This window comes from Prosopis cineraria, unplaced genomic scaffold (genome assembly GCF_029017545.1).
Source record: "Prosopis cineraria cultivar Desert tree isolate PC_DT_omini unplaced genomic scaffold, ASM2901754v1 PC70, whole genome shotgun sequence".
Taxonomy (NCBI): domain Eukaryota; kingdom Viridiplantae; phylum Streptophyta; class Magnoliopsida; order Fabales; family Fabaceae; genus Prosopis; species Prosopis cineraria.
Genome location: NW_026555399.1, coordinates 22,488 through 86,121, shown reverse-complemented (window position 1 = coordinate 86,121; position 63,634 = coordinate 22,488). Strand labels below are relative to the sequence as shown.

Below are 63,634 nucleotides of genomic sequence, written 5' to 3'. Positions count from 1 at the left end.
TTAACTTTTGGGTGGATCTTACGTGCCCACACAATTCCAAAAGCTTTTAGGCAGCAAAAAAGATGACCTTGTGTTTCTTGGGATTATAGAATGAGACCTGCAGTATTCCAATCCATATCCAAGTTTAGGAATATATTATCCATTTTTTGCACCTGTCCAAAAAAAAGAGTCAAGAGCACCGTTAGAGGGGATGTAGATCTTACTTATATTTGAATGGTTTCAGAGGTCATACGGTGGACCATTGAAGGTAGATTCCACCTCCCATTATGTATTAAATCGGCAACAAGCAAATTTTTCATTAACCATTACGCCATCTTGTTTAACAGCTTTGCCACTATATAGACCTGGGATCGATCCATGAGTCTTTCCAAGCATTGATGCACATACCATTACCAATGTCCACTATATATAAATCTTAGTAACTATTAACGGCCATATATATATATATATATATATATTCTTTAATGCAATGACCCTCAGATCAGATGCCTCAACATTGTTATATATTACTTATTTTTATAGAGGATAACTATTTGATTGGATTAAATTCGAGGTTATCAAATTCAATTAAAGAGTACTTCTAGAAATGTTTTTTAGCTTCATACAAGCTTGAATCCAATACCTCATTAATTATTACTACCAGCACTTTCTCTAATAACACACATTTTCACCACGGAAGTTGAGTCTAGTAAAAGGCATTAATGTCTTATATAACATGACAAATTAATGTTTGAATCCTTGCTTAGAGAGATGCCCACATTTAATATCTGATCTTACCTCAAATAGATTACTTCCAATACAAGAGGATATTTGTGAGCAATAAACAAAAGAAAAAATTAATCTTTTAGTCCTTCAACTTTTAAGTTACTTGTAATTCAATCCCTCAACTATAACTCGCTGTGACTCAGTTCTTCAACTATAAATCGCTATGACTCAGTCCCTTAACTTTTGAATCACTTATAAATCAATTCCTTAACCTTTATAATTTTTTGTCATATTAGCTTATATCTCACATTAATGAATAAGAAGAGGGTATTTTAAAATAATATATGAGCATTTTTTTTATCCTTCTTATTTAAAATTTTTTAAAAAAATTTAAAAATAAGGACCGAGTTAGTTATAGGTAAATCAAAAATTGAGAGATTGAGTTGCAGCAAATTATAGTTGAGAGACTGAGTTATATGTGACTTAAAAGTTGAAGGACTAAAAGATTAATTTTTCCTAAAAAAAACACACATTTCAATTTCCATTAGTGAATAATTTTTCTAGAACTTCCCCATGATATATACTCATGAGTTAATAATTAGTAGTAGTACATAATAATGGCAAATTAAATAACGGGATATATCTAGTGCAACTTTTTGTCCCTTAAGTTTATCTTAGTTATTAATTTTGGCTGTTCAAGTTTAATTTTTGACGATTTATCTTTTAAGTTTATTTTGATTATTGATTTAATCCTTAAATTGATTGAAAAGAAAGTGAATTGTTTAAAATTTGATGACATGTATAACAAATAATGATAATTAATGAAAGGAATATATTTATTGTACAGGTAAAAAACAAACTCTGAAATTTCAAAACACAAGAGAACAAAAATAGTGTCAGGGATTCTGATGATAAAATTAAACTAATTTAAGAATTAATTTATTTTCATTTAACTCTTTGTGTGTGTGTGTCAAGTCATCCATATATCATATATACACTAAATTATTTTAAAAATTTAATTTGTATTTTAAAGCTTAAAAAACTCATAATAATTTAAGAAAAATATAAAAGATTAAATCAAAAAATTAAACTTAAAGATTAAATCAATAATTAAGACAAATTTAAGAGATTAAAAATTTCATCATCCCTTAAATAACAAACTTAATTAATTTTCTTAATCTCCATAAATTAATTAATCAGATTTTATAATTAGGACATGAGAGAGTAAGGATATATTTAGAAAATTTGGAGAAATTTTTTAACAAATTAATTATGGATAAAAACAATAAAAATCAGAATGATAAATTTGAAAATGGAGTGATAGTGGTGCAGATTCCAAGGAGATTGACCAACAGGAAGACAAAAGTACAGCAAGAGCCAAGGTGAGGGTCTGAGAGAACAATTATTATGATCAGCTTAGAGGGAGAGACTGGGGGACACAGAATAATTGTCCATGCGTTTTGGCTTTCTTGGAATGTCCCGTGTTTGCCATTTCGGCCTGTATGCTCTATTCTGTTCAAACATAGAGTGCAGAAATACATGACCGCAAGCACTGTACATGAGGAAGAAATGAATATATGCTTTCCTCTTTTGCTAAGCCACCGCTTCCATTTTCAGACTCTTCTTCTAGCCACATAATCAGTAAGCCTCTCTCTCATGTACTTCTTTCGTTTTCGCTCTCTTCTTTGTTGCACAGCCCTTTTTTTCATGTGACACGATATAGCAACATCGTCACCTATGGCGCTTGAACTTGGGCTCAAGATCACTCGAACCAGGGCCCCTGATAATGCCACCTCTATCTCTGAGCTTCGCATTTCCAAAAGCAGAGAAGGTCCAGTGTTCGTGTCCACTGAAACTCACGCCACCTTCATCCTCACTTGCTATCTCAAAGGTCATTCTATTTTTCTCTCAATCTTCTATTTATATATAGTTTCTTCCGCCCGGATTATGATTGGTATTCTTTTCTTTTATTTATCACTCAACTCAAAATATTTTATTCTTGGAAGATGAAACGCTCTGAATACTTGATGATTTAGGAACCTTCGTATCCAGTATACCACAGTAAGCATTCATTAAATTTGCAGGTTACCACAGAAATAGCTTTGAGATCAAGATTAGTGAGGATGGTAAGGAGATTTCCATTAATGGAGAGAAGCCAGTTCAGGAAATTTTGATGATGGGGAGGGTAATGTTGAAGAAAATGTGGAACTGTAGGGTTTAGAAAGGTTTTTAAAATCCCCTGTGGAGTGGTTTTGGATCGAATCAGCGCCAAGTTTGATGAAGATGAATCATTATTGAAAATTGTAATGCCCAAGTTGGTGAAAGGGATTTGCGGGGTTCAGATTGAAGAGGTGAGAAAGGAAGAAGGATTTGGGGAATCAAGCCAGAAAGCTTCTGAAATTGGGGAAAATGAGAGTGTTTTCAAACTGGAAGAAGGATTATCTGACAAGAAACTTGTAGAATCCACCAATGGGAATGTAACTGCTGACACAATCCAAAAGAAATTGAAAGCCCAAGATTTGAAGCAATGAAGAAATCAGACCTAGGCGAAAATGTATGTCATACACCAAAGAACATTGAAGATGCAAGTCCCGAAGTGTTGAAGGTGCCTGTGCTTCAGCCATTGGAGGAAACTGAAAATATTATGCTCGGTGGGCCACCTGGGATCACTGGAGAAGACAAATTTAAAGGAAACCAAAGGGAGAAGTCGAAGAGGTTAAGTTTGAAAATGGAAGCAAAGATGAAGAAAGGGTGCAAACAGAAATTAGTAAGGAAGGACTTGAAGCTAGAGACACTACAATGCAAGGAAGGAAATCTGAAAAAGTTCTTGCTGGAGCTTTCGGACTAGTGAGGAGGACATATTTGAAAGAACACAAATCAAAGAAACTAAGTTGGAATGTGAAAGCAAAGATGAAGAAAGGGTGGGAACAAAAATTAGTGAGAAAGGACATGCCAAAAGGGAGGGAACAGAAGTTAGTAAAGGAGGACTTGAATCAATAGATGCTACGATGGAAGAAAGGGAACCTGAAAAGGTGTTCGCTAGGGCTTTTGGGATTAATGGTGAAGCTATAGATGAAGGGAAACAAAAAAAGAAGAAAGAAATTGAAGACACTAATTCTGACAGTGAAGGAAATTTGAGGAAAAGGTGGAAATTAGGAAGGGAGGACTTGAAGCAAAAGAAAACTATAATGGAAGGAGATGAATCTAGAATGATGCTTGTTGGGGCAACTGGGTTTGATGAGAAAGGGGGAATTGATGAGACTAAACAGAGAGAGTTTGAAGAGGCTAAGTTTGAAACTGAATGCAAGAATGAAGAGAGGGAGGGAAGAGAAACTGGAAAGGAAGAACCTGAAGCAATAGAAACTAGAATGGAAGGAGTGGGACCCGAGAAAGTGATTGGTGGGAAAATTGAGGTTAGCAAAGAAGGCGTAGTCAAAGGCATAACACAGAAAGAAATTGAAGATCAAGATAAGGAAAGATGAAGACATATTTGGAGGAACACAAAAGAGAGAGATTCAAAAAGTTGAGTCTGAAACTGGGGGAGCAAATGAAGAAAGGGTCGGAACAGAAACTAGCAAGGTAGGACTTGAGGCAATGGATACAACAATGGAAGGAGGGGAATCTGAAATGGCGCTTGTCGGGTCAATTAGAGGAAGTGAAGCAGCTAAGTTTGAAATCGAAGAGAAAGATGAAGAATTTGTGGAATAGAAAATAATGAGAAAGGACTTGAAGCGACAGAAAGTAAAATGGAAGGAGGGGAATCCAAAAAGTTGCTTGATGATGGGAAAATTGGAGTCAATGAGGAAGACATAGTTGAAGCGATAGAGCAGAGAGAAATTGATGAAACTAAGTTTGAAATTGAAGATAGAGATAAAGAAAAGGTGGAAGTATTCAAAGGGACACTAGAGAAAGAAATTGAAAAGAATGAGTTTGCAATTGAAGGCAAAGACGAAGAGAGGGTGGCAACAGAAATTACGGAAGAATTTGAAGCAAAAGGTACTGAAATTGAAGAAGGGGTATTAGAAAATTTCTTTCTAGTGCAACCAGGGTTACTGGGAAAGACATAATTGAAGGGACAAAAAAGGGAGAAGATTATGTGCCTAAATTTGAAAATGAAATAGAGATAGATGAAGAAATTAGTAATGATGAATTTGAAGCAAGGAAAACTAAAATAGAAGAGTCTCCGAAGCAGGAACCAAAATTACCAGTTCAATTGGAGGAAAGTGAAGGTACTTTTGAGGGGATAGAAAGCGGTGAAGACAAAAGTGAAGGGGCAAAACAGAAAGAAATTGAGGGACCTAAGTTTCTAGATGTCGAAGAAAATAGCAAGATACCAAAATGTGCAACTTCACAGGGATCAAATCTGGAAGGAATTGAAGAGGCCAAACAAGCCATGGCCAAAGAGGGAGCGAAGAAGCTGAGGGATTTTTGGAGAAAGTTGAAGGAGAAGAACCATTGAAGATTTCTGAGATTGCCAGCAAGGTTATTGGGAATGACAATGCAAGGAACTCTGGAAAAAAGGAAATTGAAGAGTCTGCCAATAGATCCTCTGGAGATGGACCACAAGTGCGAGAGAATATTGTCAGAGACATGTTCGAAGAGTTGGGGACTGATACGGCAAAGTTTCCTGGACAGATTACAGAAACGAAGGCCCGAAGAGAGAAAGAAGTGAAAGTGAAAGAAGATATCATTGTAAAAAGAGAAAGATATGTGAGAGTGAAAGAAGAAATGATTGTAAGCAAATATGATGAAGCAAAAGAGGGTTTTGAGAAAGCCACAACTAGGGACAAAATTCAATTGGAAAATGGACTGCCTGGTGATGACAGAGGATTTGATGAGGAGACTTTAGGGGCTGCAAGGTGGGACAAAACTAAAGCCCTTAAAGAAGGCTGTGTAGAAACTGAACCTTCAGCGGAGAAAGTGAAAGGAGAGAGTAATGACAATGTACAAGGTGAAGTCTTTAGTCCTTCCATGAAAGATAATACAAGGGAGAGAATTGAGAAGGAAACTGAAGATCCCATGGTTGGAACTAAACAAAAGGCTCAACATCATGTACAAGAGCTGCCTATGAAAATAGCAGAATCACTGGATGAGGGTGAAGGACCAAAAGAGACAAAGACAGAAGAAATGAAAGAAGCCAAAAGAAAGAGTGAGGAAACTCAAGTTGTGCAGATAAGGAGTCTGCAGTAGAAGAAAAGATTCGAGAAGCAGAGATTGAAAGGATTGGTAAGATCAAACAATTTGAAACAGCTTTGCAAGAAGTACCTGGGGCAGAAGATCCAAAAGAATTGGGGAAAGGGATGCGTGAAATAGAAAGTATGCTGTCAACATCGGAAGTTAAAGAAATAGACAAAATATGTGAAGAGTGCAAGAGGTCAGAGGCAAGTCTTGAAAGAGAGAAACACAGAAAAACTCAAAATGTTAAGACGACAAGGCTACAAGAGAGAATGCTGTTGAACAGGTTTTAGAATCAATGCAAAAGGTACCTGAGAAAGAGCATCCCAGAAAATCAGAAGTTCAGAAAGTAAAACCTCTTGAAACAAAAGTTGCATATCCAGAACTAAGAAAAAGGGTTGAGACGAAGATGAAGTTGAAGAGCCAAGGTTGAAGGAGTTACCACCCCTAAAAGTAAAAATGCAAGCTTAGAGCCTCTTGAAACAGAAAACAGAAAAAACGATTATGAAGTGGAAATCTCCAAAGACCAAGAAGATTGTGCCAAAAGCAAGAGAAGAAAGAAGAATATGAATTAGGCAAACCACCTGAAGTGAAAAATTCATCAACAACTCGGGAATCTATGGTTGACAAGCAAAAACCTGAAATAGATATTCCAAAGTCTATTACGAGCAGGACACCTTCAGAAGAAAAGGAAATAGAAGCTTCGCAACCAAATGTTCTTCCAGACCACAACTTGGGAGAAAAAGAATACTTCAAAACTCTAACTGAGGATAGAGGTCATTATTTGCTCCAAAAAGAGAAAAGATTAGAAACCAATAAGGTTGCAGAAGAGGAGAAGCTGAGTCAAAAAGATGAAGACGAAACATCGTCTTGCAAAAGGGAAAGAAAAAAGATTGCAGAATTCAAAGATAAGAAGCCTAAAATAAAGAGAAAAGGAAGTGAAAAGATTAATCAAATGAAAGGGGTTGCTGAAGAAATGAAGGAAGCTGTAGCAGACAAAGAGACAGACAAATCACAAGAGATATTGTTACCTCAAACTGCAGAAATTCAAGGCAAAGAGAAAATTTCGGAGGTAAGAGGAGTAGAGCAGGAAAAGAAGAAAAATTCCCTTTCATGCTGATGAAGAATTAGAAGCAGTCATATCTAACAGAGAAGTAGAATCTCCAAAACCTACTGCTGCACAGCCAAAACAATCAAGCATAGAGTTCAGCAGCGATCAAACAAATGATGAGGTTGATGAGTTACAAAGAAAAGAATTGCCATCTCCATCTATAAAAAAATTGAGCAAAGGGCCATCTAAAACATCAAGATCAGGTGTTAAAGAAGATGCTCCAACAATTGAGAATTTTCCACAACTCCAAGAGGGTAAAGAGTCTACTTCTTCCGTAGAAGGCACCAGAGCATCAGAAGATGTAGCGAATGAACTGGACAATCCACTAGCTGAAAAAACTATAGTTGCAAAAGAAGGCAGAATAGATGAATGTCATGATGGCGGACATCTAGAATTTCAAGAACCAGAGAAGCAAGAATCTGAATGGAATTTCAAGAATCAACTAGAAGGAGACCAGACCAAGAAGTTGAGAAAACGCATTCTTCACAGCAAGAAGAAGACCATGACGGACATGCAATTGAAGAAGAAAAAGCTGGCGAAGGAGAGAATGTGGTGCAGCTGGAAATCTCTCGAGAGTCAGAGGATCTAGAAGATATTGAAGTGGAAGCAAGTGGAAAGAGAGTGGAACTGCGTGCTCCTCTGGTTGTTGCAGGATCAGTCTTCATTGTATCTCTCATAATTTTCTTCTTCGGCCATAAAAGAAGTGGAAAAAGGTAGTGTATATTACTTAGAGATATTTTGTTTATCCAATACTAATAATCAACAACTGAAGTTTATATCAAATTTTGCACTCGTGCATGTTGCTTTTAAAGAGTGCAATGTGGGTCACTTCTCTTATATGCTTGGAGATGTTTTTAGAGTACTAGTTCCACTGTTATGGTTGTGAGTGCTGTGACACTTTCCGTAAGTTCAAACTTGGTTATTTCACAATTCATGTGCTTGAATTGTTAATTTTTATCTATTGTTAATTTGTGCTTGAATTTTGATATTAAAATTAGCGTAGCTTATCTTTTATCTTTTTGTAGGTAACTGATTCATGTAGAGAGGTGGAAAGAACGTAAGTAAGCGAAAGTTATCAAAGTTCGGAATGTAATAAATCAGTGAAGGAGAAGGTAATCAATCAAATGAGCCAAGGCTCCTACTGAGTCTTTTTTTTTTTTTTTTTTGGCGAGTTCTGATCTTTGAAAGTGCAATAGCTTTCCCATACATTGTCAATGAGGAGGTCCTGTTCTGTTGACAAACGTACAGGCTCAGATTAACTAGTCTCAGCAGATAAAGATGAAAACAATGGAAATGAATAGAACAGACGATTAGAACTAATGAAGATAAATTCTTTTATTTTTTCCACTTATAAAGTGTGCTGATTTAGTAAGTCTGCATATTGCAATAAGTTCATTTTTGTATTGAAAAGCACGGAACAGGGCATTGTTAGTCTCTGCATATTGCGTATATGGATAGACCTCAATAGAGAACACAACCTAGATTTGGCATTATATTGCGCGTGCTTTAATTCCGGCTTTGTTGGAATGCTCTGATGCATCTTCCATATTTGTGAATTGTGTTAGCTTCATCTCTTTAACCAAAATAATAGAGTAACCGGTTAAAGGACGTTCTTTAATATCTGTGAAGTTTGGAAATGGTGTGAAAACAACTGAGATGCAAGTAAATAGTTGATATTAAATTGGTGAAAACAGTTGTAGTTATTTGTGTAAGTGTGTTAAAAAAAAAAAGTCTCATATTACCCATCTGAGGAGAGCTCTTAGTTTGTATATGCTTAGAAATAAAAAAAGACTAATACATGAGCTTAGAGGAGACATGTGTGTTGTGAGTGAGTCAAAAAGACACTTGAGTTTTTTTTTTAAAACGGATTTATTTTGCAAAATTGTTAAATTAATTGGATAAATTAGTTCATTGGTCGAAAAAAATCTTTACTCAGAAATATGGATCAATTTTTAAAAATTTGAGAGTATGGTAATAAGACACATTATTTACACACTTTCTAGCTTCCATTTGGCACGTTTAGGGTCTTAGAAGTAAGAAAATCGTGTAAAGGTTAAAATTGTACACTATGGGGATATTTTGGTTTAAAAATTAAATTTTTGAAAAAATGTACAAAAAAAATTAGTCCAAATATGTTTGATATTCAGGAGAATGAATATAAATTAAATTTTTAAAATTCAATTTAATTTGGGAGATATCAATTACAAATTAAAAATTAGGATTGTTGACTTAATTAAGATATTTTGCATGTGTTGCACATGTGTGTTTTCATGTGGGGCAACCCTTGAAATACATTTTATTATTTCTCTCCCATCTAAACAATTAATCTTATATGTCAAAATATGAATTATTATGTTACTTGTATTTATTTGATTAAATTTGTTCATTATGTGATATAGGTAATTTATGTGTATTTGAACTTGTATCAATTAGTCAAAGAAGTGCAAGAGAGCATTATGAACAGAAAGTGGCATGCAAATGGTTGAAAGGATGCAGTAGTAGATCAAATTTTGAAGTGCAAAGCATGGGATTATTCATGTTAATATAAGAATTATTACTCAACTAATGAGAATGCGCCACCTAAGGGCATGTGCACAAAGTATGAAATTCTCTAACTTTTTTGATTTTATTTTAGAATTAATTTTGAGAGGCAATCTGATCAAACTAATTATGCACGTCTCATACACTAAAAAATCAAATTCAACACTCAATTCATTTATCATTTTCATTTCATCTTTTATTCTTTTTCTCTCTCGTCCTTAGGGTTCTTCATTTCTCCTCCTTCTCTCTAAAATCTCCCACTCCATCTCCACATCTGACCATTAGATTTTTACAAAACCACCACCATTCTTCTCCTCTTATCATCCTCTACACACTCCTATCATTTGATCTTCCATCTAAAGCCTCAACATCTATTTGAAGTCATGAAGTATTTTGGTCAACTCAAGAACTTAAAGGTGATTTCCATGGTTCTTGAAGGTTAAGTAATTCTTGGTTGCTACAGAGAGAATGAAGGAGGAGGAGCCATGGTTCTATACTTATGTCTTTAGCTAAGGATTAATTTGACCTAACTTATCCATTTTATTTCACTTTGTAATTCTAAATTTAGGTTATATTGTGGTTAGCTTGAACTCTAATTTGAGTATATTATGTTGTAATGGAGAGATGATTTGTTTGAACTTTTCCTAGAATTTGACTCTCTTCTCAATGCTGCCATGTTGATTAATTGCATAATTTTATGGTTTATTAATGTGAATTTGCTTAGAATTAGTCTTACATAATCTTGTGGATTAAACTTTAGCCTTGCTCTTTGTTACATAATCTCATAGTGTTTGAGTGCCTTGAGAGAGAGAGAGAGAGAGAGAGAGAGAGAGAGAGAGAGAGAGAGTCGTGCCTTGGTGAGACACAAAAACACACTAGGAGTCTTCATTTAGGTGATGGTCATCACTTTGATTACTTAATTAGGACTAAGCTTGGGTCATTAGCTAAAGCCAATTAGGTTTAATTGAATTTAGTTGCACTTTGGACTAGTAAGGGCATAATTCTTGGTTAATAACTTAAGTAATAAGGAATTCTCCCTAATTCAAGCTTTAAGAACCAATCCATTCACACTTGATTGTCAAACAATTTATTCTACCCCTAACTTGTTTTCCTTATTTCATTAGTTTAGTGGTCATTTGAACTTTAAACATTTGAACCCATTTTACTCAAACAACTTCCATAATTGAACTAGTGGACACTTCATTAGAAGATGATCTAGGTTGGCCTTTTGCTACATTAGGTTAACTTAGAATTATTTTGAGAGGTGAGCGACCATCCTCATTATATGGCCAGTTCACAATGATATACAAGGATTTTATTATTAATATATAAAGGGTTTATTATTGAAAATTTGAAAAGTTATAGGGATTTATCATTGATATATAATAGTATATGATTAACAAATATAATAAACTGACATAATATACAATATAATAAATATTTTGCTGTTTATTTAGTTTGGTCCTATAATATGGGTTATATCTCCAAAAGTCTCAATTAATTTTGTAAATGTCCTTTTCCCAACCTTCAGTTTTGAGTGTAAATTCATTATCCTCAGATTTATTAATTTGCTTTAACTAGACATTATTGTCAATTAAAGCTTGAAACCAAATTTGCAATTGTCTTCAAATGGCAAACGTTCAAAACGCCAGAATTAATTGTCTTCATTACAATAATGTGTTATTATTTTTGTGAAACTCACAATTAACTTGTACTTTAAGGCTTCATTTAATCTTTGCCTATATATAGCTCACAGTGTATTTGAGGCTCAGCTCTTGGGTTTTTGAGCCCTCTTTTGTATTGTGTTATTTTGTTAGTCTCTGTTGTTTTACGCACCTATTAATTTTGTAAGATGAGTACATTTCTATAAGAGCTGCCATGTGATCGATACAATGTAGCAAAATAGCTTTTAATAATAGTGTCATTGGTATAACCCAGACTTAAAATTTACCTACTAGTTGCCAATAGTTTTCTAAGGATTTTAATATTGATTGGGATTAATGTTTTCTGTTATTGTTAATTGGTTGATCTGAAAATATAACCAGAATAGACACTTATATCTGAACTTGTAATTTCGAAATATAAAAGACTACAGTCCTGTAAAGTTGGTGTGTATATATATATACTCCATCCCCTCCTCTCCTTTTATAAGGCAATGAGCATCATCATCAGAACCAATGAAAAGTTAAACTCATCAACTCTTTTGAAAATTAAAGAAGTTTCTAATTTACCCTCATTTAAACCCATATGATGCGATTTACAAAAAATAATCCAATACTAAATAAGAGTTCTATGAAAAAAGATGTAATAAATATCTCATATGTATTTTATGAAAAAAGAAAAAAGAAAAAGATTTATACGGATACTTGTATTTAGGGGTGAATCAAATCTTAAGACTAGGACTTGCTAACAATTAGAGATATAGGAACGCACATAAATATAAATCTTTTAATTGGAAAGTTTGGCAACATGCTTGGTCTGCATTAATGGTTTCACGACTTTGTCAGCGAGTTTTAGGTCAGGAGGACCCTCCCTATCATTTAAACCCAACTCTTATATATATATATATATAATATATATATAATGCATGATTTTGAATGTGCTGAGAAATAAACTTTGAAGGAGAATAAAATCCATCATTCAGAGATCATATAATAATAATGTGAATACGTGTGTTATATGTTGTTTTCTAGAGTAAAAAACAAATGTTAAAATCAAAACCTTCATAGATAGAAATATACTTAAATCTTAATTATACCTTGAATAGTTTGATAATTATTTTGAAATTATTTTCTCCTGAAATTTGAAACAGGTGCTGGATGCGAGGATAGTTTTCAAACTATCATATCCATTTTAAAGCATTGAACTTTAGAAATAATTGTCGAAGAGAAGAAGCTGTTTTGAAAAACCCATGGTGATTGAATTGTTAGTAAGCAAATGACATGGCATTGAATGATGCATTCAGATGATAAGGGGAAGACATTTATTTCCAGGTAAATGTGTGGCTTAAAATCACGTTTAATTTTGATTCTTCTTGCATTCCTAAATAATAATAATAATAATAATAAGTATTTCAAGTTCTCGTCTCATTGAAACTCAATGATTATTCATTAACATGACAGCTTAGTGGTAGGACAACTGAGTTTGGAAATTAAGGTTTTGTAATTAGTATACCACCTCCTCTTCCGTTCTTCCAAAGTCTGATGATACATTAATAAAAATTAATACTCCCTCTAATTTTTTATTGTTAGAGAAACTATCATTTTTTACTTATATTTTTTTATGAGTAAAAATCACTTATTTTAATAAGCATTTATTATACATTTTTTAAATCACCTCTCATAATTTACATTAATAAAAAATAATTAATGTATACTTATGTTAATTAATACAGGGTATTTTAGTCCAATTATTTATTTTCAATAATTATTATAATTAACCAATTTTTAAAATTGTGATATAGTTTTTCTTTTTATCTATAGATAGAATGGAGGGACAATTGAGGATAGAATTTAGATTTGACCAAATCCATATATTTTTAATTATTCAAACAATGAATTTGGCTCAAATTCAAATCCAAATTCAAATTCATATATATCTAAACATTGTATAAGTTGAACTTTACATAGTAATAATTTTTAAATTTTACTTCTAACAATATCATAATTAATATTATGGTGATAGGATAAATCATATGGTGCAATTCACAAAGAATTTCTTAGTGATTTCAATCTCATTAATAAAAGAAATATACAGGAATTCTTTGAAATAAAATGTTGTTCACTTAATTGAAAGGATTTGCAGAAATATTTGCAACGAATGTACAATTTTTAAGGTAAAGGTAAAAAATTATTTAATTACTTAAAATTATCATACCACATTTTATATTTAGAAACAAAATAAAATTTTTAAAAATATTTTATATATTGAGAGAGGGGGGGGGAGTATTTCTGATTTCTCAGGTCAGGCCATAAGTTCAAAGTTGCTTAATGCCACAAATTTCAGAAATTCGAAGACAGTGACATTTCAGTACGAGTGCTATAATTTCAGAAATTCATTGTATCATGGAAATACTCGAGTATGAGAGTTTTTTTTTTGGCCAAAAGTATGAGAGATTTGAGTTGACCCGGCCATATCTTTTAAAATTAGATTATTTCTTTCAATCAAAATGTAACTCACTTTAAAAAAAAAATCAGTTTATATTTATCAGATTAAACTAATAGGTAAAGAATTTGACCCAAAAAATAAAAACTAATAGGTAAAGAAAAATTTGGAGAAGTAATTTTGAAGAACTCAACGATGATGATGATAACAGAGCCTGCAAGTGCAAGCCATTACGTGAGTATTAAAATGGGAAAAGCAGTCAAAAGCCATAAATGTTAAAGTTAAACCAAAAGGGGAGATTCCGATAATGTTATTTAAAAAAAAGATAAAGAAAAGGATTATACAGAAGACATTGACATGTGATCAGGAAAATTATCCTTGACCAGTATCCAACTGCATTATCACGAGTTGAAAAATGTTCAACTATGGATGGCAATGTATAATGTATCGTACCGAGTCAAAGTCAGACCACTCTCATGACTTGACCACAAACTCCAAAAGATTCGCTAACTAATAATCTTGAGCTTTAATCAACCAAATCTTTTCTCCTTTGCTTATACGGCCCAAAATCAGAAACCTTGTTATGCATATTTTACAGTTTAGGATTATAAATTAAGATTATCAATATAAAATATAAAACATTTTATTATTTACCCAAGTGATCAAGTTTGTTAGTCGTTCCTCATCTTTTAGATAATACACCAGAAACCAAAGTCTTTTAATTCTACAATTACTTTTAAGAGTTGAAAAGATAAAAATAAATTAACTGAATCATCATTATATAGTAACTAGTGTGAGTCAACTGAGTTACACAAATTCTGATAACTGAGTCATATCATTCATAACCTCCTGCTCTTCTTGATAAAGTTTGCATATGATAGAGATTAGTAAGAAAGGAGGAGAAAATTATGCCAAAAGTAAAAGTTAAAAAGATAAAGAACAAGTTTAACTAAATCAATTTACAACAAATATAAGATTATATGGCAGCAAACACAGAATCTCAGTGGAAGTGGAAGATACGTGATTTTAAAACAAAAATCAGCTCTTCCAACACAATGATGAGTGCGTGTTTGTGCGCCTGCGCACCAAAAATTCACCAACAAAATCAGCTGCAATGAGCGATGCATTATCAATTTGCCCAGAAATTATGTTATACAATGGCAACATCAGAGAGAAAAAAGCATATAGATCACAGAGGACTATCTTCTTCACATGCCCTAAACTTCTCTACATCACCTGCTTCTTCATTCGCAGATTATTCAGCAAAATTTGGTCTGCCGAGAGAGTCAAGTCCCTCAGTCCTGCTTCGCACAATTCTATGAAACACTTCTCTCACTTGTCGCTCCAATGGGTCTAATCCATTTTTAAGAGCTTCACAGACCTCTGAAACCTCCTTCACTCTCTGCCTAATCTCTTCTTCTTTCTTCTGCGTTAATGGAAATTGGACAGAATCAGACAGTTCATTCATGACTCTCGCACATTTCTCAATCTGATGAATCTCCTTCAGTAACCCACAAGCATTTTTCCTCTCCCTCTTCTTCGACCCCTCCAGGATCCTCTCATGAAGGAACAACATAGGTGCTGCCCATGAGAAATGCCGTGGAACGCTGAAATGAACTTGAAGCCCACGATCCTGACACGGAATTGCAGCCACGAGAGCCCACATCACAAAGAGCAGAACGGCATTCATGGTGTATACAGGCTGTGCCAGGCCATAGGAGGCAACGAGATCATTCGCTTTGGGAGGGCTAAGGTTGTTCCCAATTGCTTGAAGCTGCCTCGCGGCCGACCAAGTACGAGAAACGCTCCATGAAAGTGATCGAAAATGATGATTATGAGAATGAAAATGATGATTGTCTCTGCTTCGACCAAAGGATCGGTTTCGATGTGCAAGAGACGAGCCGGTATTGGAATTAGAATCCTTATCGTCAAGCATTCCGATTGCTAAATCAATGAGCGCTTTCTTGGCACGGCGAAATTGAGCTTCTCCGACGGTTCTTTCACGGTCCAGTGCACAAACCACGATCTCAAGAAGCCTCTGCCACTGACGAATCTGCTCAATCCCATCGCGAATTGCATTACACACATCCAAAGCCTTCACGCTCCGTTCGAAGTAATCGGACACCATCCGATCCACCGGCGATTTGAACACCTGACCTCCGTGGCTTTGCAGAACCATTCTGAAGTTTTCGTGGCAACAAAGGAAGGAATCAAGAAGCTTCAAGACCCACGATAGGGAAAGCAAATCGTCCTGGCTTGCAGAAGCGAGGCCGTTAAATAGCTCGGTAACCAGTCTCTGAAACAACTCGAGATCGTGGTCCAAGCCGCCGTTTTGGTCGGTCGGCGTCGTAGACACTTCCATGGAGTGAACCTGATGATCACGCCGGAGACTCAGTAGCGAACGTCCAATATGAGTGAACGACAACGTAGAAGACGAGTTTTGACAGTCCGTTGCGGGCATTCTCACATATATCCTCAGTTGCTTCAAGACCAATCACACCTTTAGGAGCTGAATTTCAAAACCGAATCCCCAGAAAGCCGAAATTTTCCCCAGATTTGAAAACCCAGAAAATGAAATTCAAGAATCAACCGCAGAATTGTCCCGGCTAAACCCAGAGAGTGAAGATGAAGTTGAATGAAATCGGAGACAAGGAAAAATTGAGGAGTAGAGTGAGGATTGAAGTCGGGTTGGGATACAACTGAAGGAATGGGTGTGGAGTGAGAGATGGGAACCCTAGGAGGAAGGAGAGGGCTTATAAGGGGCGCAAATGGACCGCGTAATAGAGGAAGCTGGGAAGGCGGGAGGGCTAAAAGAGTAAAACCACAATGAACGTGAAATGGGAAAGGCGCATTTCCGTAATTAGAATTAATTAACAATTTAACCTTTGCAATTACTACTAAACAATCGAGGCTCTTGTCCTCCTAAACTTAACCGCGCACCTTACGCGATTCCAACACGCCGGCAAGGACATAGGTTCCGCATTAACATGTACGGCCACATTCAAGTTTTGTAACTACTGTGAAAGTACTTTTCGTTTTACATATCAAAAGTCACAGTAATTCTTTTACTTCTAATCAGGATTGATATTCTTTTACTTCTAAGTTCTAACCACGGAATATCATTACATGAGTAAATAATCATTGCATAGATCATTCTACTACTATAATCGAACGTATTATATCATTTGTTACGTAGATGACGTGGTGCATCCCATGCATGTCAGAGTTTTTGATTGGGCAAAAATCATCCAGGAGAAAGTGTAATTTTAAAACAATGCCCGAGACTCAAAAGAGTAGAGTGAAATGAAAACATTTATTCCACCTTGAGCCCTTACAGCACGTGATGTGCCATGCCGGGACGTTTGACTGGGCAGGACTAAGTATTTCTATTGTTTGTGGGGTCAGAAAAGCTGACATGGAAGGATGTACCGAGTCTTCGTTGGCGCGTAAGAGACAGACAGAACCACGGAGGGACTCGGTCTGTTTCATACAATTCCAGGGCCTCTAGAACGAGTGGCGAGTGACGTCAGATGCCCATCAGTCCGATTGACGAAAATACCCTTGCGGAAAGAGGATAAAAGCCCAGGTTGACGAGGTATTACAACTTCAATTTTTTTTTTTTCTGGTTTTTTAAATATTATCTCACAGAACCTCTTATTGAAGTCGTGGACCGCTTCATAGAAGGTTTTTTTATTTTTATTTTTGATGTGACACTTGACGCTTGTAATGTGTGAAAAACCTAAACAAAATATTCAATGAATCACCGAATCTATACCACTTTATGCTGAATTAATAAAATAGTTTTTATGTCATTATCTTACTTTTTTTTTTTGTTGGGGACCATATTCTCCTGTTCTGGAGGTGCCAAAAATAATATTATTTGGTAAGATTAAGAAAAATCTAATGAACAAGCACACGAACTTGCGGTGCAAGATATAGATTTCACCCCAATCCAAGCTTTGGGACCTCTTTTCCTTCTCAGGCATGATTGCATTCTTTAGCAACAAGTATGAACCTGTGTGCCTGTGCTGCAGTATGAACCTCACACTTCTCAATCATAATTTTCGTTTTTACATGTAATATACATACATATATATATATATATATATCATTTTTTTCAGTTTGGGCTTACTTGCGTTCAGCTTGTAGAATGCCAAAAAGGAGTTCCGGTTCTTGGTTTTTATTGATGATTGTTTAATAAATAAAATTGATTTTCCTATTCGTTTCAAATATATATCATCTAATTTTCTCATATAAATTTAGATAAACCTTATAAAAGTGGATTGGACTAAGTCAAACCGATTAAGAGGTTCGCAAGTGCCAATTTTTGTTCTTTCTGTTCGCCACATATGACAACATGTTGGCTGTATTTCTTGTCATAATTGTATTATGCATATGTATGCTTTTATGATTGAAGGTATTCTTATTTAAAATAGGATTGGTTACTAAATAATACCTTTCCAACATAAGTTCAAATTTTAATTTGTCATATTATAGAAAATTAATCTCTTTTACTAAACTTAATTTCTGTTATTGACTTGTCAACTCTCAACTAATAAAAACAAGTGCAATAAAAAAGGAACAATTGCTTAAAAATCCCTCACCACAAATTTAATTGTGGGGAGGTACCTAAAATTTGTTTAAAGACTTGGGTCATTTAAGAGAATAAAAATTGACATTCAGAATGTGCCCATCAAAATCAATGACTTCTCCCTCAGAACTTGGACCTCGTAGCTCCTGTCCTTTCACCGTTGCTCGTGACCTCGCACATGACTCCTCCTCTTTTGAGCATGGCCGTTGCGTTTTGAGTGCACCGTATTCTTCCTTGCTTCCCTCTTTCTCCAAATTCTGCTCTCAACCCTACCCCTAAATCCCTCCCAATCTCCCCTTTTCTTATCAATTCAAGGTATTCTTTATCGATGATAGGTACCCTAATGAGAAAGAGAAACAGGCAAAACACGCTCAAGGGATTTTGTGACTCTAATCTAAAATTCCTCCCCTTGCTCTTCTTGTTGACCCCAGGGACCCACCTGTTCAAGGGACCTTCCCATGGAGCATTTCGCATGATTCCCATAGGTTAGTTCACTATCATGTTGCTATTCTCTCCATTTTCCCTCTTCCTTTTATTTTTAGGTTCTTTGTTCACTTCTCATATTCGTGAGTTCATCCCTTGCTATGGTTTTTTCTCTGAGTTGTCACCTTCTATGTGTTTGTTCCCAGTAAGTATACATATTATGTGAGGTTATGCACATGGATGTTAAATATCTCGTCCTCCAAAAGTGTTGTATTGTATATATATTTCCCAGAAAATTTTGACAGTGGAATTGCCAAGGTTAAGATAAGTGGGATAATGACTGTAGTTTCTATGGTTATGTTAGCAATAAAAAAATTCTTGCAGAAAATGGAAGAAAATTCTTGCAACTGAAGAGATGGAACGATGCATGCAAGGTAAGCAAGGGACATTCTTTTGTCACTGGAATTTAAGGAAGCAATTAGGTTTCATTTAAGAATCTGATGACCTCTTTTATTTGCAATTTGGCACTATTATGGTCTTTGTATTGTCTGATTGCAGAAGCTATATGGTTTTGTGGCAGAGCACAAGTAGCAATGTATATAATTTGGTTCTGATTGTTGAAATTAATGAAAGGATACTCTGACTTTATTACCTTTTTTGATCGATATTTACATGGAACTCTGATTTGCTTTAGATCTTGGAGAATTTGCCCAAAAGAGGATAACTCTTAAGAATTTAATTCCGAGCCATAATCTAGAAAAGTAGAAAATTTATAAGGTAAGGTAGAATTAAATAAAAAAAATTTAGAAGTGTTTCAAGTTACCAAGTAGTTATAATTATTTTATTATTAGGAAATTCTATTTAAACAAAATAAATAGTAAAGCCTTAAAAAATTATACTATGCATATAAATAAATATTTTATAGAAGTTGAAAAAAAGGTCAAAAAGATAAACTAAATAATATAAAATATATAATCAAAACAAATGGTGGGAAGGGCACGTGACCATTTATCTTGAACTGAAAGTATATCTTTTAAACTACTTAGCATGCTTAGGTATAGTTTGAACATTTCTATTATTTTGTTTTTTTTTTTCAAGCATGCTAATGCATACTAGTTAATAAAAAAAAAATTATGTATAGGTCTCATAGAGCAGATTTATTTATAAATAAGTCTCACAAAATTCAAAAACTAAAATTAAGCTGCAAAAATAATAATACTTCTATTAAACATATATTACATCAATTAAATAATTAACTTATAATTATTTTATCAGCAATTTACAATTATAATTTCACTTTTTACAATTATAATTTCATATATCCAATAGTTAAGCAACCATGTGTTACTAATAAAATTTAATATTAATTATTTACAACTACTTTATCAGTAATTTGCAATTATAACTTTAATTTTTTACAACTGTAACTTTATATTTTCAATAGTTGAAAGATTAATTATTAAATTTATGATGTTATAGTTATAAAAATTGAAATTATGGTTATAAATTATTAATAAATAAAGTAGTTGTAAATTATTTAATTGATGTAATGTATATATATTTAATAAGAATATTATTGTCTTTTTATCTCAATTTAAAATTACATTTAAATTTTAAGGGATCTAGTTATGATTTTTGAATTTTGTGATGCTTTATTAGGCTTATATGTAATTTTTTCTTAATAAATTGTATTGCGAAGATGATTATTTATAATTACCCGACTTCTTTCACCCTTTTAGTTTACACAAACCCTGAGGTTCTCGGGTTGATCAATCAGTCACACAGAGGAGCGGCCTTTTTCTTACCAAATGAATGGTGTTGAAGTAACAGTACCGAGCACATGCTTGAAACAGCTTGACCCCATCAATCATCATATATCAAGTAAAGGGAATATATATGTATATTGTAATGTAGATCAGGAATTGTCAAGGGAGGTCAGAATTAGCTTTCTAGATTGCGTTTCCATCAATAATCGATAATACAGAAAAAACTGCTCAGAGCCCAGTGCATGCATGACGCATCATCTTCTGCTCCAATTCTGACATCCAAAAGAATCAGAAAACAAGCCTCAAAACAATGAATAAACATGCAAATATCAAATAGAACTCAAAAATCCACACACGAGCGTAGATCTCAAAAAATGGCCTCAGATCTCATAGCTTTTAATCGATCATTCACAGTTTGAAGGCCAACGACGTTCTTCAAAAGCCTTCGCAGACCATCACAAAACATGTATGTGTGTGCATGTAGTGAGAGAGAGAAGCAGTGGTAAGTGAAGGCAAATAGAGAACTGAAACCGCTGAAAACTGCTCAACAGAGTTTAATTTGTGCACCATTGGGCATCATCAAGATAGAGATGTAACTGGAATAATAGGAAAGACTAAACAAAAGAGATGGAAGCGACTAGGAAATAAAAATTATAGAGGTGAAAAGAAAAGCGATGGATGCAAAAAAGAGATCATGTGTCCGTTTCAAAATTTCACCGCCGCGAAGTTTCAGCGGTGCAAAAGGCAAGGGTTTGAGGGTGGGGGGAGAGCAGAGCAGCCATGTATAGGAGTAACAGTTACAAAACAGCTCCTCTTCATCTTCATTTTATTGGTTTTGGGGGCTTTGTTTTCAAGCCCATGAAAAAGCCCATATTCATTGTCTAACACAAGGAAAACTATAGAGAAATCTCAGTACATTGTGGATCGTGAAAAATCCAAGCTAGCAACATAGAAGGCTAATTGCTCATCTACTATGGCAATTGTCATGAGTTGGCACAAAGCTTCTCTAACGGCTTGTGATATTCATTTATCTACTCCTTTATATCTTTTTTCTCGATCATCTCTCATCTATAGTAGTTTCCTACAACTATCTTTTGCTTTCCAGCATCTTTAGCAGTGTACTTTGTCACTAAAGACTCTCATATCCTACAAGCTTTCTTGTAGACGCAGCAGATATCAAACAAATCATTAGATAAAGCGCTAATAATAATATGTCGGCATAACTTGTTTGCATGAGTCCATATAATTCTATAGGCTTGGTCAGCGTTAGCAACAGATGGCTACACCATGCAGATCAAGGATGGTGAAGACTCGTTCTCACCAGTGTTTGAAATTCTTGCTGTCAGAGACTTCTATCTTTGAGATATCTGGGAATAGCCTCGATAGGGAATAACAGCAGCCACAGGGATGAATTGATCTCCACCAAGCACATCCTCGGGGATGACATTCTCAACATTGGATGCCATATTAGTTCTTAAGATTGTTGGTAGCAAGTAGGAAAATGAAACTTGAGTCGTGCCAAAGGACATTATCCTTAAAAATTACTCCAACACACTGGTATGGTAGACTAGCAATTCCCTAAGGTTAAACGAGCTCGTCCTGTAAACAAGCAAAGCAATAGAATAGCAAACACTGACAAGATAACTCAAGCAAACTGACACAAAATAGAAGGCAATGGAGGAGGAAAGAATAGGCTCGAAAACTTAAGAGCCAGGTAAAAGGTTCAGTCCATATGCATGCCTATATATAGGTCGAGATCTTGGACATGAACGTTGGGATTTAATATAAACCTTGGTTACACATACATAAATCACCATTAAACAATTGTCCAAAGCCGTTAAGGGACAAATGCACAATAGAAATAATAAAATCCATTTAAGAATTTGTTTAAAGCCCATAAAACAATTAAAGTTCAAATTCAAACTTCAATGAATCAAAAAACAAGGTTTTCTAGTAAGCTAATTTAAATAAATAATTATTCATTTTTCACAAAAATCATCCAGTAAAAGGAACCTAATGCCTATTAAACTTGTACGCAGGGGGTGAATTAGTTATTTTCAATTACAATTACCCTGAGTTAGCATGTTTCATGCACGTGAGCCCACTTTTCCTCTATGCCTATTTTACTAGCCAATTTCACTCCTTAGTATTTATACATTAGGAGCTCTCTTCATGTAAGCAATGTGAAACTTCTTCTTTTGACACACATAAAAAATAACTACAACACAATCTCTTATGTGTAGATGGTACAACACTATCACTGGTGATGTTTTACATATTTTAAGAGACTGCAGTCATGCTAAGCAATTGTGGAATGGATTTTTGAGTTCCAAGCATTACAACCAATTTTACTCTATTTCCTTAAAATATTTGTTTGCAATTAATCTTAAAGGAAAATTTTAGTTTGAATTTGCATGAGAATTGGCATCTGGTATGGGGGTAGTAATATGTAAGCTTTGGATTTGGAGGAATAATTTCATCTTCAATTCTAACTTCATTAAGCCCAGTGAACTTGTTATGGTAATTAATAGTATTTGAAAATCCTTTTCTATACATGCTGAATTGATTGTCGATAGGGAATTCTCATGCTATAATGATGTAGGCATTTGGAAACATCCTTTTATTGACTGCATTAAGGTTAATGTTGATGGTGCTATGTCAAGTACTAACAATAGAGTTGGATGTGGTGGGGTTATATAAGAGATCATGTGGGTAATTGGGTTCCAAGATTTATGCATTTTCTTGGAAGTTGTAGTGCCTATGAAGCTGAAACATGGGCAATTTGAAAAAGGTCTGCAATTAGCTTGGGTTATGGGTTTTAAGAAGGTTGTTCTCGAATCTAATGCTAAGGCTGTTATTGATTATTTAAGCACTAATACATGGGATAACAATGGCAATCTCCTACTCTTGTAGATCCGGTCTATGCTGAACTTTGATTGGGAGGTATAGATCTTACATATACCTGTTTGCCGTCAAGCATTACTGCAAGCGTATGGGTCGTCACAAGTGTAAAATATTTTAGAGATATCGTTCCCACAATGATATAGACAAAAGATGGTTAAAATTCACTATTAAGTTTTGAGTTAGATTAAGCAAAATCAAGAATAGGTTTGTGTGAAAGTAATGAAAATTGAATTAGAAGTGTTTAAGCAATTAAAATTTGTTGAAGTCTTGACTTCAAGAGGTGAGAATTTAGGATTATCTCTCCCTTTTGTATTTTATAAAACTTAAATTAGTTTCTTTCAAATATATTTTTAATAAAAATAAGTGCTAGTATAAGATTCTAATTTACTTAAACAAGCTTTCTCAAGTTAAAATCAAATATATTTGCAAACACTAAAATTTCACAATTTCTTGAAAATAATTAGTAAAAACAAATTTTAAGCTCTAATCTTAATGTGACTATAAAGGGTTAATAAAATATCTATATTTTACCAATAAAGTTATCCATGTATCTTTGTAAATTTCAAGTCCAACACTATTTTATCTAAGTTTTACACTTAAATTAGCTTTCTCAAGCACAATTCAAGTAAACAAAACAATCTAAAAAAGTGATCAAGTACTTAGAAGCATTAAGCATAAAATAAAAAAAACATATATATATATATATATATATCATTAGTTACCAAAAGAGAGGAACATTCAAGTCTTAATCCATACAAAGGTTTTAAAAAATCCTAGAGCAAGAAAACTAGCTATTAATGTTCAAAAACGAGCAATAAATACCAAAATGTACAACGTTCATATCAGAAACAAAGAGAAAAAAATGAAAAAGAAGCGGAAAAAACCAAAAGAAATCTACTTTAATATCTTCAAATTTTCAATCCTTGGTCAAATCTCCCTCAAGAACCCAAAACCCTAGTAGAGTAAGTCTCCAAGAACTTCCAAAAGTTATAGCATCCCCTCTTAAGTGCAAGAATTTTGCATATGTAACCTTTGCTTTAAGTCTGATTCCAAAACGCATAGCTTCAATAAACATCTTTTAGTTGCGGCCAAAACCTATCCCCACAACTTTAGTTGCAGCCAATTATTTCTTGGCTACGGCCAAAATGCATTAGTGATGTTCTGTTTTTGGCTTTCAATTAAGGCTAAAAGTGCTTCAGTTAAGGTTTAATTTTTCACTCTTTGTCTTATCTTTTTCTTGATATAATGACTTCCTAACTCCTTCTTTGCTTCTTAAATAGTGCTCTAACAACCTAAGAAGGTAAGTAATTTTGTGAGGTCCAAGCTAATCTTTTTCAAGATAAAAAAATTATGCACGATTTACAGCAAGATTTTGTCATTTAAATCCAAGTATGAGATATGCACATTTTCCTATTATATGTACTAAAAGTATACACAACTTTATCAAAAAGGATATGAAATTGTTGAAAAATATGCTGAGATATGTAAAATCTCTCTTACTATTCCCCAATTAACTCCTAATCTCAATTAATTTAGAGATTATCTCAAGGCAAGTGACAAGTTTACCAAATTTCACAAACGGGTTATATAAATGAGATCATAAGTTTTTAAAATTTAAAACATCCCAAAAGGACTTTGCAATGAAAAATTAGAGTTCATTTTATATACAAAAGTATGAAATCATGAAAAGAATCAATGTACTTGTTTAAAATTAGAAAATAGTGAAGTAGTGTAAAATAGGAGGCATGCACTGCGGCTCAGGCACAATGCACTGTAGCGCATTGCACGCTATTTGACAACAGCATTCTACTATCATTAGACAACACCTAGTACAACTTTTGACACACTCTATTTCTCCATCCAACGTCCGACTGATGTGATCTAGGTGTTTATAAAAAGCTTTTTCCTAACTCTTGCTAATGGTTTTGGTTTCACAATCAAATTATTTCTCATATAAAAGTTGGACACTCATTTTAAAATTCTCCCTTTTCACCATTTACATTAAACTTGAGAGCTTAAAACTTATACCAAAAGTCAAAAGTCATAAACACCACTCAAACCACAATCAATAAATTAAAATGGACATGTGCAATGTATTACATCATTAATAATACTCGTAAATCATGTTTTCGTTGCTCAACCCCTAAATCTCAAAAATAGAAGGGGGAATTCTATTATCATATTTCATCAATTAATCAACATAATTCACATGTCAAACATATCTCTTACTTATATTAGTATTTTAGCCTTATTATAGATCTCACAATCTATATAGATATAACATAGGGCCCAAAATACACTATATAAATTAACAAAATAAGTAGTGCAAGTAAATCATAATTGAATTATCACTAGTTGGTAATATCATGCAACATATACACATTAATACTTAAAAAGTAAAGAAGGCCTACTAATAGGATGGGAATCTTATGCCTTCGACTATTTTCCTCTATCTCATCCCCTTGAGCTAGTTCCTGTAATATCGAAGATAGTAAGGTAGGAACAACCACTCAATAATAAAAGTCTATCAAACTCATACTAATGTATGTCAACTAATTTAAATGCAAGTGGTAAAAATTATCAAATTCGAATCATTTACATGTTCAAGAGCATAATTCAAATTCTCATTCACAGTACACATACTCATGATTAATGGTTGAAATAACACTTTTACATATAGAAACAAGACTCATCACATGATTTGTTTCACTAGGGTCACAATAAAGACAACAACATGCCTTTTTATTACTATATGCATAATTACACATCCCTTATATCCTACTTATTTCTCTAATACAAAATCATGGGCTATAACTTATTGGGATCATCTATACATTGAGACTACCTAGCCAAAATGCGCATGAAATGTTATTCAGCCAAGTTTTCCTAACTCACCTGTGGGTCACGATTTTCCTTATTTTTCACATTATAGGGTGTCATTTGTAAGGTCTCTCTCACTAATCTACTATTTAACTCCAATTCATAGCAATCAAAAGATTAACCCTTAAATGATTACTAAATTGTAAAATTTCATAAAAAGAAAATTTCTTCAACCTTTTAAAAAGAATCCCAAATTCAACATGTTGAATCTCAAACATTATTTAATAATTTTAAATTAGAGTTTTGAAAGAAAAGTAAAAACTTGAACATCAATTGGGACCTAAAATAATGAGTTTTAAAACTCAAAGACAGATTTTGTGCAGAAAATGACACATGCATCGTGGCTTATGGCATGTGCGACGCAGCTTGTCTTCTCTGTGACATGCACTATGTGCCACGGCGCATTGCATGAATTTGACAGCATCAGTGTTGTCATTTGACAACACAGGGAGTAAATTTTTGACGCATCTCAAATCTCCGTTTGACGTTCGATTGAGGTGGTTTCAGTGTCTACACAGAGATTATTCCTAACTCTAGCTAATGGCATTAGTTTCATACTCAAACTCATTTTCTATAAAAAGTTAGACACCAAAATTAATTTTGACCACTTTGCATAAAATTTCATGAATAGGTGTCCCAACTCAACCACTCATCCAATAGCTCACACCGATCATTCAGCCATACCCAATAGACTCATGCGAATCTATGCAATGCACCACACAAATAAAAACACTCATATTATAAAATCACCACTCAACCTCAATTTTCACAACGCATAAAAGGGAAGGAATCATTGCAAAAAATCATCAATTTCATCTCAAATCTTTCAAAATACATATGTTTCTACTTGCACAAGTATTTGAGCCTTATCTGCAAGTTTATAACCAAAACTTTCTAACCTAAGGCACAAAATACACTAAATATACATAAAATCATGCAAGTAGTGTATAAATCATGTCAAATAATCCTAGTTGACAATTACATTGACAAATACACATGAAAGTAACAAAAGAAAGGCATATAAAGGATTATTCCACAATCTTAGGCCTCTATATGTTTTTCCTAACTTGAATCCGATGAGCTAGGTCCTAAAAATATTGAGAGAGGTGAGTACAATCACTCAGTAATCAAGTTTCACCTAACCCAGACAGTTGCATATCAATTGTAAATAAATGCAATTAGGCAAATAAGCATAAATAACACATAAACACTCAGCCACAATTTACAAAATTAACAACTATATGACTGGGTTTGCCATAATACACTTAATAATATTTCATAGAACATTATATGGGATTGTAAAAATAACAACCACGCGCCCTTAACCCATGCCAAACCATAAAACTAACAATCATGTAGCCGAAATTATATTCATGATCATATGCCAACCTTATATCCTTCTGTTACCTCTGACACAAAATCGATGGCTATCACATGGCTATGTTCTTCACGGACTAACCCAGCCTTCTACTTGTAAGGAGTTACGGAGTCAGGGTGAACTCACTCACTTATGTAATTCGATTTCCCCCAATACTAACAACTATGGGGTGTTGTACCCCTAATCTAACCTCCTCATAAATTAGTGAAGACTAGTTAAGTTCAAGTCCCTCATAAAATAAGTGAGATAGTCTTGAATCAACTATGGGACAAGGGCTACCTCTCAATTCCAGTAGTCGATGCCAAGGTAAGTTTTTGATTCCAATGGTCACTGCTAGTACCACGTGGATTTCAACTAATCCACTCCTCTCCCTAGGCGAACTCTCGTCAATGATCATGCTATACACATTTATCACATATTATGCATTTCAAGGATTAATTGCCGGCAAATAATTTCATCTAACCATATTTAATTACTCCACATAGCCAACACATAATACATCATAATTCCTCACCCATAATAACAAATCACAATCAATTTCGTAAAACACAAAGAGTGGCATAATCAAGGTTTTCTTTCCAAAAATCATTTCATAAGTCAAACATGTTGCCAAAATCCATCATAAATTAAAATCATAAATCACATTTCACAAACATAATTAACATTCAACTATAAGGATTAAGTTTTCTCCGATTACCTCAAACCTTTGAGAAGTAAAAGGTTTACCCCTCAATATACCAACTTCCTAAAGCTTTGACAAGCTCGAATGGTGACAAAATAAACCACACTATAATTATACCACAAGAATATCATCATTGTCTTAATCTTGAAAATTTATCAACATATAACTCTACGCATTCTATAGATTGACCCATGGTCACTACCCATTCATACCCAATGGACTCATTGGGTTTTATTAATGCACATTATCACTAATAACACCTTAAATCATCTTTAATGCACATCAACCTCTCCTAACTACCATATTTATATTAATTTTTGGATATTAAATGCTCCCATAGACCAATCACTTTTAAAATTATCAATATGGTGTTTCAATACCTTAAACAACTCCTATTATACTCATTCTAACTAATAAAACTGCACCCATAGCCTTATGGACTGAAAAACCATCTTCCAACTCAAACCCTACCATAACTCATCATAATTACGGAGATAAAGGAAGAATAAGGCACTATAAGCTTACCTTGGGTATTTGCAAATTTCAAAATATCAATAATGGAATCCAATGCCATGCCTTAGCAGAGTTTAAGTTGAGCTCTTTGTTTATCCTTTCCTCATCTTCTTCTATTTTTGCCCATATAACATATTTAATTTATCATATTTTTACCCATGCGCCATGGCGCACACTGCCCTCCACCACGATGCATGGCACAGAGGAGCCTGTTGCATTTAAATTCATCTCTATGCACCATGGCAGACTGACCACACACTGCGGCATGTGGCACAAAGAACAATTCTTTACTTTTTTTCCTCTTTCCTTGCCCGGGTGGCCTGCCATCAATCCGAGACCACTTTTAAGGCTGAAATTACCACAAATACACCAAGTTAAGCCCCTCTAACTACACTCCTCATTAACTTACTAATTATCCTCATTAGGTTAATAAACCATGATTAAATTTTCTCGAATGTTACATCATTCTCCTTATACTAGCTTCCTAGCAAGTAGATAGCAAGTTAGGTTTGAGTCCCTTGTTGAACTAGTAGGATAGTTCTTTGTTGAACAAGTGAGACAATATATATAATAAACCTAGGAAAATCATCAAGCTCAAATGAAAGCCTTATCATGTAGATTTTATTCTCTACTCCTCCTCCTAGGAAAATTTCCACATCTCATGATCATGCAATGCATAACTATGCAATAACTCATAGCATGCAAATATTCACTACTCAAACCTACCCAATTGTCTCATTGTACTTACATTTCACATATTCGCAATTTATCATAAAACTTCTTGTTAAGCAAAATCATTGAACTTTACATATCACATAATCATTGAACTCCTTATCATACACACATTTATTGAACTTCTCAACCATCACATCATTGAACTTTATAAAGCATTATTTCAGGGCACTTTCACACATCAAATCATTGAACTCCCCTTAACACAAAATTATTAAACTTCATTAACAAATCACATCATTGAATTTTCAAAGGAAACATGCCCTTGAACTTTATAATACTATCAAGTGGGTTTTTAAGAAAATCATGCACACTTGCATTTTATTGAATTTTACACATTTTAATTATCAAATTTAACTCAATAAATCAATTAACACATAAAAGTACAAGAAAGAATTTCTCTAATTACCTCAAACATTTAAGAGGTTAAGATTTCACTCCTCAATTACACACTCCCAAAACTTTCATGAAGCCTGAATGGTGCCAATATGATCATTCTATAATAAATCGCAATATACTTCATCAATATCCATTTTTGGATAATTTTTACTATTAACTCAACCACTTTTTCACTCTTCAGATTCATTCTCTTCTCATATAAGAGTAACCATAGGGTTTCTTAACTTTCCTTAACTTTCATTAACTTTAATAAACTCTAATATAGTCATTAATGGAGCCACATTGCCCCAACTATCACATTTATTATGGAATTTTTGTTCATTTAATGCCCCTAACTACCAACAGTCAAAAATTCATAATTGTTAGGTTCCATTAGCTTAAGCAACTCCCATTAATTCCATTTAAGTTAATGGGTTCAGATTCATAACCTTTATGGACCGAAAAACATCATTCTCAACCAAACCTTAACTTCCAAACTAGAGAAAATGGAAGAGAAATATAGATTTAAGCTTGAGAAACTTATCTCTAATGTTTAGAGACTTCAAAATACTTTTAATGCTTCCTTACTCCAAACCTTAGCAGAGCTTCTTGCATTTCTTTCGTTCACCTATTTGTTTCTCTCCCCTTCTGTATCAATTTTGCGTTCTTATTTCTACAAAAAAGTGACTATGCACCACAGTGGATACACCATATGCCGCAACTCATGGCACAGAGAAGTCTTGCCTAAGCACATTGGCACACATGCATTACGACGGATCATCCACAAGTAATAATGTGTGGTACAAAACCTGCCCTTTCGATTTTCTTCCTCTTTCCATATTCGGGTGACCCAACTTCACTTCGGATTCGCATCTAGCTAAAATTACAACCAAACACACCCATTAAACCTTTCTGGCCACACACCTCACTTAATAAACTCAATTACTCTAATCAAACTTAGTTAATTAGATTTTAAAATTTAAGGATGTTACAAGATGACATAAATTTCCATATCAATACCACAGACACAAAATTGTGTAGCGGATGTGTTAGGTAAAGAAGGTCTCCATTTTTCTTCTTTGCTTGCGATGATTCCATGTTATTTACCAGACCTTGTTTCTAGAGAGTCTCTAGAATCTCCGTATTATTCAATTTAGTTTCTACCTTTAGCCCCCTCTTGTCGCCAAAAAAAAAAACATTTGAAAGCCTTTTTGATATATAACTAATATATTTTTATTATCAATATCATTATTTAATATTAAGTTATTAGTATTACTTCACCGTTATATTTAAAAGTACAAAGGATATTTTTGAATTTCAAAAACATTTTTTTTTATATTGAGAATGATAGTGAGGAACAACATGGTAGATTTTTTATAAATTGCCATATATGTTTATAGTTTATCCCGTACTTTTCTAAATCTGTGATGTTTATTCCCGTGCTTTATTTAACCTTGCATTGTTTGGAGCCCTAAATCATTTTTCTTCTTGGCCAAAGAGCCATAAGCGAATAAGATCCTTTTTTAAAAAAAAAAAGGAAAAAAAAAGAAGAAAGAAGAGACTGAGAAGCATATAAAGTTAACGAACAACAGATGATGATGTAGTGGATGAATTAACATGGATATTTTATTATGGAATGGGTTTGGGATAAAGAACGGATTTATTTGGCCGAAAAAAAAAATTCTTAATCAATTATTTTCTTCCATTTCCTGTGATCAGAAAGAGCAAATGCCATTATTTCATTAATTTTGATATCATTTAATTTATGTAAATGGATCCGACTTTGAGGGACAGTCTATACTAGAAGCTCATACAACCAAATTTTTCCAAAGCCCGTTCTTCTCTGCATCTTGATGCAAGTAATTAATCCAAGTAACAATATCTCTCCAAATTGGTTTAGAACAGAAATGGACCCTTAGCACATCCTCATTTATTGTCACAGTTCTCATGCATCAATACTTTTTAGCTTGGGAGAATTAACATCAAGGTTCTAAATTTTGACCAACAATATAACTCAATTCCTATAAATTTAATTATTTAAACATTAATTGATCAGTAACAAGTTAATGTTCAAGAGATAACTATATGGTTTTATTTTTTATTCATTTATAGTTTTATTTTTTAAAATATAGGTACTGATTTTTTTATATTTCTTATAGAGATTCTCTTATCGAAGACAATCTTATTCGATACATGTTTAAATACTAAATGTGAGCACGTCTCCCAAAAATAATTTCAAAAATGATTCAAATTTTGGTTCATTAAAAGACTAATATTTTCTACTAGAGTCAATTCTGTTGATATAAAAATTAATATTTTAAGTGGTTAAAATTCTAGTAATTGAGTAGTCAAATCAAATCAAAATTATAGAGATTAAAATAGATGAAATTTAAGAAGTAAATTTTTATTAAATCAAAATTATAGTGATTAAAATTTATAATATTATAGGGAGAATTATAATAAAGACTCATTGAATACATTTATTTAAATTCAAATCTCTAAATTTCTTAAAATTATACTATAATTTAGGGGTACTGATTTAATATTAAATTTTTAAGAAAAATAATAGACTTGCCTCTCATTTAAATTAATATCAGAATTTTCTTGCTTTATTTGTTCATTGTCCTACTTTACTTTTTAATTTACTTACAAAATGATGTTAATTATCCTATTTAACTTATTTTTATTTTAAATATTGAATCATCTTAAGATAACTTATTGATTCTTATATTATATGTTGTTTATTTATTTACGAACTGGTTCATTGCTAGACTTTCATTTGATTTCATTCCAAAAAAATAATTAAGTGAAATAGAACAATTAACAATATTTTATAAATAAATGAGTAACTGAAATGATGTAATTCTGATATTAATTTAATGAAAGATAATTTTATTATTTTTAAAAAATTTAATATTAAATAAATATTCTTAAACTATAATAAAATTTTAAAAATTTAAAGAATTTTAAATTTAAATAAATGTGATGAAAGAATCATTATTAAAATTCTTCCAAAATTATAATTATGCTTTCAGAGTTTACCCCACCTGGGTCAAAAGTTGTTTTGCCGTTTCAGCAAAGGCCGACTGATGCAAAAGGTTTGGTACTTTCGCTGCTGAGCATGTCGAGGTGGGACTTTTATTTTATTGCTAGGCACTAGGCACAGGCACCACACAAGCTATGCCATAGGCATAAAGTGAGAGGGATATATTATAAAAAAATAATAATAATAATGAGTAGCTCATAAACATTCCTAGTGCTACACGCCAAGTACTTTCGCCACATAGCATGTGTTGCCCTGGCTAGCACCCATAACCCATTATTCATGAATCATGACACGTATTGTACCATATGCTTATTTTAAATAAAGTTATATAGAATTATAAATAGGTGAATCAGCAGAGAAACCTTATGATATATCATGCTTATCCTTTTCCTCCTAACTTCCTCTGCCTTTCGCGTCCACCACGGATTATTAATTCCTCACAAACAAGCTGCTCTTCTTCTTCTTCGCCCTTCTTGTGTTCAATCTTGGCTTGCTGTCAAAATTCATATCAGGGTTTTACTTCTCCAGTATAGAGAATGATTGTTGAGGACAACGATGCATATCAGCCTCCATGAAAGCTTCTCCAGAGTCCATCTTCAGATATCCAGTAGTACTAGTGCTCACTTCTCGTAAGTCTGTCAATATTATCAGATCAACCTCAGTTGATCTCTCTCGTGTATTCCTTTTCAGATGATGAATCCTGTGTATCAGATAGCAAGTAAGTTTCAGCATATCATACTCTGTATAATAATACCAATAAGAATGATCCAGCTATAGCAGTTTATTGTCGCCCTACATATTTAAGCTTCATTAGTATGTTAGATTGTCATCTATTATTGTTGAAGTGATGGTAGGCATAATGTGTACTTTTTTTTTTTAACGATTAAATGTCAGAGAAGCTAGCAGATATTATTAGATAGAATACTTTGCATAAAAGAACTTGAACTACCTGATGATCAATTAGATATGCAGCCTAATCCTAAATTAATATGGTATAGTACATTCTATGTGAATAATAAAAGGATCAAAGGCAACTTATATCTGTATTCGTGGACCTTCTTCTAATAGAGTAAAAAGATTAATTCTCCGTGATGAATAACTGAGCTTGGTAATTAGCCGATACTTAGTAGTTGATATGAGAGGAAGAAAGGTTTGAATGAGAAAAGGAAAGTGAAGAAGTGGGTTAGGTATCTTGGTTGATATGAGAGGAAGAAAGGTTTTAAAAAGATTCCAAGTGCTCGAGCTTGTCTTGATTGAAACAATATGTGTGGTTCTCATTGCTATTTTGTACAGATTTGCAATATGTTGGAGGAAACTGAGCAACTTTGTTGTCACACGACTTGTAATCTTGCCAGCCATTAAAATCCCTCCTATTCAGGAAAATATACAATGACCCCTTGAATCATTTTACTGGCGATAGGACCATTTCGGCCCCAAATTATTTGACCAATTATTGGCTCCCATAAGCCCACATTTAATCTTCACCAAACTGTTCGACCACTTTTTTTCACCACACTCGTGGAGAAATACAATATGCAGGAATCATTCAACCAAAGGACCTAAATTCTTGTAAAACTAATTCGTAATCATTTTTTACGATTACCAAATTTAACTGGATACTATCAAATTTTAAAATAATTACTACTAAATTTTATAGGATAAATGATTAAATTACCCCCTAAATTTTATATCTAATAACACTGTAGACCTAAATTTATTTATTGTATAAATTGTCCTTTTAACTTTTAAAAACGTTGCAATATAACTTTTATTATTAACAAAGTTAACTTTAACAGTTAATTGATTAAAAAAATATTAAAAAATGACCTAAAAAATTACCAAAAATTTTGGGTCATTTTTCACAATTTTTTAGGTCATTGTTTGTAATTTTTTTGATCATTTTTTAATTTGTAATGTTCTTATTGATCTTTTTTTATATCATTTTTTATTTTTTTTTATCAACTAATGATCAAAGTTAACTTTTGTTAATATCAAAAATCAGATTATATTATTTTTAAAAGTTAAATGAATAATTTGCACAATAAATATATTAAATGTTTATGGTGCTATTTAACCAAAAATTTATGGGATAATTTATTTATTTACCCAAATTTTATAAAAGTTACTGCTTAAGATTTTTTTTAAAAAAATAATATCCTATCTTTCCCTTCACTCTATTATTAGTATAAAAATGTTTAAATGAGTGGAGGCTTGAGAATTCATCTAACTTAAAACATGTCTTTAGACTTTAAAAAATACTAATAGAAATAATTACTGATCATGTATCAATAAAATTTTTAGACAACAAAATTTTATACCACATTCTCATAAAGTATGTATTAAATACTTATTAACTAGATTAACTTTTATTAATCCTTTCACTTTCTTTGATTTTCCTTTCACTTAAAAGGCTGTCGATTTATTGTGACTTAGCCCCGATGCAAGTTAAGTAGTCTGTTTGTTTGCTATGCCTAGGCCCTGATCCGTCATTAAGAGGGCCTCTATCACTGTATTCATTTGAGAGAATTAATCCTTAAAACGGCCCAATGATCTGTCTCTCTCTCTCTCTCTCTCTCTCTCTCACAACAAAGGAAATAAAATTCTTGAAAATTGGAAGCAATTGACACAGCTTGTTCGTTAAATTTTTGATTTACATTTGAAACTACTAAAGTATACAATGAATGGATGCGACCTGAGCATCCAATGGAGATTGAATTTTAATTTTCCCATCACATTTGTGACTATTCACATGCTAGTTTAGTGTCAAAGCTAGTCAAGCATATGGCAAAAGCCTGGAATGCCGACAGGGGATATCGATAGTCCATGGTGAACAAATCCTTGCCTACCTTGCCAAACTGAAGAATAACCTTGTCGTGATCTGCCGGGCCACGCTGTGCCGGCATTGGAGCACCGGCTGCAGGCTGCACAGCGGCAATCAGCTGGAAATTCTTGACGGAGGCCACAGTCACTCTGCCCCGGAAGTTAAGGCACCAACATTGCAGCTGCTCATGCCATCTTGGAGCCTTGTTCTTGAGAATTAGTGGCCTCTCTTTTACCTCGCCACTCTCTCCTTCGTTGCCGGTCCACATGATGTCTGAGAACCTAGAGCTGCTAAAATTGGATGAACTGCGGATCGATTTTGAAAAGGATGTACTCCGGAACGAGTCATCCATGGCACAAGGAATGAGTTCTGGCTGGCCTGGGACAGTGCCAGCAGGCTCCAGGGCTGATTCTGGGATCGAGCACATGGTGCAGTTCATCTTGCGTGGGCCTCTTGTACCAAGCACATTCAGCTCATAGATGACCTGAGCAATATTGTAGCTGCCGCTGGGGACTTTTGGAGAAACCTTTCTAGAATAGAATCGACGGCTTTGGCTAGGCGAAGGAGGAGGCAGCTGAGCAAAATTATAGGGAGGCTGTGTATCATATATTAGGAATTTGGTGCCCAGAAAATTTGACCTGAAACAAAAGTTTACACTAAACTTATTATGCCTGAAGCGTATTGAAAACAACCGTGCATGCATGAAATGTTAAGACCAGAGGACTTGATAACCTATTTGGATTTCCTTGTATCTTTGTTATCAATTGACGTGTCTAAATTTTTTAAAAAGATTAGCTCATGTAATGAAGGCTGGAAAGATTATACATTTGTCTGAAAACTTTATCACTTCTTATGTTATTATCCATGAATCTAATAATAAAAACACAAAAATTGTACTTGAGTTTCTTTGCTGAATTTATAAATGAACTTGTTGAGAAAGTAGACAAGGCACATCAGTCGGATTATGCAAAACTATTTCGTCCCAGCTAAGTAGGTCTTAAAATTACATTTAAAAAAAAAAAAGATGTAGAAAATTAATCAGGGAATCATGCATTCACCAAGCATATTGATAATATACAGTTATACACTTTATTGGCCAGAAACAGCAAATTTTTCTAGCAGACACAATATATATATATGTATATGTATGTATTAATATATATAATATTAATACATATCTGCACAATAGATGCTGCTAAAAGCTTCAAATAACAAACAAGTCATGAGTCACAACGATAGCAAACATAGACAGCCGAAATAGCATGTTTGGATTCAGGAGATTGGAATAAAAAGGAAGGGAAATGAATTTTTAATTATTCTTTTAACTTTCGATTTAAAGCTAACATTTTTTTTATTCTGTTCTCAGATATTTCTCTGATTCGAACATACTTTGAGGAAATAGATAGTTGATTTAAATCAAAACAATTCAACATGACAAATTCAGTTGCTTTCCCTTGCATTCCTCCCTATCCTAAACACTCCTCAAGGGATGTCAATGTTTGTTACACGTGCAACTAAGAGTCCTTATAAAGTAAAACTCATATCAAAGTGAGACTTTGCTAATAAGTGCTTATTTGGTATAATCCTCAGATGTAAGCATGACCAAACAGACACACACACACAAAAAGAACCAACATTATGAATCCTGACCAAAAGAAAAGAAATGCAAAAATGAATGTCTTTCTACCATTAAAAAAAGATTCCAAATAGTCATACCTCAGCTTCCCAATATAAGTGCTACTAGATCTTGATATGCTATCAGCATCCATGGATATAATGTACTCTCTGCAAGTTGTTCGTCTAGTCCGTTTAGCAGAGAGCAGAAACTTTCCATTCTCAACAAGCAAGGCTGCAAGACCATGATATGGTTTAGAATTCAAAGCACGCCCCAAAAGACAAGCGATAACTGGAACCATTTTGCCAGAACATGTTCATTGTTAACATAACTGTCAGGTCAAATAACTAGTTTTGCCTAATGGCATTTTGACCTGCCATCATGGCAGACAATTTTAAGCTATTAGAGATTATAAAAACCCTATTCAGCAGCCTTAAGTTAACAATGAGAGTTGGAAAATGGTCCTAGACATGATATGAAAACCTCTAATAACCAAGTGATGACACATGTCTCCATTAAACAGCTTAAACTTTTTAATTGCAATGGCTGTCAATAAAACCAATATGCACAGAATATGTTTGAATGCGTGGTGATGGAGGTAAAGTGAAGGATTCATCGAATCCTTTCCCTTGTCTGACAGTTTTCAACTAACACTAAAATATTCCTATGTCCTCCCTCCTTTAAATATTTAAGTGCCCCAATTTAGGAGATTTTGACGGAGACACTTTTCCATAGCAAATGAAAATATATCATCATTTCCCCATCCATTTTCCTTCATTCTTGTTCCCTTCCATTTATTTGAATCCCTTGCCTTCTCTTCCTCTTCCAACTCCCAAACATTCGCTAAATCATGTAATGGATTAACTGACCAAACCATTAGCAAATACAGAGACAAAAGCAAGACGCTGACAATAAAATAGATGAAATTGATGATACAAAAACTCACAATTTGTAAACAATAAAAGCAAGGTTGTTTGCATGAAACTTCCGAGCTTAATACAAAGACTAAATTTCACTAGCTTGTTCAATATGAACATGGAAAACCCAAATGTGGACCAAACCAAAGACCAGATCAGAACTTGGTAATCTAGTTCCAGATTGCATCAAAATAGATAATATATAATTATCATACCTCAAATGACACAAGTTAATTAAGTTTTCAATTGGTCACAAAGCAAGGAGAACATACATATGTGCACGCGCGCGCACACACATCTTTGGCAACATAGTAAGAAAAGAAGCTAACCAGGACTTAGACAAAGAAAGAGGTGGTATGTCAGGTTAGATTTGTCTCTCTTGATGGAACACTGGATCATTCCATCCCGAGGCCCAGGCTACAAGACAAGATCACCAAAAAACATTCGTTCAAACACCTTCCAAAAGAAATGCAATTCTTATCAAATACATCGTAGGCGTGGTATAAAAGATCACATATATCTCACCTGCTTCAAGGAAACAGGAAAAGTAATTTTCCCACAGAACTCTGGATTGCTTACAATTTCTTTGCACATTTCTCTCCAGGACTTGCACACAGCAGCACATGCGACCACATGCTTACGGGCAGGCCATGTGCTCTCACTTTCTTCCAATCTTTTGATAACATCATGAAGGAGCTCAGGTGGAAGGCTAGCCCAGCGGCTGTTCTGTATCACTGGAGGTTGTTCTGGCACCTCATGGACTGAACTATGTGACTTGCCCCTGTGATGGCCAGGAAGCCTTACCTCAAAACCCCGCCTAGATAAGCTTCCAAAACCATCCCTTACATCACGAACTATACTGCGGAAGGACATTTCCTCAAATACACTGACAGCCCAGAAGTTAATATGTTATCATCAACTTCACTTCAAATTCTAACTCCCCTCTCCAGTTTGCCACAATTCACAGAACCTAGGAGCGTGAAGCACCGCAGATCAAAAATACTTTAATCAGTTGTAGCTTCATTGTTAGGCATCAAGAAAAAACAAGGAAAAAAGACAGCAAGGGAAAAGCACAAATTAAAATATTTAGAATTATTTTTTAAAAAAGTAGATTCTCATAAAAGAAAGCCTCACATGGACCTAAGGGTTAAAGCAGCCTAAAATTGCAGATTTTTGTCACACATTGTTTGTGAGGTTCAATCTAAATCTAACCTCTAAAAGCAGCAGTCAAATCGAAACGATATTTTATATCTCACCGGAAGGATTATGCCCCTATCAATCTAGATGTAATAATTTCAGCGGCAACAAACATCTATTTTGTAATAGGAAACATTAAGAAAGTGGGATCTCCCTTTACCGAATGTGAACCATCATCATCCTAATCTTGCATTAGCGGAACCTAATTGCCTGATGTGTCAAGTTTTTTTCTCTTTTTTTCTTCTTCTCTTTTGCTTTTCGTGTTTGTGGAGTTACAAGACCAAGAACCAATCAAATGAATGTCTCCCACACGCACAGATACAGAAAGGCTCGCCAGCTGAAAGTAATATAACACACCTGAAATCAAGAACTTGAGTGCACCATATGAATAAGAGATATCTGTAAAGAACACACAAATATAAGAGCGCTCCACTGCAACCCAGAAATTTTTTTATATAAACCCAAAGTGGTACACACAAATAAGCACAGAATAAGAAGAAAAGTATAAAAACCCAAGAGGGGAATTTCACCAAACCTAGACTTGAAAAATGAAACTATCGGAATCTACAAAGGAAACCCAGAAGATCATGAATCGGTTTCTCGCAATCGGAGCAAGGAAAAACAGGGCCTCGATGTTTTCGAAAGAAAATATGAAATTGTGAGGCAAAGGCTAGCAATTTACTTGAGCTCTGCTTCAAAAAGAGCTCATGATCATACTTGATCAAACTCACTCTGCTTCAAGAGGGGTTTATCATGAAAGTGGAGGCTCTCTCAGCCCTACTCCCCCTCTCCCCTCAGTCATAGAGCCGCTGACTATGAAGCCACAGCGCCTTTATTGAATCCATCCAACCCTGAAGTGGAAACCAACGTAAACAGAACAAACTGCTTAATTTCTTTTCTTAATGATAACTATAAATATAAATTCAATGAATTTATAATCTTTTCGTTGATTTTCGTTCTGTGTAACTGTTTTGGTTGGTGAGCCTGGTATCCCGTGATAAATTTACGATTTTGCCCTTGAAGGTTGACTTTTTTTAAAAACATCCGCGTCGACGCGTCACTGATCTGACCGGCGCGTCACGGGCTTCCTCGGTCCAGTTCACCCTTACCTGAGGACGGTGGACGTTGGATCGTGCTTAGAGGTGCATTACATTAAAATTTAGGAAAATTATATTAAAATTTCATAAAAAATTAATTATTATAAAATTTATTAACAACTACTTACATTATATTAAAAAAATTATATTAAAATTTAATGTAAAAAAATTAATTATTATAAAATTTATTAAAAAATGTTTTAAAAATTTTATAATAATTAATTTGTTTGCATGAAATCTCGTTGTAATTTTTTCAAAAATTCAAAGAGGTGAATTTAAAAAAAAAAAAAAAAAGGTAAAGATAGACGCCACGATTTGGTCGGCCGATACGTGAGGCGGAATTAAAGCCATCTTCGAAATTTTTTAAACTTTATGTAAAACACAAGTGTGGACCCCCCAACCCCAAACAAAAATATCTATTTTCAGTGTTCAAAATCACAAGATATTTAAGGGAATATTTTAATTAAAATTTTTTAACAATCAAATTCTCTAATTAAAGGTAATTTTTTAAAAAATTAATTAAATTTTAAAATATTTAAATATTTTATAATTTTTAAAAAAGTACTTTTTTAAAAAAAATCTTATACTCCCTCCGTTCAAAAATTTAAAGCATTTTTTGAAGAGTGGGATGTTAAAAAATATAAGGTATTTTTAATCTTTCGAGATGTAATTATTATTTTTTTTCTAAATGTGTCCCAATTGATAATAATTTTATATTTATTATAGAATATTTAATAAGAGTAAATATGAAAAGATAGAGTTAATTGAAAAGTAGATAACTATTTTATTGAGGGGTGAGATTTGATTAAAAATGTCTTATATTTTTTAACAGAGAGAGTATTTTTTAAAGGAGAGAATGTATATTAAGTACACTCAATTATAGGATCGTTATTTTCTTGTCTCTACTCTCTTCAATCATGTTTTTATTTTTTTCATTAGAAACAATTTTATTTAAGACACAATTAAATTAAATATAATTATATATTTTAATAAAAATTTTAATTTTAATTTATCATGTTATAAAAAATTAATTCCTTTAATTAAATTCAACCCTGTCAATAATAATTCAACTTATTTTGTTTTGAGAGAATTTCATTAAAATTTTACATAAAAAAATTAATTATTATAATATTTATTAATTATCAATATAATTTAATTTAATTATTCATAAATATTATAATAATTAATTTTTTTATGTGAAATTTGATTATAATTTTTCCTTTTGTTTTCCACTCAAATCTTTCTTCACTCTGGACAACTGTGTCATTTTTTAGGCCTCTAAATCTAGAATCTAATAATCATGGGCTCAGAAAATGGCCATCATATGAGCTTCAGTTCATGATTCGCGAAGAATAAAGCCCAAGCCCACCAACGAAGAGTATAAAGCGGAATGAATGGATGAAGTCGCCTGCTCCTCAGTTAAACCCTTGCCTGCCTCCCTGCATGTTGTTGCTTCGTCGTCGCCGCCTCTGGTCTTTGATTTCTCTATTTCTCCTACCATCTTTATATGTGACTGATTTATTTTTATGTTTTTTTAGCGCTCCAATTTCTTTCGTTTAGTCTTACTCCCTCCCCCCCGGGGGTTTCCTCCCTAAATTGAAGCCCAATGATGCACAAATCGACCTCCATTGAGCAGTTTTCTGCGGTTCCAGTTCTTTACTTGCCTTCTCTTGCCGCTGCGATTCTTTCTCTCTCTCTCTCTTTCTTTCCTTCTTTCTCTTCTCACACACACACGCACGCACACACGTTTTGCGGTGGGTTTTGAAGGCATTTGATGAACGCCGCTAGCTTTAAACTGTGAATGATTCATCAAAGCTATGAGATCTGAGGGCATTCAGTGTGATTTGTACATTTGTGATTTTTTGAGTTCTATTTGACATCAGCTTGTTCATTTGTTGTTTTTAGGCTTGTTTTATGATTGTTTTGAAAGTCCGAATTGGAGTGGATGATGTTGCATCCGTGCTCTGAGCGGTTTATTTCTTTCTCTCTCTCTCTCTCTCTCTCTGTGTTTTTTTTTTTGGGTGCACTGTTGATGGAAATGCAGCCTAGAAAGCTATTTCTAACCTCCCCTTGCAAGTTCTGTCAGCTACATGTAAGCCACTTACATTACATATTTACTTATTCACAATGTGCTAACTACACTTTAATACTATTCTTTTGGTAATTAATCAATTCCCTTTTGATGCTATTTTGTCTTTGTTTCCATGGTGGGATTACATTCTGTGAGGCAGCTTCCTACTTTAATGGATGTTAATTAACAACCTCTAGGGCTTGTTAACTAATCTTTCATGGCTTGTTGGGGAGACTGGAGAGTGGGTATTGCATAAACCATTGTTATGATTGTCTAGAGGAAATGGTTAGGACGGCATTCCCAAACCCTCCTCCACAACATAACTCCATTCTTCAACTATCTTTCTGATTACTCTTATTATATCCTGGATAGGTTCAATGATTCTTTTTGTTGTTGTTTTTGTTTTTCAATTTTATTTCCGACAAGTCAATTTTTTATTTATAATTCCTACCATGCTAACAAGATCATCTCCTTCAAACGATTTTACATTCTGCTATTTTCCTATTGAACATCATAATTGTTGATTCTAATGTCTTCCTTTTGTCAATGGTTGGCTGTTGAACTCTCTGCATTGACATCAAGATAATCTGAGGTGGGTATGCCCTTATAAAAGAAACCAGTGAGATTCTGAAATACGAGAGCTTTGTTGGATCTCTGCATTTGTGGTTGTGGCAACCTTGATTCTAGAATGTGTTCATGTTTTCTATTTGCATTTATTTCTTTACTTGCTCTTCCATTTTTCTATTGGCTCTGATGCCCAGTGATGCACGAATTAAACCATATTGAGCAATTTTCAATGGTTTCAGTTCTCCATTTGTCTATCCGGGCCACTGCTCTCTCTCTCTCTCTCTCTCTCTCTCTATCTATCTATCTATCTATCTATCTATACTCACACGCACACACTCACTCACTGTTTTGTGGTGGTTTGTGAAGGCATTTGATGAACGGCGCCGTTGTTAAATTGTGGATGATCAATCAAAGCTATGAGATCTGAGGGCATTTTTGTTTTTTGGTTGTGTTTGATGTTACTATGTATTTGTTGTTTTGGGGCTTCTTTTTTGATTGTTTTAGAGGTTACAAGTTGTATAAATGGTGATAAGCGCACTGCGCTTTGAGCATTGAAATTCACAACCTTGACGGTTTTTTATGACTCCTTCTGCTATCTGTTAAGCTGCACGACTCATTCAACCTATCAAGTTACATGCATGTAATTATAATGGGATTTTCGTACATTGATGATTGGTATCATTTAGTTTCACATTGTACATCGTGCTCTTACTTCAGGACGGTATCTAGTATGTTATATTTGCATCTGTCCCATGGTGGAGTTGACATTCTGTATGACAGTATCAACCACCATGGCTATTAGTTTTTTAGTTCAGTATGGAGGCACAAACCATTCTTTGGACTTTTGGATGGTTATAAATGAGACGCTGCAGATGTGAACTGGGATGGCCTTTTAAGCCTGCTCACAGCCCATTTTCCAACCATTTCCGTTTGGGGATTTTGGTCCTCTTTTGTGCCTCTTTTTTCTCCCCAAGAAACAAAAACATACTGCTTTATTTCAGTGCTTTTATGTTTCTTGTTTTACTTTCCAGCAAGGTTGATATAGAAATTTTATTTTCCAGACCCATTCTATTACTAATGACATTGTTTCTTTCATATCGAAAACTAGATTCTGATCTTTTTTGCTTGAAGAAATATTTCATCGATCCATTTTCCTCGTAAACCCTTAGGCCCTTAGCATCATGGGGCAAGAGTTAATTAATTGTCTTTGAACAGTCGCCTTTGAAAGAAAGAAAGAAAACAAAAAATCGCGATAATGAGTGAGCAAATGGTGGTAAGGTTGGAAAAATATTTCTTTCCCAGGTCAAGTTAACGGGTGAACTAGTTCTTCACGGTTTTAGTGTTATGGTTCTATCTTACCCCTTTTATATCAAAGACTGAAGAAGGTAGATGCTGTGTTATCCAATTATTCATCCATTTCAGATATAGAATTATTTTTTAAATAATATTTGTTTAACATTAAAAAATTATACATAGCCTTTATAAAAATTTGGCCCCACAATGTTATCCTTGCTGGCTCCGTCCCTGCGTACATGTTTGTTCAACGTCGATGACATTTATCGATCATACTGGTCCATGAAGACAGTGCCATTTCAGATGGAAAGGCGTGGAAGGGGGAAAAAAAGGCCATGGTCTCCCATGCATCTTTCCAATATATGTACTGTGACCAAGAATAATCAAGAAGTATCTCTTTTCTTGTTCTTTTTTTATTAAATGTGTTTTCTAAACTTAAAAATATATAGTAGCACTCTTCACAGATCACATTATTATTCAAGTCATTGCATTTACACCTATATATAGTACTATCATTTTGATATCTAAAACACTTTAAAAAAAACACTGATTTAATACCTTGATTATACCTCTGAATTGTGATAGATTGTTGACCAGGTTAACTAGATACTAAAATCACATCCACAGGGCAAACCCTTGATCTTAGTGATATGAGATATAGATGTGATGGATGGTTTGAAAAATCATTAATAAATTTATTAATGAGAATCAATTAACCTTCCTCTTAAAACAATGGCCTGATATTACCCTCTAAAACATGAGCTTTAGTAAAAGGGTTGAAATTCGGGCTTCAATGCTGTACCACCAAACAATGACCCAATGTTACCCAAGGACCATTATTGGCAAATTTTTGACAAAGATCCTCGCTATTTGTCAAATAAAGTAGTTGTTTTCAAAGTCTATTAGCTCAAAATTATGGGTACCTCATATTCTAGCCAATTTTTCCTTCAACTCAGGCTGTCTCATTAGCTTTCCAAGGAGAGTGAGGATAAGAGAATACTTCCAAGCTTTGCACAGTTCTTTTAGTCTCTTGTTGGGCACTTTAAGAGTTAGGAGGCTATCAATAATCTTCTATTGTTCTGCAATCCATTTTGGTGCATTTCTAGTTTCCTCTTGCAACCATTCTTTGAACTGATCATCAAAATTCCATTCTATTACAGTAATTCTTTACCCAATAGTTTGGCTTTGTATGAGATTTGCTTGGGACGTTCAGGTTCTGTCTCTTTCTTCTCGTTCTTTCCTTCAATGCTTTTTTCCATAACCACATCTTGTTCTACTACTTCTGATTTGCCCTTCATGACTACGTCATCATCCAGTTTCTTGGTGATTCGCTGGACGTCCTCCTCTTATGACGAACAAACTCCATCACTGTCATCACCTAGAATGGTAGAGCTAGTCCAACCACTAACCCTAGCAGACCCTCTCTCACTAATTTTCTCACTCATTCATACACGCTTGCTAAAATTGAACCACTTTCAACTTTCAAGTTTTCATTCAATTGTTTCTTTTAAATAAGAGAATTAGCCCTCTTGTTCACAACATCATTTATTTGGGACAACACGATCAACTATCAAGAAAGGTATTATGAATGGTAATATACTAATGTAAGCGACCAGAACGACTTAGCATACAGTGGACAACAGCCAGTACTATAGTACGATTGAAGTTTAAGACATGACTAATGAATAGAGGTTGCCTTAGTTTGAGGGCAGTCTGAGACATGTCTCGTTCAACTTAATTGCCTTAATTAAAGTAGCTACGTTTTGTTGCTTTCTCTTCTTGTGTGCCCCTACCATATTGCAAAGGGCACCATTCATCAGGTGCTAGCTAACCAAATGGTTCACATTACATTCTACCATATTGAACTTAATTAACCTTGAAAACACCAAATCTATAACTTACATTTCAACAAACCATGGATGGGTTATTTGAATATCGTTGAGTTGAATCATAAAACATGACGGGATAATTATGCAATTTTTTACTTTACATAAATTTCCTTTGAAAAAACATACATTTTTCTTAAATTTTCCTTGAAATTGTATAAAATCTGTGTTTTAAAAAATTATTATTTATATACACCAATGCATTGAAAAAAAAAAATCAATGTTAGAGAATGCACACAATAAAAATGCATGGGATTCATAAAGCAATTTGAAGTGAAGGTCAGAACATTTTTGTTAAATGAAAATGTAAAGTTATATTAATAATCACTTATATACATCATGCAATCAAAAGCTAACCCAAAAAATAAAAAATCATAGGAGTTTCTTTGATCATTCATCACCTCCATGCATTCATGTAAGCAATTTATCAAAGGTACAAAAATAAGACGAATGTAGTTTGCTTTATGTGAAGAGCGAAGACACTTTGCTGAACATCAAGTGGATATGTGAGTTGTGGAGGAGGAAACATACTTGAATGAGTTGCACTGGATGTTAGGACATATGCAAGAATGGAGTCATGGACTCGAACTTTGTTTTGATTCACACAACAAACGCACACACGTCACGTACTTAAAAATAAGCAACACATAAATATGGAATCAAACTAACTCAAGGCTTATTATAATATTAATTCAGTCACAATGGAGCTACAGAACTTAACGAAAGAAGAGTTAGAAAAGGGGAAAAGGGACAACAGAAAGAAGGTTCAAAGAGGAGTGAGACATATCATATCAAACTCATACCCCTTATTGGGCACAAACCCACCCTTACATAACGTCCCTAGTTCCCTAGTCTCTCAACTTCCATGGGACACGCTTGGAACGGTTACTCTTTCTCAAAATAGTGGGTCTATTGCCAACCATGTGAACGGAGCTATTTCTCTCCACATTTCTAGCAGTGTGTCAATCTGAGACCATTTCACGTGAACCACTAGTGGCCAAATCTTATCCATCACTTGCGATCGGCCCATTCATGATAACACACTCATAGAGAATAGGGCAGAGGAAGGAAGTTTGAATTTAAGAATGAAGCATGAAAAATAAGAAGCTGGTTCCTCATATAGCTTTCATTCATAAAGCACAAAGTGACAATGTGTGAAATAAGATTAGATAATTATTCCTTCCCTTATTTATTCAAAATGATGGGAGAAAATCACACTTGAGAACTTGAGAAAAACACACGCAAAGGCCTAGATTTTCTCATATTTTTTGATAAAGCCCTATTCTATAATTGAGCTTTTATTTGAACATGATCTATCAATGGTGGACTCGGCTGAATGGCCAATGGGTGGATTAAATAACAACACTAATTTTTACAAAAGATTATTTATTTTTTAAAATTACAGTGAAATATATAAAAATATTGAAGGGATAAAAATAAAGAGGTGCATAATCAAAAAGGAAATTACATCAAACTAAAGAGCAACTCATGGAGGTCAATATCCTAATCTTAAGTGGCATCTATATGACAAGCAAAAGGTCCAAATTTAAGGACTATGTGTCGTGATCAATTAGATTTTTATTCATTCATTTTTGTGTATGATCTATTTAAATAAGATTTTTTTTGGATTTGGAATATTTTATCTGTTAAGTTTAAGTCTTATTAGTTTGTAAAGTCTATTAGATACATTACTTTAGATTTATGAGGTGCCAAATAATAATCTCAAACATATAATTATATCTTTGAATTAGTTTATATGAGATGCCTCCTTGTCTTTAGAATATTTTAAAATGATTTTTTTTTTATGTTTAGAGTTCAGAATTTTTTTCAATTTAAAGGGCAAGTTGTATTTATTTATTTTTTCTTATTGAGCTTCTTTGAAATTTTTGTACCTGTGGCTTCTTTATTCTTAATAGAATACTTCTAGGTTATAAGTGTCTCAACAATTTTTGTTGTGGTTGTTATTAACTAAGGATCTAGAAACAAGTTTTTTTAGATTGTGTTTGGACGGATGAGATATAATTTGGGTTGAAAATTTAAATTTAAAATATTATATTTAAAATCTTACATTTAAAATTCATAGATTTTAAAATTTTTATTTAGATGATATAAAAAAATTTTAAATTATAATATTAAAATTTTTTATTTAAATCTTAAATAAAATTTTAAATTTGAATTTAAAGGTATCTTAGATGACATTGGAATTGGCTTAAATACAAATCCATATGTAAATAAATATAACATTAAGGTTTTAGTTAATCATATTTTTTGTGTTTTCAAGTTTCCACTCTAACCTATTTTGTTGTTCCTAGGCTCTCCAGACAGGTTGCTAGAGCATCATATTAGTAACTCTGTTATTTGTCATCCGTGGATGACACAAATAGCTGCAAAAAGTGATGGATAATTTTCTTTTCTTTTTTTTTTTTTGATACAAATGATGGATAATATTGTCCATCGGTTTTAAATACTGATTAATGATTGGATGCAACTAGTCCTTTAGGCCCATCCGGTGAACATAAACGGAGAAAACAAAAAGCATTCAAACAGAGTAAAAGAGGGGCAAGAGGCAGAAGCCCAAAATAGCCCGTTTTTGTATTTATTAACCCTATAGTGCCAATGGCCCATAGCCATCCGGCTCCCCCGCCCTGGTGTCCTTAGGCTTCTCTGCGAAGATTTTCTTCCGAGCTTTCTTGCCACCGCCGATCTCAAAATCACAAGGACAAGGGTTTCTTGAAGTGCCTGCCTGCCATTGAATCTTGCTCTGTGGATCTCTCCATCTTCGGATCGTTACGTTGAGGCTGGTAAGTCTTTGCGAATATTTCCTTGTTTTGGAATCCTGATCATCAAATCCCGATCTGACCTTTCTCTGTCAATTTCATGCTTGTATCTGCTTGCTTTGTGCTGTTGGATTGGTGATGTTTCCGAACTTTGGTCGCTTGGTTTAGTTTCCTGATGTTCTGCTTGTTTTCCGTTTAATCTCTGGAAATAATCTGAAATTTCGTGTTTACAATTATTTAAGATAAGGGGTATAATGTGGGAATATAGAAAGTTTGGGTGATTAAAGAGAAAAAGAAAGAACTCTGATAATGATAATATAAAATAGTGTTATAATCTCATTATTTGATTGTTTTCAAAGATTTGGTAAGATTGACAAAATTATTTCTAAATCATATAATCCTTCTCAAATATGATCCCCCAACAAATGCTTGGAGAAGAGAGTATGCTAACTTTATGAACTCCTGTCTCTGCCTTAGTTAATGTTTAGGTTGTTAAATTCATATTGTGGCTTGTGCCTTTGTGGATGGGTATTGTGAAAGGGGTTTCGGCTGGTTCTTTACATGTTGCCAAGACAACCCTTTGTTGTGGCGTTAATGTGATCAATTTTGATTTTTGGAAACTTGTCTGTACTACCAGCTCAATTACTACAATTTTTTTTTTTGGGGGTTATCTTTGGAATTTCGTTTACTTTGTAATGTCATCTATTTGAGAATTGATACAGTTGAATGGTTAAACTTTTATAAGATAACTAGTTAGACTTAGAGGACTGGCTTTTAATATATTTCAACTTGTTTGCAGGGAACTTTGATGCAATTGTTGTTTGTGATTCACACGAGGACATAGAAGATGTCAAGTAAGAAGGAAGAGAAAGCTCAGGCTGCGGCTGAAAGAATCAAGGCTGCAGCCTTGAGTGCTGCTAAAGGTCTTAGTCGTGCCCAGGCTGAACGTGCAGCAGCTGCCGCAGCGAGAAATGTGAACGCATATGGTCAAAAGGAAGAAGGGCCTAGCAGATGGCAGGAGAAAAGGGAAGCGAAGAGGCAAATGTATTTGATGAGTACCGAGAAAGCTGTTAAATTGGGAGAAAGAAAAGACCTCAAGCCCACCATGTCAACTGTTGGCAGCTCGGCCCAGTGCCAAAAGTGTTTCCAAAGTGGTCATTGGACATACGAATGCAAGAACGAACGGGTCTACATATCACGACCATCCCGTACGCAACAACTTAAGAATCCTAAATTGAGGGTGAATGTTTCTGTGACTTATGATTTGGATGATAATCCTGTCTCTAAGGATGAAAAGGTTGGAAAGAGTTCTAGTTCTAAGAAAACCAAAAGGAAACATCGGTCTGATTCTGATTCTGATAGTGGTAGTGAGGATTCAGTTTTTGAGACTGATAGCAAGTCATCATCAGTTACAGGTTCATATTATACTTCAGATAGTAGTTCAAGCTATAGTTCGTCCTCTGATTCAGAGGAAGAAAGGAGGCGAAGGAGGAAGAAGAAGGTACAGAAAAGGGGAAGGCGAAGAAGGTACAGCACATCATCAGAATCTTCAGATTCAGTTTCAGACTCTGACTCTGATTCTGATGATCGAAGGAGCAGGAGAAAGCGCAGGCACAGTCGAAGGCGCTAAATAAAACGGTGGGATATGAAATGAAAGAACTTTGTGCTTGTTGTGGTTTCGGTTAATGACGTAAGCTTTGTTCTATTTTGACATGTTTTAGTTTGGTATATTAAATCATGTTATCTTGAAGATTTTCAGGAGTCAGATTTGATCTTTCTCATTTTTTGGTTGCTTCCTTCTTGTGAAATGTGAGATCTTGGAAGACGTTCAGAAGCTAGATTTGATATTCTCATTTATTTCTCTGCACGAATAAAAACATTTGAGTCTTGAATCTCGTCGAGCGAAATTAAAGAAGTGGTTTCCACCATATATGATACACCTTCATGCTTGATATTTGTTCAAACAAGTGTAGCTTTTAGAGGTAACAACCGATAGATAATACATGAATCTCCATTTGTCATCAATTCCCGCACGGATCATATTTCTTTTGCGTTGGGACTTTAATCCTGAAAAATTGCAATGTTTTATTTTTTATTTTTTTTGAGATTCTTCAATTTGAAAGTTACAAAACTTGGGTTCTTTCTTCTTATTTGGAATATTTTATTTTCCCTAATCATTGTGTATGTGGGTGTGTCTATATATTAATATTCTATAGGATGGGCAATTGAAGTTTTGAGATATTTGCATACGACTTTTTTCATTTTTTTAACGTTTAAAATTAACGCACATAACTTTTTATTATTTTTCAAAACCTCTTATCATTAGTTAATTGTTATTTTATTAATATAGTTATTAGTATATCATATTATTGGAATATACATGCCAGAGAACGTGGAAAAATATTTTTATTATTTCTTAACACAATTTAAGGAGGGATAAAATTGTAATTTCATTTTTTAACATACATGATGATACTCTCATTTTTTTAATTGGGTTACATTGTTTTCATTGTTCATAAGTAATATAATTTTAGAGAAAAATTATAATTTTATTATTTTTTATCAATTAAAATAACATTTTATATTAGACAAATTAAAAAAAATATTTAAAAGTTATCATTGGTAAGAGTCATATAAACTTTATTATCTGCTTTGTTTATTGTCTTCGTACTCTTATTTGTTTGTGATTGTTTTTTTAAATGAAGTTTTCAATACTTATTCAAACAATAAAAAAAATATTATTAATATGTTACAAATGAAATGTGTGCAGTTTTAGAACAAGATATTTTTTTTCCCTCCTGGTGTTTTATATTGATTTTGTTAAAAATAACTTGTAAAATGTCATAATTTTCTTGTATTAAATGATAACGACATTTTTAAATTTTTTTATTTATTTAATATAAAATATTGTTTTAATTGATAGAATATATCAAATTATTTTTTTTTTCAAATTGTGTCTCCCATAAATAATGTCGCTTAACTAAAATATATATATATATATATATAAGTATTATCATGTATATTAAAAGTAAAAAATATAAATTGTTATCTGCTTTGATAGATATATATATATATATATATATCAACTGCTGATTAATTAATGAACACCTAAAACTTGACAATGAGCTGTCTTTGAAACTTGTGATAAAACGAGAAGATGCCTTCAAAGGAAGATAAACTTGTCTATGGGCAAGTATATAACAAGCCAAGTTTGATCATGCAATAAATAAAGTTTCATCCGATGTTAAGCATTCAGTAGCGCTTGCATCATCCCCAGAATTGCAGAAAACACACATTACTGGAATGTATTTATCCTAAACCTTTAGAACATATAAAGAAATTATAACAACGCAAGAAGATACTGAATATCCCAATGATAATGATTACAAGTCTCCCCAATTTTACATATAGATGTACATGGTGTTACTTGCTATCTTTATTCAATATTACTAGTGCTGATGTTAGTCACCAGCTACTTCTTAGGACTCAAGTCCGTGAATTTGGGACCCGGCTGCTCCTTGGATGGTTGATCAGAAGTTGAAGGCAGCATGGGAAGCTGAGGTTGCTGTTGAGCCTGCTGGGATTGACGATTAGCTAAACGATGTAAAGCCAACTGAGAAGCAAACTCGGAGGCAAGCTCTTTATAAGACTTGTTTTTATAAGCTGTCATACGTGCATGACTTTTCTTGAGGTACTTCAGTTGTACCCTCAATGCTTCGTTGAGTTCTGTAGGCACCGATAAGTCTGTCTATGTTAGTATACGCGAGTTAAACATAAGAACACCTAGAGAATAATCAAGACATTATCAAACAAGTCGTGTTTTCTTCTCAACATGAACCTATTTTGAAGATATAGCAGGCAAATCAATTTTTTCACTGCATTCTGTTCATTCAACAATGACTAGTGATGGCTAAAATGAAAACTTGGGACTCAAGCATACGTTGTCTAAGCTCTGTCTCTCCGTTGATTGTCTCTGTTTGCAACTTAATCTGCCTATTCTCAGCATCCATATGCCTATTGCATCCCTGCATTGGACGTGACACAAATTAGTTTGCTTGATCTACAATAAGTATAAATATTTCTTGAAACAAATGATAAGTCGTGCGTCTTGAATCTTGTCTCAGGTGAAAATGTGTTAGGGATTTCCACCTTACAGGCAATTCAGCATACTGTACTTGTCTAACATGCATAGCTTTTAGAGGAAACAACCGAAACATCGTGTGTTCTTAGAAACACCAATCTCCATGATTATGGAAGAGAGGATCATAGACCTCTGCAGCCATAGATGAAACAACTGATGAAGATATCTTCGGCTAGAGTTAAAAACTTCGTGACGTGTAAAGTTGCTAACCAAACTTTAGTATTTAGACAAAAGTGGAAGTATAGAATTTTCAAAATACACAAATGTAAAGTAACATCTTCGAAGACAAAGCATATAACGCGGGAGGAATAGGAAACTTGCCTCCTCCATGAAATATGTTACCATGGACATGTTTCTCAGAAGTTTCTCTGTAGAAACCCAGACAGACATAGTTAAAAAAACTTGTGGATACATGCAAATGGATGGGATAAGACCAATATAAACCGATGACAAAACTGACTTTTTCAAAGCAAAAGCCAATTTGATCATCCAGAATGAATGCGATATGAAAGTTTGATAGTATAATCATGCATCAATTAAAGGTTATTACAAGAATGACTCCAAGTGACCTTTTTTTTTTTTTTGGGCACGCGCGCGCGCTATAACGGACTATAACTGGGGGAAAAAAAAAAGAAATACATATATCTTTACATAAGAGTCTTAGACACATTGCAGTAGTTGTATGGTTCCACTTCCCAAATAAGAAAAGAAGATACTGAAAACCAAATGACAGATAAGAATGCGCATAACTTGTCAGCCCCGTAAGTAGTGTTTAGTGAGTAGAAAAATACTTTAGACATGAATTGAGAAGTGCACCTGCCCCATTTTCCTTCTAGATACATTTATCATTTTCTTTTTAGAAATGAAATGAGAAATGCACCTATCTTATTTTCTTTCTAGATACATTTCTCATTTTCTCTTTAGAAAACACTTTTTCATGTGCCAAACACAGGCTAAATGTACTTTTGAGTACCAAAATCTTCTCTCCTGATTTTGGACTTGCCAGCATAAATCAATAGTTCAGTATCACCTTTTTACCAAACTCCATGAGCAAAAGTGAATGACAGAACTCATTTGACTCAGGCAAAAGGAATAGATTATGGCGTGAACAAGTTGTACCAAATCTCTATTTTTCTTCTTTCTAAATGAAATTCCAAAATCAATTTATTTTAGGGTTTATGATTCTCACTTTCAGAAAAAGATAGAGACTTGATTATCGGACTAATCAATATCTCTACTCTAACGGTAAAGGATAATAATTAGTTCTATAAAATAAATGAAACATGGCTTTTCCGGTGCTCAATTCACAGGGAAAAAAGGCACACTTGTAATGGATACCATCTATAGCCCATCAGTCTCATAACTTCTCACAACTTCAATAATGTAAAGTGGTAATGTAATTTGCCTTCGTTACCTCAATGTTTTCAAGGACCGTTTGGAGCATTTCCGATTCTGCAAACTTGATTTTTAGTTCATCCAAAACACCATTAACAGTATCCTCCTCTATTTCTTCATCTGAATCAAAATTCAAATTGCTCGAATCAGGATCCATGGCTGATTCAATGTTAGACTTAGGTTTTGCTTTTGACAAATTCGAGTCAGACTCATCTTTATAAGCCACCATGGCTTTGAGTGTGACTCCGAAGATATCAAGATTAGAATATAACTCAAGCAATGACAGACAAATGTTTAGTTGGCAACGGTTATAAATTTTAACTGGTCTCCATTATTCAACCCATGGTGCAATGTACACAATTAGTTAACTTTTGGCCCCAAGAAGTTCATGAATTTTCGGATACAACTTTTAGTGCAAAGTTGATTATTTGGGGGCAGCTAAAAAATTATTGATATTTTAGCTATTTAATGTTCGTACACCTTATATAAAGGGATTTGAGCCCTTTGTTCAACATGTTGTCATTTACTAATGAAGTTGAATTTAATAGAAGTGATTAGTTTCTTACAATATGAGTGAACTAATGTTCGAATACTCACTAAACGAAATGACCATATCCAATGCTTAACCTTGCCTTGAACTTGGCTGTCTCCAATAGGAAGATACTAATACGCGCAGGAGGAGGTAAGTACATTTGGTGACTGACAATGTTTCAAATATGATTGTCTTCAATAGGAGAATCCATGCATAATAAAAATTTGGGGGGTTAGGCCCTTCATTAATTTGATTGAATTTCAAATTAAATTTGTCTTTCATAAATATATTTTTTTCATTTTTTCTACTATAATAAGTACTAGTTCCTATATATTTTTATCTTTTTCCAAGAACCAGCAATAACTTATTAACCTAAAGATGATCAAGATGTGAATATGAGTTATTCACATTCATAGATAATAAGATGAGTTAAAAGCGCATATCCCCTCTTTTGTTTATTTTGAAGGGTTAAATGATAAAAATGCCTTGAAACTTTTTCTCTGAAGGTACTTGGCATCCTAAAATTTTTTAGAGCATTTTTGCCCCAAAAATTTCAAAAAGAGAGTATTGTTGCCTTACTATTAAATATAAAGAACGTTGATTGTTAAATTAAAGTTGACCTTAGGTTAAATGGTATATTTATCCTGAAATTTTTTTTTCGGAGGTGCTAAATATCTTTAACTTTTATTTGGAGCTTATTTGCCTTGAAACTTTTAAAAATGAAGCAATTTTGCACTCCCTTCTTCTTCATCATCCTCTTCCTCCTCCTCCTCTTCCACCAGCAAGCTCCTGCTCACCCCTTAAAAATGGCGGCTCAAGTCCATGACATCGCCCCTCTATCCATCAAAGACAAATCCATATTCTTAACTTCCCTCAATTTGCTATGTGCTCCTGTCATAACATTCAAGCCACCACTTTTGCCACTATTGCCATGATCAAGTTTGATGTTATGAAGCCCTTAGAAGTATCCGGGTCAAGGTCAGAGTCCACGGAGTCTCATAGTTGAGTGAGATAGTGGAATTGTCAAATATAGAAGAATAAAGCTTTCACACAATCGAGTTCATATGAATTGACTCAGGGGATAGTTGATTGTTTTTCAGTATAGATATGGGTTTGGATGATTTTGAACTGAGCTCCATTTTCTCCAAATAATTCTCAAAGGGGGAATTGACACTTCACATGAGACCGAAATAAAATCGTAATGGAAGAGGCAAAAAAAACTTGGATGTGAGGACTTGAGCTCTTGGATTTGGAAGCATGAAGGCAAAAAAACATGGATGTAAGGACTTGAGCAAAAAAAATAATTGCTCTCTTTTTAAAACTTTCAAGGCAAAAATGCTGCAAACAAAAGTTTAGGATGCCTAGTGCCCTTATAAAAAAATTCTAAGACAACTATGTTGTTTAACCCTTGATCAAAATTCATTTTAATAATCAATGTTTTCAATATTTAACGGTGGGGCAAAAATACTCTCTTTTTAAAACTTTGAAGGTGAAAATGTTCCAAACAAATTTTATGATGCCAGACACTTCTGAAAAAAAGTTTCAAAGTATTTTTGGTATTTAACCCTATTTTGAAAGTTTTCACATAAACATTAAGAAAAGCGATGATAAATGTATAAGTGATACGCAAAGGTTAATATAATTATTAATAGTAAGAATGTTATTCATATCCCACAAAAATGTGAGTTTGAATCTTTCTTGTTTTCAATGTGAAGAACTCACGATTTGTAAATGCCTCATTTTTAATGTTGTTATTTATAAATTATAAATTAACAATTTTTATCACAAAAAATTATTGTGATTTCTGAAAAAAACAAGTAAATTATAATATCATAAAGGGTTAATATGTAATTTGAGTTTTAAACTATAAGTTTAAGGGCAATTGGAACCATATACTTGTAATTAGTATATTTTAGATTCTAAACAATCAAACTTGGGGCATCCTTGTTCCTACCATTTATTTGGTTCCAATATCCATTAATAAAAAGGTTAAAATAATAATTTAGATCATAAACTATAAGGTCAAGGTCGATTTCAACCCTAAACTCATATTTTATATAATTTGAGTTCTCAACAATTAAATTTAAAATTAACATCAATTTACTTTAAGCATAGTGGGGCCTTGCCTTTTTATTTTTGACACCATCTACCCTTGTCTTGTTTCTTCCCTAGCTCTCTATTTCTAGGAGTGTTCAGCTTGTATCCATCTCAATTGGTCTGATATCATTCCAATCATATCGAGACAGGTCTCATCCCGGACCAAAAACAATTATGATGGGATTTTGCAGGATGAGATAGGAAAAGATTCTAGGATGGGACGGGACATGAGATTACCATCAAGACATCCCGTCCTGAATATTATATATATTATTTTTATTTTTAAAATATACATAACTTATATTAATATAATTTATACTTATATTAATTATATCAATTATAATTTCAATACTTGCAATTCTTATATAAAATTAAAGTTTTTTATTTTGATAATTTTAATGACATAGAGTAAGTAGGGTGATATCTTTTTTTTAATATATTAATTATATTAATACAATTTATTCTTATATCTATCTATTTAATAACTTTTATTTATATCATATTTCTTATTTTATTTTTGAAAGAGTAATTAGCTTAAGACATTCCAACTAAAGTAGAAGAATAATGATTTAATGTTATAATTGGCTTGCTTATTATTACTGCTCTTATAGCCTATAAATCACTTGTAATTACTATGATAATGTGTAGTTGTGATTAACGTAATTTAATAATTGCCTTTAAATCATTGTAATTTATGTACTTGTTTTATTTTGATTTTAAATTTAATAAATTATATAATTTAAAGTTTTAATGAATGTTATTATTTAGATTTTTCTTTGACATTATTTGATTTATCAGCACGGTAGGATATCTCGATCTCGTCCCTGTCCCATCCTGATTCCTAATGGGATAAGACGACTTTCGGGACAGGATGAGACACAGGGCAAAAATTTAGTCTTGCTTTTTTTTTAGGACGAGACACAAGATGAGGGTATCCTGATCCCATCTCGTCCTGTAAATACCCCTATCTGTTTCTAATCCATGTCTTTTGTTAATAGTTAATGGCAAATCGTGAAATTCGTGACATTGGCTAGAAGTGTGTGTGTGTGCATATATAATTTTTATCTAGACACCACAATAAATTAAATTAAAATTAACACAAACGCTTATGTATCCAAATCACTATATTAGAAATCAATCTTTAATTTACTCAATTAAAAAAAATAAATTACAAAGGAACCTCACATGGGTATCTGTAACAGCCTTCCGCTCACCTCACCTATCCGAGGTCTTTTGCGGTGCTGGACACTCTCCCCCCAGGCCCCACAACAGGGCGACCCCACCCCTTACGGTGAGCATCAGGAGACAAAGGCTTCCCCGCAGTAGTGTGCAGGATTATTCCCCTTGCGGAGAGCCTCCCCAGGTTCGATCCTCCAACCTCTCCTACATAACAAAGTTGAGGCTGAACCTGGTACCATTGAACGGTTCAATGGTACCAGGTTCAGCCTCAACTTTGTTATGTAGGAGAGGTTGGAGGATCGAACCTGGGGAGGCTCTCCGCAAGGGGAATAATCCTGCACACTACTGCGGGGAAGCCTTTGTCTCCTGATGCTCACCGTAAGGGGTGGGGTCGCCCTGTTGTGGGGCCTGGGGGGAGAGTGTCCAGCGCCACAAAAGACCTCGGGTAGGCGGGGTGAGCGGAGGGCTGTTACGGTATCTATGAGGTTGGCTCCTTCCAAAGTGATCAAAATGTCACAAGCCAGTGTAATCTCGAATCCAACCATCACAACAAACCCTGTAATGTCATCCTTGAAGACATCTTTCATTGTGATCAAGTCCACACCTGAACAAACCGGTCGACATGAGCCAATTAATATGATTACTTGCACAGAATCATCCTTGTCCAACCTCTTGAATTCTTGGGACAATCAGCTCATCCTTGTTCCTAACTCTCTTGTGTTCAATATTATTCAGGAAACTCTCTTCTTTGTCCTCAATTCCTCTCTTCTCTCTTCTATCCTTCCCTATTCTTCTCTGTTCTATACAACAGTGTTTGTTAATGCAGATCACATGTTCGTTAAAATGCTCATTACAGAGGATAAACACACGTGGCAAAATATTAGTTTCATGCAAAACTTGTTTAGATGCTGCACATTGGTTTAGTGTTCCTAATTTTTGAGCTAATGAAAATGTAAATGCATGTCTTATTAAAAAAAATGTAAATTTGTTTGGAAATGTTCCTTATGTCTTAAAATTTTTCTATCAAATCGACTAGCTTATGAAATTCTTATTATGACAAATGTAAAAGTTAGGAAACATAGATATCAATATGGACATGGCACACAACACTAATATGGGCATGTTAACATGAGGTATTTGATTGTGTTTTAAAGTTGATTGTATTTTAAAGTTGTGTTGATGCTAATATGAGTGTTCAATATGTGTGAGACATGGGCTCAACTCTTCTTCGAAATATCTTTGTTATATTTGGAAAGCTTCTTATACTTTGCAATTAATGGTGGATGCTCTTTGAAGTATGTGTCATGTCCTGTGTTCATATCTCTCTTTCTTTGAGAACATGTTGTATCAAAGTTTTCTATTCAAAGCTTGATTCTTCTTGACAAGCTTAAGTGCATGATGACTACCATATCATGATTTTTACAACTATTGGGAATAAATTGTTGTACCATGTTAAGATTAATACAAGATTGAAATACATTTCTATTTTGTGGAATAGAGTATTTGAAAGATGCGAAGAACTACAATAGAGGTCAATGACCAATTATGTCACTTGAAATCTTAACTTGATTTCTTTTAATAATCTCTTATCACACATGCACACACGCACGTATGTATATATAGATACATATGTGATGCATTTGAAGAAGTTTGAAAAAAATAGTTTATAAATGCTCTATGAAATTTATTTATTTACTTGTTTGTTTTACAAGAAAAAATTTTATAAATTGAAAGAACAAAATTTCATACATAATTGTAAACACGTATGGAGGGACCAAACATAGCGTGCATGTTATTTATAAAATTTATGTTTATGCTAGTTTTTTTTTATGGTTTATGGTAATGCTGGATATGTTATTTATTTTTATAGACCGTGTGTTTGCACTTGATATTCATAACCCCTGAGCTAGGCCTGATATTCATAGCCTTTAGGTTGCGCTTGTCATTTGTGGCCTTCGTCGTGCTTGATTGGCGTTTTTCCCACAAGGGGTGTGTACCCATGATAGATATTTCATGCTATGTCGACTCCTTTAAAGAAACTTTTTTTTTTCTCTCAAGAAAATACTTTTATTAAACTCTTATTATTAATTTAAAATTATCATTTTTACAATATTGTTTTGATTCCTATCTTTGATAGTACCACTTATTTATTATAATAAGCGTGTTCTGTATTGACAAACATATTTCAACATCAATTTATCTATACCTTAAGTATTTTAAAGATTTTAAATTATCAGGGTATGGCTCTCACCTTGGAAAAAAAAATATGAACAGGACTCAGTATTTATTTATTTGTTCTTTATATTTTAATTGTTTTTCAATGAACCTGGTTATCACGCACTTATTAAATTATTTGTGTTTCAGATACTAGAAACTTGCCACTTCCTTCATCTGCATTATTTGAATTCCCGTACTTGTTGGATAGGTGTAATAACTGCTTAGGTAAAGCTATAAAGCTGAATTTATGATAAATTTGCTTGATGATTTGGCTGTAATTAAGATTTTCTCTATAAAGTTTTAGGCAAATATTCATATATATATATATATATGATTTTTAGTATATATGTTTTGGAAGAAGGGCTCTCATTTTTTTTTCTAACAAAGTTGATATAAATATTTTTTTAAATAATAATAATTCAACTCTTGAGAGGGATTATATTGAAATTTATATAAACACCCACGAGTGAATATTACAATACCAATTGAGATTATATTAGTGAAGTGGATTTTTGCCAAGTACAGCTAGAATTATAAATTGATTGAGCTTACGAAGTGAGGTTTATTTTGTACTTTGTGCCAATTACGCTTGTTTTGGTGGGGCTTGATATTAGGGTTTAAATTGCTATTTAATCCTTAATAAAATATAGGTGATAAGGATATTATTAACGAATGTTAGGACTAAATTAACATTGGGGGTGAGAATACTCTAAATTTAATTATTTAAGGTTTAAAATATATTAATTTGAGTATAGAGTTCAAACTGTCTATGAACCTATAATTCAAAATTTAAATTGCATATCATAAATTACGAAAAATAATTTTTTATTATATTTTTTTATTTAAAGTAATTATATTTAAAATACAGTTAGACATTAAATGTAAAATGAGTAATAATTTTATTAAAATAACTTTTTGAGATTTTTTTTTAAGGTGTGTTTTAGTTGGAGGAGAGGGAAAACTTTTAGATAGAAAAAATGGAGAGTTTTCCTTCCTTGCCAACTCTCCTTTCCCTTTTTCCATCTAAACAAAGAAGGAAAAATTTCATTAAAATCTCTGCTATCTTCCAACCAAGCCGGGGTTAATTAATTTTCTCAATCCTCCCCTCTGAGAATTTCGAGGGATTCCTTACCCAGAGAAGCCAATACGATGACGTTTTGTGTCACGAGTACCACATTGCATTTCGTTTTCCCTTCCCTAACCCGCCTTCTCCTGACCAAATGCTCGACCGGAACCCTTTTGAGTTTCGTTTTCGTCATCCTTGAACGCCCGGGTGGGATGGAGGTACCCGATGAACCCTCTCATATTTTATCCTCTTCCGGTGTCCGTTTCTTGATGGAATTGGGGCCGTGTTGAGGCATCCGAAGAATATCAGCTGTGTTCGAATGGGGCAAATGTGGTATGGTTTTGTTGAAGATTTTTTCTTTTATATGTGTAAGGAGGATTAATTCTGTCTTCTGTTGGATTTCTCTTTGATAACACTTAATAGTTATTTCAATTAAGGTACTTCCAAGTTTTGGTTCAATTTGGAAGCATCGGTATATGTTTGTAGCGTAAATACTATACAGGGGAAATAGATAAACCGCATTTACCAATGTTTCCGAAACCTATTTATGTCAATATGTATGTATGTGAAGCCATTTTCTAAGCTGAACCCAGCCGCCATAGTCTCAACGTAGGTTTTGTCGTTGTTTTATTTCATTCTGAATGAATTTCTGTGTGTGGGGGACTGAGCTCGCAAGTGCTGTTATAATTTATGGTAATTTTAATCTCTCTGGAAATGTAAGTTAAATATGTTTATTAGTACCCAATTGAGGATTTTTTTTTTTTGGCTTTTCTTTGATATTGAAAGAAGTATAAAGGGTGAGAACACCACTGCAAAGATCATGGACCCTTTTCTGCTTTTCTACTGTTTATGCTTGTTTCCCAGGTGAAGACTATTAAATATACTGGGTGGAATAGAGCTCAGGAAAATATTTAGTGATGAAAAGCAGTACAATGTCTCATTCCCGAGAAATTCTCATTCTCATCCAAAAGATGGTGAAGCTCCCACCAGAAAAAGCTCTCTCCTTCTTCAATTGCTCAATCATCTGTGGTGTTCGTCACACCTGCCAATCAATATCCTTCATCTTAAACCATCTCCTCACCTCTGGCATGCTATCTGAGGTGCAGTCTCTGCTTGGGCGGTTGATCTCTGGACAACTTTTGTGTAAGTTCTCTCCATCATCACTTATGGATCAGCTAACTGAAACCTGTTATTTTTCAGAGCCAACATCTTCCCTCCTTTATGAAGCACTTGTTAATGCCTCTCTCAATTCTAAATTACATGATCAAGCCCTCTATATTTTTAAACAGATGATTGACAAGGGCATTGTTCCTAGGCCAAAAACGTTCAATAATCTCTTGAGCTCACTTATTAGATCCAATTGCTTTCAAGAAGCATGGTGGATTTTTAATGAAGCAAAGGGTAAGCCTATGCTAGATGTATACAGTTTTGGGATTTTGATCAAGGGTTGTTGTGAAACTGGTGACATGATTAAAGCTTTTCAACTTTTTGCTCAGTTGGAAGAGCTGGCATGGCCTCCAAATGTTGTCATATACACCACATTGATCAATGGCTGCTTCAAGAGTGGTGATTTTCAACTGGCAAAGAAGCTGTATTGCACGATGGAGAAATTGTGTTTAGTTCCCAATCCTCATACATACACAGTGTTAATCAACGGGTTTTTCAAGCAAGGCCTAAAGAAAGAAGGATTTCAAATGTATGAAACCATGAAGCGAAATCAAGCTGTCCCTAGTAGTCATACTTACAATTGCGTGATTAACGAACACTGCAATGATGGGAACATGGGTGAAGCTTTTAAGGTGTTCGAAGAAATGCAAGAGAAAGGCGTGGCATGTGG

At 33.7% G+C, this 63,634-nt stretch overlaps 4 protein-coding genes and 1 non-coding gene across 18 annotated transcripts in view; 2 read left to right on the top strand and 3 right to left on the bottom strand.

The window, feature by feature from the left end:
- Window positions 1-14,560: 14,560 nt before the first annotated feature.
- LOC129295222 (protein ROH1-like) lies at window positions 14,561-16,367 on the bottom strand. Its single transcript, XM_054933712.1, has one exon. The coding sequence runs from the start codon at window positions 16,095-16,097 to the stop codon at window positions 14,892-14,894; it is 1,206 nt and encodes a 401-aa protein (XP_054789687.1). The 5' UTR covers window positions 16,098-16,367; the 3' UTR covers window positions 14,561-14,891.
- Window positions 16,368-20,582: 4,215 nt separating this feature from the next.
- LOC129295224 (small nucleolar RNA snoR118) lies at window positions 20,583-20,678 on the bottom strand. The gene has a single exon (XR_008589532.1). It is a non-coding gene; the product is annotated as a small nucleolar RNA snoR118 (small nucleolar RNA).
- Window positions 20,679-35,539: 14,861 nt separating this feature from the next.
- LOC129295219 (tubby-like F-box protein 8) lies at window positions 35,540-40,369 on the bottom strand. Of its 11 annotated transcripts, none has more exons than XM_054933701.1 (6): window positions 40,015-40,369; window positions 39,640-39,878; window positions 38,808-39,252; window positions 38,612-38,699; window positions 37,467-37,599; window positions 35,540-36,388 (listed from the first exon to the last, which is right to left on the bottom strand). In XM_054933701.1, the coding sequence occupies exons 3-6, from the start codon at window positions 39,153-39,155 to the stop codon at window positions 35,671-35,673; spliced, it is 1,287 nt and encodes a 428-aa protein (XP_054789676.1). In that variant the 5' UTR covers window positions 39,156-39,252; window positions 39,640-39,878; window positions 40,015-40,369; the 3' UTR covers window positions 35,540-35,670. The 11 variants fall into 11 exon arrangements, with proteins under 11 accessions (XP_054789676.1, XP_054789678.1, XP_054789677.1 ...); XM_054933703.1 differs by having other exon boundaries at window positions 39,837-39,878; XM_054933702.1 differs by having other exon boundaries at window positions 39,640-39,816.
- An 8,636-nt stretch (window positions 40,370-49,005) lies between these two features.
- On the top strand, window positions 49,006-51,062 carry LOC129295221 (uncharacterized). Its single transcript, XM_054933711.1, has 2 exons — window positions 49,006-49,194; window positions 49,970-51,062. The coding sequence occupies exon 2, from the start codon at window positions 50,018-50,020 to the stop codon at window positions 50,798-50,800; it is 783 nt and encodes a 260-aa protein (XP_054789686.1). The 5' UTR covers window positions 49,006-49,194; window positions 49,970-50,017; the 3' UTR covers window positions 50,801-51,062.
- Window positions 51,063-61,824: 10,762 nt separating this feature from the next.
- Window positions 61,825-63,634, top strand: part of LOC129295217 (pentatricopeptide repeat-containing protein At4g11690-like) — a 2,887-nt gene continuing 1,077 nt past the window's right edge. Inside the window, exons 1-3 of one of the 4 annotated variants that reach the window (XM_054933696.1) lie at window positions 61,826-62,130; window positions 62,662-62,940; window positions 63,087-63,634. The exon at window positions 63,087-63,634 is cut by the window's right edge and continues 1,077 nt beyond it. In XM_054933696.1, the coding sequence (XP_054789671.1) occupies window positions 63,087-63,634 (548 nt within the window). In that variant the 5' untranslated portion in view covers window positions 61,826-62,130; window positions 62,662-62,940. Of the gene's footprint in view, window positions 62,941-62,997 lie in introns of all 4 variants that reach the window. The other 3 variants (XM_054933699.1, XM_054933698.1, XM_054933697.1) reach the window with 3 other exon arrangements.

Excerpts from the sequence above, each read along its gene's own strand:
- LOC129295222 (XM_054933712.1), bottom strand. The coding sequence starts at position 16,097 with ATGCCCGCAACGGACTGTCAAAACTCGTCTTCTACGTTGTCGTTCACT.
- LOC129295219 (XM_054933700.1), bottom strand. The coding sequence starts at position 39,155 with ATGTCCTTCCGCAGTATAGTTCGTGATGTAAGGGATGGTTTTGGAAGC. Across the intron at positions 37,600-38,611 it reads CTTTCTTTGTCTAAGTCCTG|CCTTGCTTGTTGAGAATGGA; the intron begins GTTAGCTTCTTT and ends ATGGTCTTGCAG. Across the intron at positions 36,389-37,466 it reads ACTTATATTGGGAAGCTGAG|GTCAAATTTTCTGGGCACCA; the intron begins GTATGACTATTT and ends CTTTTGTTTCAG.
- LOC129295221 (XM_054933711.1), top strand. The coding sequence starts at position 50,018 with ATGTCAAGTAAGAAGGAAGAGAAAGCTCAGGCTGCGGCTGAAAGAATC.